The sequence below is a fragment of the Triturus cristatus genome, chromosome 6 (genome assembly GCF_964204655.1).
Source record: "Triturus cristatus chromosome 6, aTriCri1.1, whole genome shotgun sequence".
NCBI classification, from domain to species: domain Eukaryota; kingdom Metazoa; phylum Chordata; class Amphibia; order Caudata; family Salamandridae; genus Triturus; species Triturus cristatus.
This window is the reverse complement of record NC_140589.1, coordinates 1,418,226,997-1,418,299,085: the sequence shown is the minus strand read 5'-3', so window position 1 is coordinate 1,418,299,085 and position 72,089 is coordinate 1,418,226,997. Positions and strand designations below refer to the sequence as shown.

At 44.4% G+C, this 72,089-nt stretch overlaps 1 pseudogene; it reads left to right on the top strand.

Annotated features, from left to right (window-relative positions):
- The first annotated feature begins 16,514 nt into the window (after positions 1–16,514).
- On the top strand, positions 16,515–51,525 carry LOC146821483 (putative cation-transporting ATPase 13A4; annotated as a pseudogene).
- The last annotated feature ends 20,564 nt before the right edge of the window (positions 51,526–72,089 follow it).

Sequence of the window (72,089 nt, the reverse complement as noted above, 5' to 3'; positions counted from 1 at the left end):
AACCCATATAATAAAAGCTGTAAGCCCTTAGGGCTACGTGCAAGGAGTACCGAGTCATCCGCATATAGCAAAACGTAGACCGGTCTTGTGCCTATCCTCATGTGTCCGCCTTTAAGGCCGTCAGGGCTGAGTCAAGACCATTAATGTATAGTGTAAACAAAAACGGCACTAAAATACAACCCTGTCTGACCCCTCTAGAGCAGTTAAAATGACCAGTGGTTACCCCTCCTGTTTGTATCTAACTACTGCAGTGGTGTTAAAGTGTGGGGCTATTAGGATATTAGTTATTGCCAGGTCCACGACGAGCTCTCCAAGGAGTTTCCAGAGATTACAGCGGTTCACTCAATCAAAGGCCACGGTATGGTCCATAAAATCTAAATACAATGCCCCGATTTAGCTATTGTGTATTTTGCAATTATAAGATTGCCAGCACAGAACCCATATTTTACATCCAATATTATTTGGTTAGCCTCTGCCCATTCTAACAACCTATTCAATAGGACCCGACCCAGAACCCTCTCTGTCACATCAATAAAGGATATGGGGTGTAGGAATTGGGGTCACCAGTCCCCCTGGGGTAGCTTGGAGCGAGCAGGTAGGCACCCGAAAGCTTAAGTGTAAAGTGACCATACAGCACACACATCAACTGAGACAGGAAATGCACGCAATGACTGACACCACACCAGTGAGGTTGAGTAAAAATCAAATAGCTTTATCTAGATCAGAGTCTGGTTCTCATCAAAGCATTTCATTAGAGGACTAACTACGGCATTGGCATTAGCGCTAAACATAGCAGTCAATCAGAGCACTAAACATGGCATTGACATTGGAGCGCTACACATAGCAACTAATCAAAGCGCTAGACATGGCAATTAATCAAAGCGCTAGACATGGCAATTAGTCAAAGTGCTAAGCAGGGCAATTGATCAAAGCGCTAGACATGGCAAGTAATCAAAGCGCTAAATATGGCAAGTGATCAAAGCGCTAAACATGGCAGTGAATCAGGCCAGGTCCGTAAGAATGAACAGGTCAATTAAGGCAACTACTTAGGCAGGAATTAAACCTTCTGAGTAAACAGTCCCTCCAACCGGAGTGGCTCTAGCGATATCCTTATGCCCCAAAATATCCTGCTCATTAGGCAGTAGATTAGCCCTTCACAGGGCGAGAGTTAATGGGGCCAGGGGCCGGTTTATTCCCCGTTCCTGGGCAGTGATAGACTTCCCCGGGGGAGGGGCGAGTCCAGGGCCTCTCTCCGGCCTTCCGCCCTCCTCCCCAGGGCTTACCTTAATCTTCGGCCTCCTCAGGGCCCTTGCAGCGGTCTTCGGCCAGGCGGGGGGCTCGCTCTCCTTGGAGCCCCTCCCGCCAGCCGCATGTGCTTCCCGGCGATGTCCGGGCCGAGGGGGGGACTTGATGATAGGCTCTCAGGGGCTGCCCAGGGAGCGAAGTGCTGTGGGGCCTCCAGCAGGTCTCCGGGCCGGCCAGTGAGCCCCACGCTGACTGGAGGCCACCCGGGCCCTCCAAAGGCTCCTGGGGGCCCGGGGACCGGCGGTGATGGCCGCAGGGGAGGCGCGCCCGCAGCCGCCAACAGCAGCACGGCCTGCGGGGGCACGGCCACCCACACCAATCGGAAGGCGGCGGGGGCGGTGTTCAGCAGTCTGCCCCCGTCATGTGATCTGAGGCGACGGCCTCCAGGCCCAGCGAGGCCTTCTCGGAATTCCGGAGGCCCTCTCCTTGCTGAGGGCCGTCGCGGGGGCAGAAAGACTTTGGGCCCACACCGGGGCAGGCGCCCAGGACGCGCTGGCGTTGGCGGGGCCCCGAATTCTTCAGCGGGCCCCGGTGGTGAGTTTAGCTTAAGCGCCCCGGCAGGGGTGGGGGCTTCCGCGGTCCGGGCCTCAGTTTGGGGGCAAGCTCACTACAGGCAGGACAGTTCCCTCATGCTGGGGCAGGGCAGCTCAGGGGTCCCAGGTGGAGACAGGGAGCGCAGGGATGACACAGCGCTGGTACCTGGTTGATCCCCCAGCAGTTCTGTGTGAATTTACAAGGTCTTCTTCGGCGCTTGCTGGTTCCTGCACCCTTAGGAGTTAGTTTCTTGAGGGGGGGTAGTAATTTGAGTTGGTGGCTGTAGGCAGGTGAGACAGTCTCTGTAGGTCGTCCCTGGGTTCCCCTCCCGCCGGGCCAGATCAGTGGGCTAGTTCAGTGTTCCTTACGCAGCTTAGAAGGCAGCACCTAAGCCCTGTCACTCCCAGTGGTATAGGTCCCTGACTAGGCCCTACCGCCTAAGTCTCCTGCGTAGGTTCCCCCAGGTCAACGTCGCCCCAACTGACTAAAAAGTTTCCCTCCTTTCCTTAAGTATGCCCAGGTCATGTGACCACTCTCTAAGGCGGCAAAAGCAGACCCCGCCCTTATTCTAGAAGGTTCCAGGAGCTTCCCTAGTCTAGCTATGGGGGAAAAAGGCGGGCTGGTGTGGCAACAATGTTTAGGGTCCCAGCCAGCTCCTGGCAACTAGGGTGCTACTAAAAAGACCACTCCACAGTAGCAGGGGCCTGTGGCAGCCATGTTGGGAGAAGAGAGCACCTGCACCTTAGCATTGATTAGCAATGGGAAGGCGCTTGGAGATCTAAGGCCAACGAAAAAGAGGGTGGAAAAAATGAGGCACGGGCAAAAACACAGGGAAAGAGCACCCTAGGGCTGACAGGTCTAACATGGGGTGATTACAATGTGGGCTGTCCCTATCTCCCTTCTTAAAAATTGGTACAATGATGGTGGCAGACCATGTAGCTGGCATTGCTGTTGCCACTGCCGCATTGAAAACCCTCCCGAGGGGCCCATATCTCTATATTGCAGTGGAAAAGGTCTGGGGGGATCCTTTCTGGTCCCGGCGCCTTATCCCGCAAGAGTCCCTCAATTCCTCGTCTTATCACATCCAGAGTAAATGTAATGGGATCAGATCTGTTGTGAGGATTTAATTCCTGTGTTTGTTCCTCTCTGTGGGAATAATTGTAAACACCCTCAAAATTAACCTGCCATTGCTCTGGTGAGATATTATGACTTAGCCCTGGTTTGTTCAGATCTTTATAAACATGGGTTATTAATGACCCTCTAAAAGTGGGTACATTCCTTTCATTCAGACGCCTATGTTAGGTCCTCCCAGACTTATTTTTGCAGTAAGCGCATCCTCCCCTTGACGGCTTGCTTGTATATTCTACAGCAGGTCACCACCCGACACCTCTCTCTCAGTGTCTGTTTAAGGGCCATCTTAAGAACTCTAAGGGCACGAGAGCATTACCCGTCAAACCATAAACCATGGTAGAGGGCTGTGCCGGCGCTGTTAATAAACCGTTCACTACTTGTGCAATAGCAATAAATTGCATGAATTTTATTTCTTCCCCTTGTACTTGCTGGTCTAAACATTTCAAAATCTGCTGTTTGCCTATACTGAAAAGTGAATTATTACAAGCAACACTGGCGACCTTTTTCCATCGTAGACTCCTTCCTTGGTCAGTTGCAGAGACCGTTCCCCCAGTAATCCTATGGGGTACAGGCTGATTCCAAGGTGCCACAAGTGACATACTCACAGGATTGTGGTCACTATATTTACTGTGGTGAATATTAAAAAAGCATATAAACCTCCTCAATGTAAGAGACACAAATATGAAATCAATAAATGATGAGCAGCCCATACCTTTATAGGTCGGGGGCACTGGTGAGTCAGGGTGGGTAGCAATCAGGTCTAAAGTATGAGTTAGGCCATAAGTATTTAGGAGGACACTCAAATCCCGCCCTTCCCGAGTATGTTCCATATGCGGTTCCTCACTTATTGGTCAATGAGTCACCATTAGGTTGGGACACAGATGACAATTAATATCTCCCACTAGGATTAATTGAGACTGGGACAGGCCTTCCCTTGGAATTGCTCCAACATTCTAATTAATTCATCAAGGCTAGCCGATCCCTGTAATTGTGGTCTCGCGTTATAGAAATTAATTAGAACAAATCGATGTGATGTATTTGTTAATGTGAGTCCTTGTACAACATCAAAGTCCCACAACTGTGTCTTCCACACCCCCCCCCCCCCCTTGCTCTTCCTGAGCTAGACCTTACTGCAGGACAAAAAAAAGTTTTGTAGCCCTCCATAAAAAAATTAATAACTGGCTCCCAAATTTCCTGAATACATATTATGTGACAATCTCTGATGTATTGGAGCCACTGCTCATCCAAATATGTACTAACTAAACCTGCCATGTTCCAAGAGACTATTTTTAAATCACCCACAGTGAGCCCACCCTGAAAAAAGGAGGGTCAATGGTAGCCATCCCTGTACTACCTAGCCCCATATGACTTTGGCCCCTAAGCTCGGGAGAAAGGCCTGATATTTACCCGGAATTGGTCTCCTCCGTCACATGGGGTTCAACAAGGGGTTCAACCCAAATTTAAGTTATAAATGGTGGTGCATGAACAATAAATGTAATTTACAAATGGTGGTGAATAAATTAGAAATGTAAGTTATAAATATAACTTTAGAATATGCAATGTTAGTGTCATTTAAGTTGGGTTTATATAGAAAGAATAAACAAAGTTTTCCTAAATATAACTTATCTTTCTTATTTGTTTTTTATTGAATTTAGGCGATTTTTATTTTATAATAAAAATGTGTTTCAAATGGTATTCTTGCATGTCATTTAATTGAGTATTGTTAAGTTCAGTGTTCTAGAGTTTAGAGAAGGACAATGGCATGCAGTCTTGTGTTCTAGAGTATAGTCTTGTATAGTGGAATAGAGTGGAGTGGAGTAGAGTGGATTGATGCTGGGTATAGTCCAGTCTCGTGGAGTGGATTCTCACGGAGTATCCTGTCATACATTAGCATAAAGAGGAGAAGAGTGTTGTACAATTTAGTGGCATATCATGAAGTACAGTTCAGTAAAGTGCTATATGGGTCAGTGTTATGGAGTAGAGTGCTGTCCTGTAAAGTGACAGAAAGTATTGTACAGTCATACAGTGGAAAGTCCTAGAGTGGTGTGCTGTACAGTGGAAAGTGGTACAGTATTGTACAGTGTAGGAGAGTGTCGTAGAATGAAGTGGTGTGCCATATGGTGGAGTGACATGTCAAAGAGAGGAGTGGAGTGGTGTGTTAGAGTTTCATGTAGTGTAGTACAGTTGCATAAAGTGAAGGGGTATAGAGTGGAATAGAGTTTCATATAGTGGCATAGAGTGTAGTAGAGTCTTCTAGTATGGAGGTACATAGAGTACAGTAGGGTGTTGTACACTGATCCATCATAGAGTGGAGTGTTGAACAATGGCATACATTGGGCTAAAGTATCCTCCAGTGGAGTACACTGATGTGGAGTTCACTGGAGTTGCGTAGGATAAAGTGGAGTAAACTGTAATGCAGTGAAGTGTTATGCTGTGCTGTAGAGTGGTGTGGCGTGGAGCATAGTGGCTTGGCATATCATACAGTATAGTAAAGAGTCATAAACTGTTCTTTATGGTACAGTGGGGTCAAGTGGCATGTCATAGTGTTGGAAACTGTCATATACTAGAGTACAGTGAAGTGGCACAGAGTAGAGTAGAGTGGTGTAGAGTGGAGTGGCATACAGTATGGTGTCATAGAGTGTGGTAGAGTGCAGTGGTATAGAGTGGTGTAGAGTTGAGTGGCATAGAGTTGTGTAGAGTGGCATGCAGTTGAGTAGTGCAGCACGGTGGAGTAGCATGGCATAGAGTATAGTGGAGTAAAATGGGATGGAGTGGCATAGAGTAGTTTCATGATATAATTTTGAGTGGAGTAGAGTGTCACAAAGTGCCATAGAGTTGAGTAGAGTAGTGTACAGTGGCATATAGTGGAGTAGAGTATTTACAGTGGAGTGTAGGGACATACAGAGTAGTGCAATGTTGTACAGTGGCATAGAGTGTAGTTGAGTGTTACAGAGTGCAATTTTTTAGAGAAGAGTAGAGTGTTGTAGAGTGCAGTGGCATACATTGAAGTGTCCCACAGTGGTATAGAATGGGATAAACTGTTGAACAGTGGAGTGGTGTAGTGTAGTGGAGGGGTATCTTGTATAGTACAGTGCCACCAAGAGAAGTACAGTTTAATGGTGTAGTATAGAGAGGAGCAAAGTGTTATGAAATGGAGTTCGTATTTTACAGTGGGATATTCTGCCATGTCAGAGACTGTGGGAAACTGTCATAGAGTGGAGTGGCATAAAGTGAAGTGCAGTGTTGTAAAGTGGGGTGAGTCTGAGTAGAGTGCAGTTAGTTTGGTAGAGTGTGGTACAGTGGAGTGACATAGAGTGTTGTAGAGTTGAATGGCATACAGTGCTGCTAGGTGAAAGAGTAGCGTAGAGTGGAGTAGAGTAGAGTAGTGTTTTATAGAGTAAAGTAAAGTAAATTCTGTTGAGTGACATGGAGGAAATTGCATAAAGTATTGTAGAGTGGAGCACAGTCGGGTACAGTGCATAGAGAGGACTGCAGTATTGTATATTTACGCAGACTGGAGAACAGGGTTGTGCAGGTGAGTAGTATAGAGTGAGTAGAGTTTTGCATAGTGGAGAGGGAGTAATCTCAAGTGACATAGACTGGAGTGGCGTTGAGTGCAGTGCTGTATAGTGTTGTGTCATAGAGTGTCATAGAGTGTTGTATTGTCGAGTATTGTGGTTTACAGTCTCATGGCATAGAGTGTTTTGGCGTAGAGTGTCTTGGCTTTGAGTGGAGTGGTGTAAGGTGGAGTGGCATACAGTGGAATAGCATAGAGATGAGTAGCATAGAGTAGAGTTGCATACAGTGGAATAGCATGGAATTTTGTGGTGTACAGTGTAGTGGCATTGAGTGGAATAGTATATTGTTTAATAGCGTACAGTGGAGTGGTGTACATTTCAGTGGTGTATAGTGGAGTGGGGTAGAGTGGAGTAACATAAAGTGGAGTGGCGTAGATTGGAGCTACATACTGTGGAATAGCGTAGAGTGAATTGGCGTACAGTGTATTATATGTACAGTGAAGTGACATCGAGTGGAGTGGCAAACAGTGGAGTGCCATACACTGGAGAGGCATAGAGTGGAATAGTGTACAATGGAGTGGCGCAAAATGGAGTAACGTAGAGTGGAGTGACATACAGTGGAGTGGTGCACAGTGGAAAAGCATACAGTGGAGTGAAGTAAAGTGGAGTTTTGTACCATGGAGTGGTGCAGAGTGCAGTAGTATACAGTGGAGTGGCATACATTGGAATAGCATACAGGGCAGTGGGGTATAGTAGAGTGGAGTAGACTGGAATAACATACAGTGGAGTGGTGTACAGTGCAGGTGCATACAGTGGAATAGCATAGAGTACACTGGTGTAGAGTGGCGTGACATACAGTGGAGTGTCAGTAGAAAGCAAAATTCCTAGGCAGTCAAAAGGTACACTACTTTAACTACTCATCTTCAAAAAACACAAAATGATAAAGAGAACTCAGTGTGAATACTGTCAAGCTATATTAAAACATATTGAAATTTTATTTGATTCATTTTTTTAAAAAAAGGTGTTTGTTCGGACAATGTTGTGGACAATACATAATTATAATATAACATAATCTTAGTGAAATGCAAATCACATAAATATCACAGAACCCAAAGGTGATCTAAAGTAAACAAAACATTAATACACATAAATATGATAAAAAACAACACAACAGAAAAATGAGGGCAGACGATATGGGATGGCTAGAAGATGGATCTTCTCAATGCGCGTTTTGGCACTAGAAGCGTCTTCATCAGGAGTGCCACAACTCTTTCTGTATATAGATGAAACATTGACTGCAAGTCGCAATATATGGATGTGCCCGTCAAACTAGGCTGAGAGACATAATGAGGCATATGTTAATTAATTTGCATTGATCTTGTATGGAGGGCAAACGATACTTGTAGAGGACTCTTCATAAGGATGAGTGTCCGGAGTGGGTGTTGATGACTAAAGGCTTTTCACATTTAGAAAGTAATTTTAATGGTGGCCGGCATAGTTCTGTCTCGCTCGTTCTAAAGTACAACTAGAAAAGGCGGCAATCATGCAAAATGTTGCCTGGATGTTAATGTCCTAGGTCGATACAGGGGACAGAAAAAAATCTGTAGTGGAGCGGGATCACCGGGAAATAATAATACAGCTCTGGTGTGAGCTAGCGGTTAAGGATATCCGTGGAGCAGAGTCCTCAGTTGATGCAATCTTTGAAGAGATGTACCCTTTTTAATTGTTTTCTATTTACGCGGTCATTTCTTTGTGTATCTGCGGTATTATGTAAACTTTTTAAAAAAAGATTAAATATGTAAAAAATACAAAATAAACTGTAATACTCTATATTTATGGAATAAAGTGTATTGCATTTTTTAAAAAAAAAATGTTGGGTATATAATGTTTACATTTTTTTAACTACAACAGTACCTCATTGGCAGAGGTAGTCTGTGATTTTTAAAAATATATAAAGAAACTATATATATTACCCGACCTATTACAACTTTAATTAAGTGGTAATAGCTAGGGGACAATGATAAAACCTACTACTTATTTATATCTAAGACCCTAACCCAGAGCACTGGAAAAGTGTCCTTAAAACAACATGGCTGCATTTATCTTTTGTAAAGGCAGTCATTAGCCAATAACATAATGCCTTCTTACCGGTAGGTACCTTAGTACTTTCGCGAAATACCCTCAAAATTACTGCGACAACGGATATCCCTAAGTTAAAATACTGTATAAGTCAAAAAATACTACTTACCTGTACAACCCAAAAGGCTCAACTCCACACCAAAATCTAAATTCCTGTGTTATTTTTTTCAAATCAGTTAAATCGTTTTCACGCTACATATGCGTACAAAGTCTATGTAAAATGCATTGCTGTCACACACAGGAAGATACCCAAACAGGCAATGGGTAGATGTGGGAGAAATGAGAAGAAAATACTATGAGATAGACAGTGTACAGGGTACTTACGTTGATTACAGCAATACGCTTTGTTACAATACTTATGAAAATATAGGTGTACACATTGTTTATGCTATATTGAGGCTACCATGGCCACTCCAGAAAAGTCAATATTATGTTGTGCTGTAAGGCTGAATTAAAGCCTATTAATGTTGGTTCACAGATGTAAAATCAATAAAAAAGAGGTAAAATAAAAAGAAAAAAAATGCGTTGCTGTCAAAACTCGTTGTGGGACCCCCCCTTTTTTCTTGGCACCCCCTTGATGAATCGTCCCAACATATTGCTTCTTATCTCAATCTAAATAAATATGCATTCAATGACATACATGGTGAACAATGAATTTACCTGTCTAGAGATATCCGAGAATGTTCCCTCATTTCATCAATGGCGATAAATAGGATGTTAAAGAAATGGCTGAGAAATACATTTCTCTGTGTTCTCTCAGGAAATCTTCTGATGTTCTTGCATTTTCTCAATGGCATTAAATGGCTTTTCAACATATTAGGACGATTATCTCTCAACCATATGCCTTCGTGTAATCTATTGATACGTTTGCTTTTCTCCATGCTTATAAATTGGTCTTTCAGTGCCGAGGGCTTTTCTACACGTGTTTCATTAAATTCTATTGACATGCTCGCATTTTCTCAATGGTAATAAATAGGCCTTTCAGTTTCACGAAATGATTACTAGGCATATTTCACACATAAGTGTTCATCAAATGTATTGGTAGGCTTACATTTTCTTGAAGGTTAATAATAGCCTATTCACGAAATGGGTTCTTAAAAAAAAAATCCGCCTGATCGTTCATGAAATCTAACGATGTATTTACATTTTCGTTATTACAATAATTGTTCTTTTCTTGGTATGAGTGTACGTAATCGCTCTGCCTTTCTGCCATTTCCGTAATTTATTACATTTTACCAGATATGCATTTCATGGAATGGTTTCAAACAATGAGTACTCCAGTACTTTGGGTGTACCATTCTGCTTTTTATTTAACTGTTTAAACTACCAACAGACACCTGTGCAAACCGCAGTACTCTACTGGGCTTGAAACCATTTCTTTTTTTATAATGAATACACGTTGCTTTCAACATCCTTTTTTGAGGTGCCATCATATTGAACACCCTGGCAGGACTATTAAACTATGCTCAGTCTTGATCTGATTCCTTCCTGAAGTACAATAATCATGGCAACATCATGTTGCAATTGAATAATTCAATTTTCACATTGTTCACATCAATATCTCTCGGTGAATCCTGCCTTTGTTATCTTATTTTTACCCGAGGGTCTAAAGAATTACTCCAGTTCTTCAATTACACGCCTTGTAGTGATCCCTGGCATTTCACCCAAAAACTTGTCATCTCGGGGTTGTCGGATCATACGCAACTCTTGTTAATGAAAACCATTTTGAGACCCGTCTGGGCTTCCAGAAAACCCGAGGCCTCTCTTAGACGCTGTCCATGGGGGCCCCCGGTAATGTATATGTTATTTTATTTGACTGGCTCGGTAAAGTCTTCCAGTCAAGGGATTTAAAAAACGTTGTCGTGTATAGGAAAACAAGGGTTACCCTACTCACATGGAACCAGGGTATCTGTGGACAATGTGTGTAATATTTTGGTAGTAGTTAGCTCAATGCCAGCATTCATGGGCAAAGAGATGTCAGAGAGACAAAATAAACCATATACAACAAGACGCCTATGAATATAAGCTGTTTATATAAATGCGTAATCAAAATAATCAAGAAAAGTGTGTGGTGTCCCAAGTGAACATAGAACCTACATATCAAATTAGAGACAATTTGTGACATAAAAATAGGTTTCAATAATACAAAAACGACCATAATATAAATATTCAATAGTTAGTCACAGTCTTCTAGTACAATGGTAGGGGCTGGGGAATGGTTCGCTTTGAGATTCTGTCAACAGCGTTTCGACCCCACAATCAATAGGTGGTCTCTTCAGGACCTAACATGGAGGGACACCTGAAACTGTAAATCCACTGTCAGAGTGTACGAGAGACAGTTCTACAGTGCAGCTCTGTTTTATGCTGGGAGGACCGGCTGAAGTTAGATGCGATCACGTGATCGGAGTAAGGACGCGTTGAAGGCGTGTCCTTAAAGCGGTAGCACCAGCCATCCCCGGAGGCAGGAGCCTGGAAGCAAAGGAGGGAATAGGGAGAGAGGTAAGAAGAGTCCAGTTCAAGCCCTGAGGACGAAGTGTCGATCCTGCCTGGACGGTAGCACCTCCTCACACAGACCTTTGTCAATGATGAATCGTAAACCACCATAGTATCCATGAATACCATCCTGAGACAACCAGTTTAATGTACATAATATTATTACTAAACATGCAGTGCTTTAATAAAAAATTCATTGGCATTTCATTTTCTATAATATTGAAATGCTTTTCATTAAAAATGTTTAAGAACAATCTCTCACATGGCAAACTAGTGCTTTAGAATATATATACGAAAAAACTTTTCTAACATAAATGATACAAGCAATCTCTTTTATAATTTTTGGTGTCCTACACATTTTTGGGGTTGTTCTACATGCAGGTGTCTCCCTCCTGCAAGTGACTATGTCACCTACACATGAGAGGGTTCACTCCCGCATTCAGTGTCTCTAACCCACATGTGAACAGTTCTGACCCACACATGAGGCAGAAATCTCTGGGGTCGGATCCGAAATCTCCACATACTTAGACAAACAGAAAACTACATACAGAAAAAAGACATTAGAATTATTTCTTATCATTCTGAGCCACACCTTACCCACAACATCATACTCTTTCATCATGCTGGTCATTTAGAAATCCAAAACCCCAAATTGGCTGCTGGACCAGATTAGAGGGCACCCCATTCACTCAGGGAACATTTTAAATAATTTATAAAGGTGTCCTCAAGGATAACCTCTACTGTATGGGGGTCATGAGACCCAGCTGAGCAATGCATTCAGGCCCATATTTAGAGGAACATTGGTACATGCTTCAGAGCAGTTGGTGTCCACACTTGGCAGGACTGACCAGTAGACAGCAGAAGTGCTGGGAGGAAGGTTGTTGCTGGACCCAGTTCAGGGATGCAACTAGACCCGAACTTCTGGTGGGAGCTATTACATCAAGCATCGGTGATTGGAATAGCATTTTATGCAGTGGGGGCCAAGGCAACCTCAAAGCCAGTATTGAAATACACATTGGCAAGGCCGATAGATCTGTCTTTAATGTGCTAATGCTTAACACATTAAATACAGATCTATTGTCTTTGCCAATGCATTCCACGGGCACACTGTGCACTGCTGGAGCTCAGAAAGTGTCCACTAGTACTGCGAGCATAGGATGTCTGCAAGATTGTTGGTACCAAGTTAGTCCTGTGTACATCTAACACAGACAAACGAAAGTGCTCAAGGCTTACTGGAAAGGTGTCTTTTCTTGCTGAAAGTAGCACAAGCTGCATATTGAACAAAAGCTTCCAGGAAACAAAAATAAGTATGTCGGGGGAATCACCCAAAGGGCTCAAGTAAGTGCTGCCACAGACATTGAGACTGAGACTGATAGAAACCCCATTGAGGTGTGAAGAAAACACTCTGGTAAAGAAAAACATTGGGAACATCCATCTGGCAGTCACAAAATGAGGATTCACCAAGAGCTTAAAAGGAAATGGTATCCACAAAGCGCAATAAGTGGGATACCTGGTAACAGTGTAAAAACATGAATGCTTCGGATCTTTATACAGCTTGCACCTAGCAGAAGAGCAACAGAGCGTGACACATTATGAGAGGTGATGGAAAATGTTGCAAGATTAAATACATCAAGTGGGAGGTTACATCTTTTTATTACACACATTTACACTAGAAGCTTATACATTTATATTTTAGGCACAGGGAGATTAAGTCATTTTCCACGACTGCACAATTTTCAGTCTATGTCAAGCTGGATGCAAACCGAGGTCCCCAGATCAAAATCTTAGCCACTAGACCACATTTCCTTCCTTATTTAATGAAATAAAACATTCACAAAAGCTTAAACATTCAGAATGCAGTTGCAAATTCTTCAAACGTTTGATTCCATCAATCCTTGTGAACACTCCTATTTTCTTGATATTTTTCCATGGCCATGTTGTTAGGTTTAAAATTCCCTTTCGTACAGTGCACCCATTATGCTATGTTAGGTTAGCAATGTGTGGCTAAAATAGACGCTATTTGTATTCACGTTATGTAACCCACTGAATTATTATTGCCACATGTTGGCCTCAGTTAGCCCGTGTGACTCTATTTTGTATTTCGTAATCACTAGAAGACTGCTTAGGCTGTGATCACATTAGGCCTTGCTTCGCTAACAGGCTTGCGTCAGCAGAAAACTGCACTTCATTACTATTCTCTTTTGTCCAAGGCTGTAACTCGACTTGCTAATGAACTGTTATTCTGTTTGCACATTCCAAACTATTCATGTAGTTCTGCTCCCACTTTAGGAGACACTGAGACTTGGCATAGTGGCCTTGAAATACTGATAGTGCACCCCTCTGGCAGGTGCTAGCTCATCTCTGTACCTCCTTTCTTCATGCCCGGCACAAGACGGTAGTTTTCCACCAGAGGTGTGGCCGAAATCTCCAGAAAGGTTTATTATGTATTTGCGTACCCTGGGGAGTCATTCCACTCGACTGACATCTTAGGGTGAAGGTCTGACGGGGCTCCTCTGCAGAGTACATACTTGAATAAATGTAAGTTTTCATTCTCTACTGTCTGACCGACTCTTCTTTTCGGAAGGCATAGCAGGTGGTCGTAAGAACCCGCGTGAGCCCTAGAGGACCCTGTCCTTCAGTTGGCACCCGAACAGGGACCCCATGAAGTGTGGCCCCCTCGCCCGTAATCGGGTTATTGGGGCCCGGGTGGAGTCTGGTCGGTCTGGCGGCTCAGGCCCCACACCCATAAGACCGATCTTGGTTCTTGCAGCTGCCCTGCCCTTCAGATCAAATGGATCCTCGGCTAGTGGTCACCAGCTGGGTTTGTGAGAAGGTGAAACCTTGGAGCTGACCATTTGGTCTGAAGAGTCGGCAGTGGAGAATAATTTGACTCGACCTGTGTGCACCAGATGAGTGACTTGGTTCTTGGGAAAATGGCGGCATTCTTGGTCGGCACAAGCCTTTGGGCTGTGTCCTGATGCAGTCTTTGGACTGTCTTGTCTGCAGTTTCTGAACATCCTTGTTAGAATGACACGAGTCAATGGGCTGTGTCTCGGTATGGTTTAACAACGTCTTGGTTTGTATCTGGTGGGTTGGTGGACCCTTTTTGCGAGCAGTCTGACGGGCCAACCAGTAATTTGGCTTGCGTATTGAAAAAGTCTGAGGCTGTTCGCGGACAATCTGCCAGGCCAACATGTAATTGGTGTATGTCCAAAAGGTCTGGGGTTAAAGCCTGTCCCCTTGAACTTGGTATGGGTTTTTGGGTTGTTGTCTTGAAAATTGACACAGCCTTTGGGCTGACTTGTGGTGTGCTTGTGTGTCTGGGTGTTGCATGGTCTGTAGACTAACGCTGGTGGCAATGTTGGTAGAATGTGTGTTTGAGTGAGAAGCGACTGTGCTCTCCGGACGGTTGGTTTGGTTCGTGAGCGACTTTATTACCTTTCCTTTTGTATTACCATTGTGGTTGTTGTTTGTCTGTTAGGGACAGTGCATGTGCCTTATATTAAGATGCCTTGTTTAAGTAAGTTAGGATGTTTTGGATGTCGATGCTGTTCTACTGATGCTAGGTTGGAAGGAGCCAGCCCGCATCTTAGGAGGGTACCCCGAATTTTGACATATATGTCAAGTATGGTATTGGCCCTATTATGCTTAGCACATTGTGAAATAAATATACGCGGGACAATGCTGAGCTGCAATGGCCACTTACTGGCTCGTTTGATGAGCAAGAAATACATTTCCTGCAGGACAAATTGTTTGCTAAAAGGAGTAGGCAGTCCATGTTTGATTCTTTGAGAGTATGGCAGAAAGAAGCTAAGCAGCGACGCATGCGAGCGGAGAAAGAGTAGCCTACGAAAGGGAAAAGACCGAGAAAGGCATAGAGTGCACAGATAGTAAGTTTCGCTTGCAGACTGACAAAGGTTATGTTGCTAGGGAGGGGAAAGATGAGCTTGTCGAAGAGCTCTTGGATTCATGTTCTTCGCCACCTTATGCCCCACAGCGGATAAATCCTACAGTCTACATCCCCATCCTCAACCTCAGGGACTATTCCCTCTGATGCCTCTGGTATTGTTGCCTAGGCCCGGACCCCCTTGCTTCTCCCACCTTGGCCCCACTTGCCTCCCTTGCATTCCCACTGGCCACAGGGGTGGATACTACTGTTTCCCCTGTTCTATCTCTTCCTGCTCATGCCCCATCCCTTGATTCTGCCTCGACCACTACGTTTCCTTTTATACTTACAACTCTGTCCCCCCTACATGATGGTGCCTGTTCCTGCGTCTGCCCTTTCCCATGTGAGTGTGACACCACAGACACTGTTGAATGCTGAAATGCCTGCGCGCCGACTTCCCGGAGCCAAGTGGGCAGCAGCTCGAGACCGCATGGAGTAAGTGTTGGTGCGCTCTGCTGTGGGTACTGAGGAGAAACAGATGGTGGTGAATCAGGCAGCTCAGTGGGCCCAGCACCCGATCTATAGCATGGAGGATGTGTGGGGTATGATGAAAGATTATGAGCCTGTTATACAACAGCATGCCCTTAAGCACATGTCAGCCACTCTGACAGAACTGTGGGAACAGTGTTTCCAGGGTACAGCACCATAGATAATCTATAATATACAAGACAGAGCATATGTTACAGACATGGCCCCGAATTTGGTTTTCAGTAATGTGTCTACCTTGGTGGGTTATCGAGGCAGAATACTTCAGACGGTTCTGTCGCTAGGGATGCAACACCCCATGAGGGAACTCCATCCTATTTATCATCCTGTAATACCAGAATTGCGCGACTCCATGAATTCTGTAATAAGACCATGAGTCAAAGCCCGGTTTCAAGAGCAATGGATCTACACTCCTTGGAAGAGGAGTGAAGTCCTTTCCCTAAAGAGCCAGCTGCCAGACCCACGGAAAAACCCAACTGCATATTGAACTGACAGAGGCGGCCTCCTCCAAAGTGATGACGTTTGCTGACATAGAGTTATTTTTTGGTTTGTTAGTACCGGTAGAGATATGGAGTCAGGTCCACATGCAGGACCATGCTCTGGAGTTGGGCAGCACATGGGAAGAGATTAGAGCATAGGATAAGGAGCGCAAGCCCGGAGAGAAGTCAAAGGCAAAGTTTTTGGCTTTACCGGAGCGTATTATTGCCTATATGCACTCCCTTATCCCACCGAAGAAAGTGGATTGGGATAAGTTGACTGCATGTCATCAGAAGGAGTGTGTTGGATTTCTTCATCAGATTAAAGGGGTGTTTCACGACTTTAGTGGTCAGGATTTGTCACTGGAGGGGGGTGTTCACTTGTTCGTGAACAGGTTTGTCACTAACCTGCTCCCTGAGTTTGCATCTAGGTTGCAGGCCTTGTAAAGTACCTGGACGACCTTCTCGCCATCGGTCATATTGAGTATGGCACAGTACTATGAGCATAGAGAGAACGAGGACAAAGTAAGGATGGAAAAGAAGGCAAAAGATTTGAAGATGAGGGAGTTAATGCAGCAAGTTGCAAGAGGAAGAGGTAGAGGATGCGGTTCAGGTTCGGGTCCACGGCCACACCGAACAAATAGGGGTGGTGCTTCAGGTGCTCCCTTGGGACCCAACCAATGTGTGTACTGTAAAACGGAAGGACACTGGTGGAACGAATGTCTGGAATTGTTGCAGAAAGTTAGAGCTCGGAGAGATCAGTGGTTTTGAGGCAGAGGATGAGGGGGGGCACAGTCAGGGGACGCATCTTACAACAGGCAGAGCGGGATTTATTTTGATGACTCTCGGGGAAGACATTACTACCACAACGACTATGACATGGATGAAGTGACAGGGTTGTCTCAAAGCTAGGACAGCCAAGGGCATGGTGAGAGACCAGTTCCGGTGCCTGTGAATCAGCATGGACCATACATTACTGCAGATTTACAAGGTACCTCTGAGAAATTCCTAGTCAATACAGAGCTATGAATAGCTCTGTTTCACGTTCACTGGTCCCGGGGGCAGCTCTGTCTGGCCAAAACAATGTTTCAGTGGGTTTCTCAGGCATAGCGGTTGTTAGCCCCAGTTCCAAGCCTCTTGCTTTGACTATCGGCCGCTTTACAATTGACTCACCATTTCTACTAACGTCCAATTGTGGGGAGAACTTACTAGGCCTGGATCTGTTAAAAAGATTGCATACGACAATATATTGTTCCCCAGATGGTGTTTAAATGACTGTTGGCCCGCGAGTTGCCTATGTCAAACAATGCTTCGCAAAGGATGATCCCCTCCCTCCCGAATTCTGGGATGTGCCACACACGTTATGGGCTACAGGAGATACAGATGTGGGGTTGTTTCAGATCCCACAAGTCTCTATACAGATGAAGGAAAATGCTAGACTGCTTCAAATTCCCCAATAGAAGATATACCAGGCAGGAGAAAAGGCCTTTTTGAAAATAATACAGGAATTGAGTCTTGCGTGATTGAAGAGACAGCAGCAAATGTGTGCAATAGCCCTATCCTCTCTATTCTTAAAAAGGCACCTCTGGACTGTTCTGACACCCACCCTGATATTTACCGTTTCGATATTGATCTTAGAGAGCTCAATAAAGTTGTGGATCCCCAATATCCTGTGGTCCCTGACATTACAACAATATTGACAATGATTCCCCCGGCAGCTAAATTATTCTCAGTGATTGATTTAAAAAACGCTTTCTTTAGCATCCCAAAACACCGCAGCAGCCGTCATCTGTTTGGATTTGCAATTGTCGGTCGGAGTTTTAGATTCTGTCGTGCTCCACAAGGCTATACAGAAAGCCCCAGTATTTATAGTCAGGAATTGAAAGCGCAATAAGATGCTTTTGAACTCCCCTCTGGTAATGTGCTGCTGCAATATGTTAAATTTCTCCTAGTGGGCTCAGACACTGAAAAAGGCTGTAAAGAGGCCACGGTTAAATTGTTTTTACATTTGGCACTTCATGGACACAAGTTATCACTTTCAAAATTTCAGTATTCTCGACAGTAGGTCACCTACCTAGGTCACCTACTGACGAAGGAGGATGCAAGCTAATACCTGAATGCATAGCTGCTATCACTAACTTGCCTGTTCCTAAAACCCAATGCCAGGAACACGCGTTCCTGAGGATAACTTTGTATTGGTGGCACTGGATCCCAAACTTTTCCTCACTAACAAACCCCTTCTTTACCTCACCACCAAAGACGTGCATTAGACTTTGCCTTGGACACCTGCATGCCAGCAAGCTTTTGAACACTTAAAGACTGCGCTTTGCTCTGCTTCTGTGCTTGGTACTCCAGACTACCAGAAGCCTTTTGTGTTTTATGTACATGAGGCAGATGGTTGCACGCTTTCTGTTCTAACACAGGGTTTTGGTGGTAAGCAGAGGCCCTGCACTTACTTCTCTGCTATTTTGGATAATGTTGCCAGAGTGCTCCCGAGCTTCCTGAGAGCTGCCGCGGCACGACAGTATCTATCAGGCAATCGGCAGGGATCATTATTGATACTGACCCCACAGTTATGGTACCTCATGCTGTGGACATGCTTTTGAACAAGACAAAGATGCAGCGCCTCACCAGTGCGCGTCTCACTGGATATATACTAACATTATTTGCTCCGCACATTACAATCAAAAGATGCGCTACCTTGAACCCAACCATGTTACTACCCCTCCCTTCGGAAGAAAAGGACAGTGATGTGCATGATTGTCTTTTCCGGACTGAAGAGGAAACGAAGGGACAGGTAGACCTGACAGATGTTTCCTTATCTGACCCCGAAGGGGAACTATATGTTGATGGCTCTTGTTTCAAATTGCCGGATGGCACTACTACTGCAGCCTATGCAATTACCACATTACATACCATAGTTGAGACATCCCGTATTCCATACCAGTCGGCCCAAGCTATAGAGTTAGTCGCCCTTCTGAGAGCCTGTGAACTGAGTGAAGGACTGTCTGTTAATGTCTTCACTGACAGCCAGTATGCTTTTGGGGTGGCACATCATTTTGGGCGTCTCTGGGCAGAGAGAGGGTTCCTGACATCCCATGGGCAAAGGATACAGCACGGTCCCCTAATACCTAGGTTGTTGTCAGCATTGACGCTGAGGGCATGCTTGGAGGGTGAGGCTGTGCCTCCAAGTCAGTGTATCTTCAGAAGTCTGTATGTGCGGCCACCTGCTCCTCTGAACAGCTCCCATAACCCCATCAGGCAGGGGGCACAGCCCAAGGGGGCTCTAGCAGAGATAGGCCAGAAGAGCAACAACCGATCGATAACCAATGAAGATGAGGAGAATGATATGGAGATCTTTGAGATCAGAACCAGTATTGGCTGGATTCTGCTGTGTGTTATGGGGTACATCCTGTCCAGGGGAGTCCTTCTCCTGCTCTTCTACTGAAAGTCAGAGTGGAGCGTATGGACAAACAGTACCCCCTGCTCTCTGAAGAAAGCCAATGTGGTCTTACTAAGAACAACAGACTAACTAAACAAGTACACTTGTAGTGGATGCACTTAAAAAAGTTCAGAGATTTGCTGAGCACTGATCACTCAATCATTGAAGATGAAAAGTTCATGTTAAATCAAGCAATCAGGAAGTCAAACCTGAAAGTTAGATACACCCAGCTACAGAAAATCTGATACATTTGAGACAGCAGCTGGGAACAATTTGAGAAAATGTATGTGCAGACATACATTCCAAGTTTGGGTCCGGGCTGTCCAAGGAAGAGCAGGATGTCCAGAGTTTAGTGTGTGGTCACAATCTCATCGAAGTGGAGGTGGCTCCTCTCTGTGAGATCTTTTGTCTGAAGGTCATCAATCTGTTCTACGTGTACCAAATCTTCATTACCATCCAGTGGCTGTGTCTGGGGTACCTAGGCTATGGAATGGCGCTTCTCTTTCTGTTTGCAATCACCATCACCCTTTCACTCAAGGAGCTCTGACAGCAAGCTCGCAAATTTGGCTGACTGGTAGAGGCACACAATAATTTCAAATTGTCTGTGCTCATGAGAGATGGAGAATGTACTCAAGTAGAATCACGGATCCTGGTCAATAGAGATGTCATTGTACTAACAGGAAAGAATTCCTTCCTATCATGTGACACTAGCTTCATCAGCGGCACCCGCATTTTAAATGATGGCATGGTCACAGGTGAATGCATCCCTGTGACAAAGACCCAGTTGCCTCACTTGGACAACTCAATATCCTGGAAGGAGTTCAGTGGAGAAGATTATAAGCAACATATGCTCTTCTGTGGGACAAAGGTCATCCGAGCAGAGTCAACGAGCCAGGATCCAGCGAAGGCTGTGGTGCTGAGAACAGAGTTCAACACAACAAAAGGTGACATGGTGAGATCCATCCAGTACCGCAAACCAGTGAACTTCAAGCTGTACCAGGACATTGCATGTTTCTTTATGTTATTTATCACCATTGCAATTATCGGTGTCATTTATGTGATCAGCATTTTAGTGCCTAGAGAAGTTCCTGTAGGATCAATCATCCTTCAATCAATTGACCTTATGACCATCACAATTTGTCCCAGAATGCCGGCCGCTGTGACTGTGGGGATCCTCTACGCCAAGAGAAGACTGAAGCAGAAGTCTATCTTCAGTATGAGCCACCATTGGATCAACGTGTGCGGGCAGCTGAACCTCATCTGCTTGGACAAGACTGGGACTCTGACAGACGACAGGCTGGATCTTCTGGGGATTGTTCCGTCAGGTGGAGACAGTTTTCAGAACATGTTCTGATTCCCCCTTGGGTCCTCTCTCTCTTGGGGACCATTCTTCTGGTCCATGGGGAGCTGTCACTACCTGATCTTCCTGGATGGCCAACTGCAGGGGGAGCCTGTCGTAAATAAATTATTACGCGTTCTGAATTTCTATAAATCAATATGATCATGCATGAAGCAAGAGGCTGAGTCCGTGGTATCAGGTTCACAAGGGCTTTATTCAAAAAACTCGAGTTATAGGGAGAATAGTTCCATCACCACAAGGGATCAGGACCAGGATTCTCAAAAAGGTATTCTCCAACTTTATTCACAGAGTACAGTATATATATATTTGTAATAATATACGTAAGCAAGAGTGCTTCAGGCAGAGCAAGAGAAAATTAGATAAGAGCATGTGGGTGTGTAAGTAGGCGTGAAGGTGGGCGTCCACTTGATGATAATAGGTAAGTGTCATAGGTGGGTGGATGCCTGGAGGGGGTTGCGTGATCAGCTGGAACTTTACTGGAACTTTGCCTTACTTGTGCTCAACTCGAGCATGACGTATAACTGACGCGTGAAAGGGTTGCTATGCAACTGGGGAGTCTGGAGTCTGAAAATGAGGCCTTCAGTGTCAGGGCGACCAGCACATCTTGTATTATCTGATATCTACAGTCTGGAGCAGGGACTGATACGTGACATAGGTTGCCCATCACCAAGGGCCAATGTGGCATTTATTTCTTCGTTTACTGCTGAAGTCTCACACGGGGGCTATGGGCTTTTCACTGACGTGAGCTTTGTAATCACACAAAAAGAGACAGAAAGGCTAGGCTTTCTCCTTTGCAGATGGGTCATGTTTATCCCTACTTCTCCAGGCAGGAATGTGGTTTCGGTAGGAGTAAGCAGATAACCGTGCTCAATACTGTCTCGGCACCTCGGTCGGGGCCCCTTTGGCTGAGGCCCAAGTGTGCAAGGCCAAGGAGACGCAGCTGCAGCTTTCAGAGCGTTCTGAGGCCTGAAACCTCTTTTCGGCTCTGGCTGGGCCATAATAATGGAAATGCGGGAAAACATGATGCAAAACGTGTAGGCCTCAGAGCAGATTTGTCGTTTCTCTCATGGGAGACTGGATTATGGCAGGCCACGTTATAGCATAAGCATCATGATAGACAGGCCATGGAGGGGAAATACATAGGTGACATGAGTGGTGGGGAACACACGGGGACACATGGGCCTTATAATATTTTATTTTCCTCATTCCCTCCTTGTCCCCTAGTGGACCCTCATGTCATATCTATTCTCATGAGACAGTCAATCTGTTCTTGCAGCATTATTTTTCCATTTTCAATGCTTTGTAAATGGGGATGTGGAACACATACAGTAGCACACAGGCCGCAAATGGCCGGGCCACACTGCAGACATAGGCAACAACTGAATATCATCAATAGTATTAGTCCACAGACGGTCAACACTTTCCATCCCCATGCTGATATTATTTCCCAGAGCCAACTGGACCAGGTCCACGTGCCTGGGTCTTGGTGTATGCTTTGGGCAATCTTGTGGAGCCTTGTTATTGCTTTGTATACAGACGGTGCGTTATTAGGAATGAAAACGCAACAGCTGGAACCGATGACCCTACAGGCCCCGCCCCCTATCCGCTAGGATGACGTCAAGAACAAGACGATTCTGAAGAACGACCATTCTCATAGCAGACTGTTCCTGGGTCAAGTTCCCCAGGGCTGATGCAGTCTCATTAGCAACTGTTTCTAGAATCCTTGTTAGTCTGCGGATAAGTTTACTATTCTGGACGGGACCTATGAAGAAAAAGAATCCTTTGTTGAAATCTGTATATTGCTCCCAAGCTGTTTCAGTCTGGTCAATGCCAGAGGCATCGAGCCCTCGTTTGTGTCTGATAAGTGCTAGTTGAAGATTTTGATGATAGTTCGATGGGGCCAAGAAAACGGGTGGTAGAAGAAATGATATATAGCATGTCCCACCCCAGTCTAAGGGCAGTTGTACATAGGCTGTCTGGCCACAAATAAAGTAGGTGTGTCGTGATGCTCTGAAGTAAGACTTTCCTTTGTCTTTAAACACTAGTATAGTGTTACACTCGCTGTGCCCCAAATGTACAGAGCCTTCTTTTCTGACACACAAGTTCCCTTTTACTGGCAGGACTGTGATTGAGGATGGACCTAAATTGTGTATGGGCTTGACATTCAACACTATAAAGTCAAGGGTCGCATTTCCTTGCAGATACTCTTCATTTTCTAGATCGGTACCTTTCCTTTGGGGAAGACCTTCTTCATCTGGGAAACATGCTTTATTCATGACTTTGTTCAAGTTACCCCATACCCAGTCGCCCCTACACTCCTTATCTTGACATTCTTTGGCATCACCGTTGATGGATGTCATTAAGGCAAACCATGCTCCGCAAGAACCATTATGGGAGAATGGAAAAGGGAAAAGAGGCAACACTCCCTTCACCTTCTGATACGGGGGAAGTCGGCCACAGACCCAGCAGTCTGTAGCATTGCTAGTCTGATGTGAATGGTGCAGCATCTGAATAAAAGTATTGTTGCGTAAGGCAAGTCGATATGATAGCTCATGGGATGGCAGATCACTAAATGTGTGCTTTATGGTATCATTGGTAGAGTGTAAGAGTGAGGCAATAGGAGGAAAAATAGCATGTAGTATTAAGCTGATACATATCATCGTGATGCACAGAAGAAATAAAAATATCAAAGTCACTATACATCTACCACGTAATATTTTACAGTATTTGCTTTTCATCTTGCTCTTTTTCTCATCCGCGGTATCCAAGATCTTATGCAAGCCAGAATACATGTTCAACCGCTTCACCACCTAGTGGACTTAATTGATCAAACGGGTTCTGACTTTTTAGATCTAAGTTTCGTTTTGTACTCTTGCTGGGGAGTCTCCTCTAGTAAAGGGGGCTCAAAGTCTGAAGTCTTTATGTCTTTTTTAAACGAATCGTTATTTCCAAAGTAGCGTTTACAATGATGAAGATGAACCCATCCTTTCCGTCCTTCGACTTTAACAGCGGTCCTCGTGGTCATCAATACCAATTTGGGCGTTTTCCACCTAGGCTCAAGAGGGCTCGTCCTATCAAAGTTCCTTATGAGAACATAGTCCCCAGGAGCGAGGGAATGTTCCTTGACCTGGGTGTTGTCAGGGAAGGCGGCAGCAACCTGCGAACGACAAGAGAGTAGTGCAGACATCAAGGAAGCCAGGTAATCTGTCAGCATGTTACTATCAACATCAGTGATCTTTTTAGGCATTGGAGTGCCCCACATATTCGGTGGTCTACCAAAGACCACTTCATAGGGAGATAAGCCTGTTCTAGAATGGGCCACCATTCGCATGTAAAAGAGGGCAACCGGCAGGGCTACCATCCAATCCACACCTTTGTCTGCACAGATCTTTGCTAGTTTTATCTTTAAGGTCTGATTATGTCTTTCTACAAGGCCTGCTGCCTCAGGATGTCGTACACAATGGAACTTCCAGGTATACCCTAACAGAAGGGACACCTGTTTCATGAGTTCAGAGGAGAAAGGCTGACCGTTGTCGGAATATTTCCACGCGGTAATCCATAACGTGGGAAAAACTCTCGTACCAATTGTCTGGCGGTAGTTACAGCAGTATAATCAGGGACTGGATAGGCCTCTGTCCATCTTGATAGAGAACATACTACTACTAGGACATATTTGTAACCTCTGCATCTGTCCATTTGGATATAATCCATTTGGAGGACTTCAAAAGGATGGTCAGGTGGATGGAATCCACCTTGTTCCATTGGAATGCCTTTACCTGGGTTGAATTGGCAACAGATCATGCATGTTCTGACCTTTTGTTTCGCTGCTGCACGCAGGTGCTTGTTGAACCATATATTCTGTAAGCTGTCTAGCATTGCTTTCTCTCCTAAGTGTGCAGGACTATGTGCAGTATTTATGATCACTTGCACCATCGAATCAGGAAGAAACCACGTTTCTTTGCCCTTAGTCATCCAACCCTGATCAGTCAGTACCCCTCCTTGTTCCGACCATTTCTTTAATTCGTCTAGAGTAGCATGTGTCTGAATGTCTTGTACGTCCTTGTAAGGATCCCTAACTGTCATGGCTTTGGACATTAATGGTACCTGTGATTTCGTCATGTCTAGTGGGGTCTGAGCTGTCTGTTTAGCTGTTCGGTCTGCCAGATCAGTGCCTTGAGAAATGGTATCTGTGGCTTTAGTATGTGCTTTGCATTTCAGGATAGCTATGGCTGTTGGTAAATGTATCGCTTCCAGAAGGGCTTGAATAAGGGGGCCATGCTGTATCTTGGCCCCGTGAGAAGTCATGAACCCTCTTTCCCTCCATAGGACGCCGAAGTCATGAACTACCCCATATGCGTATTGTGAGTCAGTGTAAATGTTTACTCTCAGGTGCTTAGCTCTTATGCACGCTTGTGTCAGAGTGATGAGCTCTGCTGCTTGTGCTGACAGTATGTCTATTCTTTTAGTCTCTATGATTTCAGTAGCAGTGGTCACTGCATATGCTGCCACTAATTCTCCCGCCCCCGTCCTCATACATGAGCCATCAACATATAGTGTTAGGTCAGGGTCTGGGAGTGCAACATCTGTCAAGTCTTGTCTTGGTTTTGTCACGGTATGTATCACTTCAACACAGTCATGTGGGGAAACGTTTTCTGTACTGGAGGGCAAAAGAGTAGCAGGATTCAGTATGTTGCATCGTCTGATCTCTATGTGTGGTTGAAATAACGTCAGCTCATAACCTGTCAGTCTCGCTACAGTCAGGTGTTGTGTTTGTGTACGGTTCAAGAGAACCTCTACTGCGTGTGGTACTTGTACTGTCAGGGGGTGGCCCAGCACTATCGAGTCACTTTGTCTTATGGCTAAGGCTGTTGCTGCAACAGATTTTAGGCACGCAGGCAAAGCCTGTGCTACTGGGTCCAATGTACTAGAGAAATAAGCACAGGGCTTGTGTTTTCCTGCATGATCTTGTGTGAGGACAGATAGTGCTGTTCCATCCCGCTCTGTCACAAAAAGCATAAAAGATTTGTTGTAATCAGGGATCGCTAAAACTGGTGCTTGACATAAAGCTCTTTTTAATTCTTCAAATGCCACAGTGTGTTCTCGTGTCCAAGGGAGGACTTTAGTAGAAGCTACCTCCTGTGTCGTCAACTGTATTAGGGGCTTGGCTATGTGAGCATACTGGGGAATCCACTGCCTGCAATATGAAGTGAGGCCAATGAATGCACGTACCTCCTTTTGTGTCTTGGGCTGTGAAAGGCCAGAAATCAATTGAATACGTTCTGGTGTCAGTCGCCTACCCTCCTTGGATAGCAAGTGCCCAAGGTACGCCACTTGCTGTTCACAGAATTGTAACTTCGAAGGGGACACCTTGTGCCCCTTGTCAGCCAGGAACTTTAAAACAGTGAGTGATGCATTTTCACAGTCAGCTTCCGATCGTGCAGTAATGAGAATGTCATCTACATACTGTATCAGTGCTGTAGTGGTAGGCATATGAATACTGTCTAGTTGTCTTTTGAGCGCCTGACTGTAGACGCTAGGACTTTCCGTGAAGCCCTGTGGTGCTCTCGTGAATCTGAAGCTGCGGCCTTTTAAACTGAAACCGAAAAGATATTGGCTGTCCGGATGTATTGGGATACTGAAAAAGGCGTTCTTCAGATCGATAACTGTAAAGAATGTAGCCTTCGCATCAATGGCAGTCAATAATGAAGAAATGTCCGGGACCACAGGGTACTGTGGCACCACACATTTGTTTAATTCTCGCAGGTCCACAACTAATCTATAGACAGGTGATGCATTGGGATCAGTTCTTTTAAGAATAGGAAGAACAGGCGAATTGCATATGTTTGAATCTGTCTCTATCACCACCCCTTGTGCCATTAGTTCATCGATAATTTTCAGCAACCCTACTTCAGCTTCAGGTGGAATTTTATATTGTCGAATCCGTGGCAGCACCACTCCTTCCTTGAGGGTGACCTGGTATGGTGTAATGTTCATGAAACCTACGTCAGTCGGGCCTTGTGCCCATAGGTGCTGTGGTACATTTTGAAGCCTGATGTCAATATCTTTCATAACAAAATGTCCCTTGAAATCACGTAAATACAGTCGCACTCCTTCTGGCGAGCAACAGATAACTGCTCCCAGTTCCTTTAATGTTTTTATGCCAAGTAGGTTTTCTGGACATGATTTAGTAAGCAGTAAGTCTGTTGTATGTATTAGTGGACCAACTCCTAAAGAGACTGGTTCTGAAACCTCATTGATAATAGGCCTTCCTGAAAAGCCCAGGGATATACTCTTTGAGCCCGAGAGGGGTGCCCCTGGAACCTCGGAATGACTGATGGTAGTTCTACTTGCCCCGGTGTCAATCAAAAACTTTTTATTCTTTCCTAGTAAACGTGCATGCACATAGGGACCCGCTTGGTCCACAGGAACTGGAATAAGGGGCAAGTCGAATTCCCTCTCTGGGCTTCTTCACGAATATGCTTGGTATTCTGGGTAGTTAGTCTGAGCGTGCTCATACATTTGTGCTGTGGCGTGGGCTGGTGCAGGTGCATGGACAGGCGGTGGCGGCGGTGGAAATGTATCTGATGTCTGATGTGTGTTATTTTCTTTGGGAGGATAAGATCGTGGCTTTGTTTTACCTATCGCTATATTGTGTTTCAGGACCGCACATTCATTTACGAAGTGGCCTGGCTTCTTGCAATAATTACAGGTCCCAGTATTTTGATTCGTGCTATTCTTGTTCGTGTTTGTGTTTGCCGGTGTCGATTGGGCCACCAGCATCTTCATCTTTGTGTCTCTCATGCATCTCTTGTCCTGTTCGTGTTCCTCTCTAATTCTGTTCTGGTGGTATTGTAACATCTGTAACATTTGTGAAGGGCTGTTTGCTTGCCAGGTACTCTCAACCTTCAGTACCCTATACTTTACTTCTGGTAGGGAATTTTCTACTAGTTTGCTCACGAAAAGATGGGGATATGAATCACTACCGGGCTTAAGACCACTATTGATAGTGAAACATTTCTCGAACCTAGAGTAAAAATCGCTAGTGTCTTCGTCTGGTTTCTGTTTACAGGCCGAAATAGCATCCCAGTCTTCCTTCTTGGTAATTAGTAATCTGGGCAAAACTTGTACAAGGAGTTCAGGTAGGTCTTTAGCTCGGGGACCCAGACCAACCCCCGGGCCTCTTCCCACTTCCTCTCTTTCCAACAGATCCCAACTGAGCCTTTTCTCTCCCACCTCCCAGTCCTGTCCTTTCAGTTTCTCGTAAATACCAGCAGGCAATAGTACTTTTAATAACTTTAGAATGTCAGCATATGTATATTCTCCTAAGCGAAGAATGTCCTTTAGTTCTCGGTGAAAACCCCCCGGGTCTTTATCATGGGATGGTAACATTTTTTTCATTTCCAGTATCTCTAATTTCGACAAGGGGGTGTAGACATACACCCGTTGCAAGTCATTGTTTGCATCCTTTACAGGATGAACCTCTCGTAGGGGGTTCAGCTTGTCGTACCACTGTTCCTTAACCTGGGGTGGAGCGGGAAGCAGGGATCTAGTCACGTATACTATATACTTGTGTCGCTGATCCAGAATGACATTAATCAGTTCAGTACCCATGTTCATCCACCTGTCTAGTATTATGTCGTCCAGCAACTTATACAATAGACCAGGACCAGAATATTGACTCTCATATAACGTGATCAAATGTTGGACAATGTAAACACCAGCTATGCGCTGTTCGTTTGGTGGGAGGCTCAAGAACGTTTGGGCTACGATATCATTATTGTATATATCATATTGGGATATCCACAGGGTGGCTGATCGTGCTAATTCATTTTCGGTCGGGGTGAGGGGCTGATCATTACCCAGCCATTTATTCACCGCTTTTTCGGTGATCTGGAACAAACTTTCCAGGGAATATCTTTCCTTTATGGCAGTTCCCTGTTTACGGTGATTGAGGCCCTTGGGCCTTTCGAATCGCCGGGCACGGCCCACATAATGTATTCTGTCTTTGTCCCCTGCTTCGTCATCAGATGATAACTCAGCTGTTTCGTTCGGGCCTCCTTCGTGTGATGCTATTATTGCCTTCCGAATTTTGGTCAACATGTTGTCTGTTTGGCCTGATTTATCATGCTGACCGGCATCTATGCGATCACTCCAACCAATATAACAACGGTCTACGTCACCATCACCTTCGTCTTTTTCCCTGATCAGACAATTAATTAGGAAGCGAAGGATATAGTTCTTAATAATTACCTTTCTATTTTGTACGGCTTCTGCTATACACTCAGGACCTTCCCCTGTTCTTATGAATGTGTACATTTTCTTTAGATGTTTATCCATATCTGGTAATTTTTCCAAATCTGCGACTGCTCGTCTAAGCCGTAATGAAAACACGAGCATTCTGCCCTTTCCTGGATCTGGGTCATATATACATTCGGAGATGTCTACTTTTACTGTCGGCCCCCCTCCTGATGTTGCCCCGGATCCTCCCTCCCCGCCGTCCTCGAGCTCCTGGAGCTGTTCTTGCGTTGGGGGTGCAGGGAAAATTCCGTCCACGTATGATGGTGGGGGTTCCTCTAGGTAGGTGTTAATGAACGTGTCGGATACTGTTTGTTTTATTTTTCGGGGTACTTGCGGTGGCACTCTAACTGGTCTTTCTACTGGGGCCACTTTTGCTAGTTCCTCTGAAAGGACGGGATAAATACCAGCAACGGCAGTATTTCTTTCTCTGTCAGCCTGCTCTCTTTTTACCCGCTCCCCTTCCTCCTGTAATTTTTCTTCTTTGGCTTTTTCGGACTCCTGTCTACTTCTCTCTGCTTTGTGGAACTCCTTCTCTGTTCTTCTATGTGATTCCTTGCGCCATAACTCAATGGCATCCTTCTGAGCAGGTCTAGATTTTCTCTTCCATATCTCTTCCTCTACCTTCATGATGCATTCCGCATCCCACGTTCCCGTAATGGGCCATTTATACTTTGTCTCTAAATCCTTCGTGTAATCCACCCATAGTTCTAAAAACAACACGGCATCTAAACCATGCTTACAGTACATGAAATGTCCAGGTGTGTCTCTAGGCGGAATGTTAACTGGTTCCTCTAGTACACCTTTCCTGGTACCTATCTTACGCAGTTTTGAAAATAACGGCATGTTGGAAATGTAACCGAAAACAAAAATCACAATGAACAAAAAAAAAACAAAAATCACAATGAAACAAACTTACACACACTCCTGACACATTCAAACCTAACTGAACCTTACTAAGACAATAACATACATACAGTTATATCGGTGCACCTGAAAACTTGGACTCCAAATCTTGAAACATTAATTCTTGAATGCATGCTCTTGAACATACCGGTCTCACAAGTGAGACACGTCTTTACCGTGTTCATTAAATGAACCCGTCATTATTGCAACCCCCATGAGAAACTCACCGGGAAGCAGAACTTGAACTTGAACTTGAAGGCCTCGGATACTTGACGCTGCGCAGGGAATGGCGTATCTTAGGTGGATCTCTAGAAACCTCGGACACAGCTCTCTCGCAGGTGGGCTCTGGGTCGGGACGATCCGCAATCCTCACCGCCTCGTATGGATGCCTGGTCGCAGTCCGTCTCCTTCGTTGGCCTGGGTGGTTAGCCAAAATATCGAGTTTTAAATTTCGACCTACAATAATATCGTGTTTTTAATATCGTAGGTACAGAATATCGAAGTCAAGAATATCGATGGACAGAATATCGATCCCAAGGTAAGTAATATCGAAGTAAATAATATCGAAGTAATTAATATCGATGTAAGTAATATCGTAAGTAAAAATTTCGATGTCAATAATATCGATATTTATTTAGTGTAATGTCATTTAATATGTATTTTATTTGTATGTTAAAGATTATTGTAATGTATTTTAATACATTTAAAAATAAATGTTTAGAGATTTATAATTATTTTACATTTAATTTAGCGTTTTAGTATCAGAGCGGGTTGTGGGTTAATAGGGGAATAGGGTGGGAAGTAATTTAATTATAATTAATGAATTAATATGTATTGTTTAATTGGTATTTATGATTAATTAATTGGTAATTAATTAATAATTGGTAATTAATTGATTAATTAATTGTTAATTAATTATTAATTGTACAATTATTTTATTAATTGGTTAATTATATACATTATAATTAGTTTATTATTAATATTTATTTATTGTTAATTAATTAATTGTTAATTAGTAATTAATTGGTGATTTAATTTTATTAAGTGATTAATTGATAATTAAATTAATTATGTGAATTTTAATGTGTAGTGGGTTGTGGGTTTATAGGGGAATAGGGTGGGAAGTAATGTAATTATAATTAATGAATTAATATGTATTGTTTCATTGGTATTTATGATTAATTAATTTGTAATCAATTAATAATTGGTAATTAATGTGATTAATAGATTAATTAATTTTTAATTAATTATTAATTGTAAAATTACTTTATTATTTTGTTAATTATATAAATTATAATTAGTTTATTAATAATATTTCTTTATTGTTATAGTTAATTAATTAATTGTTAATTAGTAATTAATTGGTGATTTAATTTTATTAAGTGATTAATTCATAATTAAATTAATTATGTGAATTTTTATGTGTAGTGTGTTGTGTGTTAAAGGGGGAATAGTGTGGGATGTAATTAAAATTTATTTATTTAAATATTTATTTTACATAATTGGTATTTAATAATATTTTTTTTTTTAAAACATTGTTAACATGCAATTTTTTTATAAGAAATTATTAAATTGGTTATAATGTTAATAGAATCACTATGCTATCTAGTGCTTTCCCAACTGTTTTACTATCTGGAGTGGGAATAGTAATTTTTACCCCTACGCTATCCAGCGCTTTCCCTACTGTTGCACTCTCTGGAGTTGGAATAGTAATTTTTACCCCTACGCTATCCAGCGCTTTCCCTACTGTTGCACTCTTTGGAGTTGGAATAGTAATTCTTACCCCTACGCTATCCAACCTTTTCTCTACTGTTGCACTGTCTGGAGTGGGAATAGTAATTTTTACCCTTACGCTATCCAACACTTTCCCTACTATTGCACTCTCTGGAGTGGGAATAGTAATTTTTACCCCTACGCTATCCAACGTTTTCCCTACTGTTGCACTCTCTGGAGTTGGAATAGTAATTTTTACCCTTACGCTATCCAACACTTTCCCTACTATTGCATTCTCTGGAGTGGGAATAGTAAATTTGACCCTTACGCTATCCAACACTTTCCCTACTATTGCACTCTCTGGAGTTGGAATAGTAATTTTTACCCCTACGCTATCCAATGTTTTCCCTACTGTTGCACTCTTTGGAGTTGGAATAGTTATTTTTACCCCTACGCTATCCAACGTTTTCTATACTGTTGCACTCTCTGGAGTGGGAATAGTAAATGTTACCCTTACGCTATCCAACACTTTCCCTACTATTGCACTCTCTGGAGTGGGAATAGTAAATTTTACGCTTACGCTATCCAACACTTTCCCTACTATTGCACTCTCTGGAGTTGGAATAGTAATTTTTACCCCTATGCTATCCAACGTTTTCCCTACTGTTGCACTCTTTGGAGTTGGAATAGTTATTTGTACCCCTACGCTATCCAATGTTTTCCCTACTGTTGCACTGTCTGGAGTGGGAATAGTAATTTTTACCCTTACGCTATCCAACACTTTCCCTACTATTGCACTCTCTGGAGTGGGAATAGTAATTTTTACCATTACGCTATCCAACATTTTCCCTACTATTGCACTCTCTGGAGTTGGAATAGTAATTTTTACCCCTACGCTATCCAACACTTTCCCTACTGTTGCACTCTTTGGAGTTGGAATAGTAATTTTTACTCCTACGCTATCCAATGTTTTCCCTACTGTTGCACTCTCGGGAGTTGGAATAGATATTTTTACCCCTACGCTATCCAACATTTTCCTTACTGTTGTTTTTGTTGAAGTTGGACTAGTAGTTTTATTGTGTCTGATATTAAATATGTTTTGTAATATTTTAGCTATTGTAATATATAATTAATAATAAAAATTATTCAAATTAAAATTATTGATTATTATTTGCTATATGTAATTATTTAATATTTATTAATGTTATTGTTTTATGTGTATAGATGTATTGGTAATTTAAATAAATATTTAATAATTTATATGTTATAGAAATTATTATTAAAAGTAATTATTAAGTAAGTGTATATATTATATATTATATATATGTTTAATTAAAGTTTCATTTAATTATATATATTTATTATAAATTTTACATATTATACAATATATTTAATTATGTTTCTTTGATTTATAAGTATTATTTGGTTTATTTTACATATATTTTTAAACTAAAAAAAACCCGATATTTTTGAATTACGATATTTTTGACATCGATATTAAATTATCGATATTTTTGTACTTACCATGTTGTAGATAGGATGTCGATATTCTTGACCACGATATTTTTGTTGCGATATTTTTGTAGGTCGAATTTTTGTCTTTCGAAATTATGTCATACAATCGTTGGCCTGAGGGAGTTGGCGGGAAAACCCGCGTCGTGTACACTCGAAGTCCGTCACGGCTGTGGAAGGGGGCAAAACTGGACCTTCATCTCCGGCGCATGGGGAAGGAGATTTGTCCCTGTTCGGGCGCCATTAATGTCGTAAATAAATTATTACGCGTTCTGAATTTCTATATATCAATATGATCATGCATGAAGCAAGAGGCTGAGTCCGTGGTATCAGGTTCACAAGGGCTTTATTCAAATAACTCGAGTTATAGGGAGAATAGTTCCATCACCACAAGGGATCAGGACCAGGATTCTCAAAAAGGTATTCTCCAACTTTATTCACAGAGTACAGTATATATATATTTGTAATAATATACGTAAGCAAGAGTGCTTCAGGCGGAGCAAGAGAGAATGAGATAAGAGCATGTGGGTGTGTAAGTAGGCGTGAAGGTGGGCGTCCACTTGATGATAATAGGTAAGTGTCATAGGTGGGTGAATGCCTGGAGGGGGTTGCGTGATCAGCTGGAACTTTACTGGAACTTTGCCTTACTTGTGCTCAACTCGAGCATGACGTATAACTGACGCATGAAAGGGTTGCTATGCAACTGGGGAGTCTGGAGTCTGAAAATGAGGCCTTCAGTGTCAGGGCGACCAGCACATCTTGTATTATCTGATATCTACAGTCTGGAGCAGGGACTGATACGTGACATAGGTTGCCCATCACCAAGGGCCAATGTGGCATTTATTTCTTCGTTTACTGCTGAAGTCTCACACGGGGGCTATGGGCTTTTCACTGACGTGAGCTTTGTAATCACACAAAAAGAGACAGAAAGGCTACGCTTTCTCCTTTGCAGATGGGTCATGTTTATCCCTCCTTCTCCAGGCAGGAATGTGGTTTCGGTAGGAGTAAGCAGATAACCGTGCTCAATACTGTCTCGGCACCTCGGTCGGGGCCCCTTTGGCTGAGGCCCAAGTGTGCAAGACCAAGGAGACGCAGCTGCAGCTTTCAGAGCGTTCTGAGGCCTGAAACCTCTTTTCGGCTCTGGCTGGGCCATAATAATGGAAATGCGGGAAAACATGATGCAAAACGTGTAGGCCTCAGAGCAGATTTGTCGTTTCTCTCATGGGAGACTGGATTATGGCAGGCCACGTTATAGCATAAGCATCATGATAGACAGGCCATGGAGGGGAAATACATAGGTGACATGTATGTGCACATGAGTGGTGGGGAACACACGGGGACACATGGGCCTTATAATATTTTATTTTCCTCATTTCCTCATTTTCCTCATTTATGTGATCAGCATTTTAGTGCCTAGAGAAGTTCCTGTAGGATCAATCATCCTTCAATCAATTGACCTTATGACCATCACCATTTGTCCCAGAATGCCGGCCGCTGTGACTGTGGGGATCCTCTACGCCAAGATAAGACTGAAGCAGAAGTCTATCTTCAGTATGAGCCACCATTGGATCAACGTGTACGGGCAGCTGAACCTCATCTGCTTGGACAAGACTGGGACTCTGACAGACGACAGGCTGGATCTTCTGGGGATTGTTCCGTCAGGTGGAGACAGTTTTCAGAACATGTTCTGATTCCCCCTTGGGTCCTCTCTCTCTTGGGGACCATTCTTCTGGTCCATGGGGAGCTGTCACTACCAGATCTTCCTGGATGGCCAACTGCAGGGGGAGCCTCTGGACCTGAAGATGTTTAGACCCACCGGCGGGGTGATAGAGGATGGTGGGGCAGAGAGTGGTGGGGATGATGCTTTTTTCACAGTGCATGGTCATCAGGCTGGGACCCTCTGCCCAAGTAAAAGCACCAGAGAGCATCACTGTTGTGTTTTAGTACCCATTCTCCTCCCCACTTCAGAGGATGACAGTAGTAGCACAGGTTACTGGTGAGGGCGAGTGTTCCATTTAAATGAAGGGAGCTCCAGAGATGGACAGTTTTTGTAGACCTGAAACAGTCCCATCTACCTTTACAGGCTTGAGTTATGCACATTTCAAGGTTTCAGAGTAATCGGCCTGGCGTATATGGCAATGGAAGTTGGCAGTTATGATGACTTTGACAGCATGCCAAGGGAAAATGTGGAATCAAACTTATTACTCCTTGGTTTATTGATCTTGGAAAACCATCTAAAACCAGAGACCCAGCCTGTCCTGAAGGAGCTGAGGGCTGCCAACCTGCAGTTTGCAATGATCATGGGAGACAACATTCAGACAGCTACCAAGAAATGTGGCATAAGTCCTAAGTGCTGCCGGGTGATTCTTGTTGAAGCCCGTGCCCCAGAAGGATCCACCTGGGCGTTAGTTTCCTGGTAACCCATCAAATATCCTGAGCAGTCTGAAGATGAGAACACAGATGCTCTGAAAATGGCTCATGCTGGGATTTCCTTATCGGAGCAGGAAGCATCAGTAGCGGCTCCTTCAATTTAGACGTCACCAGCAAAAATGTTGTCTCAGATGTCATAAAGGAAGGAAGAGCAGCGCTTGTGACATCCTTTTGCATGTTTAAATACATGTCCCTCTTCCCAATCTTTGAATACATTGATGGACTCCTCTTGTTCTGGCATCGTAACCTCTTTGGCAACAACCAGTGTCCTCTGCATGATTGCGTAAACATGTTTGTCATCTTTCTAACAATGAGCTCCACTCCTCCGTGGCCAGAGTTGGCCCCATACAGACCCCGGCCACAGCTCCTCTCTCCACTCTTGTTCTTCTCCGTGCTTTTCAACATTCTTTGGGGTATTGCTTCCAGCACCTATGCCTTCCTCATGGTGCAGGAACTGACCTGGTACAGCCCAGATGATGTCTATAGTGCATGGTATCCAGGAAACATGACAGCTAATATCAACCAGACAGGGTGGGACCGTGAGTGCAGCAGGAAGAGAAACACAGAAACCTATGACAGCGCAAAGTTGTATCTACTAAAATCCAGCCACCTGTTGATCAACGCCTTTGTGTTCACCAAAGGGGAGCCCTTCCGCTTGCCCTTGTACCACAACTACTTCTTTGCAATAATGATGGCGCTTGAGGTCGCCATGACCGTCTTCATTTTCACAGAAATTCCTGGCCTCTAAAGAGCACTGGAGCTCGTCTGTCTACCAGTGCTGTGGTGGGTGCACATCTTGTCCTGCTGGTTGTCTGCTTTGTCGTGCTGTCTTTTGTGGAGAATATGATCCTCAACAACCGGAAGCTCTGTCAGTGGATGAAAAGGGTTTTCAGGGTGAAGCTGGGCAGTAACTACAAAAATATGTGCATTTCCTTGCAAGCCGATCCTGAGTCGCCCCCGGTGAAGAGAGTAGAGTATGCAGACCCCAGCAACAAGGACATCAACTGCAACATGGAGATCCACAGCAACCCTGCCTTTGACAACAATGAAGCAACCAAAGCCCAAGGCTGGAACCACCACCCATCAACCAAAGCCCAAGGCTGGAACCACCACCCAACTAAAGATCCACAGTGTAAGAGTGTGTGTGCTGCCTGCATTTTAACACACTCTACATGGTGGACATTTTTCTTTGCTTCGGTGACTGTTTAAGGAGTAAACAACAAATGTGATGCAGCAATGCAGACCTTTGCACAAACAGAATATAGTTTGCCCTGCTAATGCATTTTAGATAAGATTTACTATTTTCTTCTTGTACATTTCAGTGGGCTCGTAAAACCTTGAGTTTTTAAAGTAGAATTGAAAGAAAAACTGTAATATTCAATTTGAATCATAATATTCCATACTGCTTTATTATTTTTCATCTTTAATCTGAGTTAGGCAAAACCCCTCTGTCTATAGAAGTTAACATGATTTGTACTAACTCAAGGATATTTTCAACTATGTGTCATGGGTGGATCTTGGGCACAAATAATCATCTGGTATATTGAGTACTGTTTGTGTGATTTGTGCATCAACTAAGAAGGGATAATCTGGCTTCACTGAACCAGCTTCTTGTTTGTATTTCACTAGTGATTGATGACCTGAAATCTTCAAGCTGATGCTACTATTTTATGACTTTCTCATTCTGTCAGATCTGCCACTATAATCTGAAGGAAATAAAAAAAAATTCTAAACACCATGTAGTTCTGTTGTATTCTGGTATGATTTTCTAATCATCTTATCATGACATAATGGAAACGCTTTTCAACACAACAGTTAAAACACAAATTCAACATTTGCAATGTGAAACATTTCTATTTTTTCAAGGGTTGTTTATGTGACGCTAAAATTGTGCACATTTAGCTTACTTTCAACCAATCACATGTTTTAAAGAAATATATACTTATTTACATCACAAGTAAAATAGTTTGCAAAAATACATAATCCTTTGGAAACATTTTTTACCTTCTAAAAATACGGTCATACCTAAAATAGGAGATGTGGTGAAGATGCTGCAAAACATCTTAAAATATTAGTCTCAGGATTGAGCAAAAAGACCCAACCCTTTTTTTCACAAACCATTTTCCTCCTTTGAAATCCTGATTCAATTTTGTGTTTAATTAACATTTATTGCAATGTGAAAGTTTGTAAAAATTAGTTAATATATATTGACTTACTAAATGTTTAGTAAAGACTGCACAGTGTAATTTGTTATATTTAGAGATTTAACATTGTTTAAAATTTGTATATATTTTAGATTTTAGCATTTGTAAAGCACTAAAACCACCGGCAGGTACTTTGGCACTGTAAGTTATGAAATAGAAAACCGACTAAAGAATGCTAGAATTCTATACTTTTAGATTAAAGTAGTGGAAATGGCCAGGTCTACAGCAATTTCTAAAGTTATGGAGGTACAGTTTTTACCGTATTGCAAAGGCATCCTATTGTTTCTTATTTCAGAGCATCACTGCAGAGCTGCTTCTGAGGGTGATCCAACTAAACTTCAGAGTATTGAGTAAATATGCCTCTTTGATCTTAATGTCCTTCTCGGTTTGTAGAAAGAAAATTTAGCAGACAAAAGTCTAGGAGTCATGAGGATACTTGAAACATTATTCTTTGTTTCAAAGGAAGCCAGTGCAGCTTAGTAAAGGCCAGTTTTATTGTTGCAAATTTACCTATATTCAAAATATTTATGGCAGCAGCATCCTGTACTAGTTGAAAAAGAATGAATGGACATACTATATATTCAGCACATGAATTGAAAATGTATTTTTTTGCCTTCCATTTCAGCTGACCAGGCTTGCCAACCATAATCAGACCAGGACTCAGGGCAAGAAGAAGATCCTCCAGTGAAAGTTGGGCATGGCAGCACTCCACCACCATGGAGAACGATGAAACACACACAAAAAGGGAAACTTCTCCTACATGGAAACAAACTAGATCAGACACAGAAGACTTTGGGCTGACTCTATAGAACCTGTCAAGTTGTACAAGTACTCTCTTACCTTCTGGAGCACTTGATTGCTTCGCAGAGACGCTATGAGCCAACTTCCTAGAACTCTACTGTATAACCTATGAATTTTAACTTACTCTAGGCTACTAAATAGAGCCCCGGGAGGAGGGCCGGATACTGGACGCACGTTGAAGTCCTGTTGTCGACCTGCGAGGCAACAGAACATATGTATAAACAATGCGGTCCTAATTTTCCTATTTTGCTCTAAGTTAAGTCTAACCTTCTTTATTGCCTTTTAGTAACTGAACATATTCCTACCTGCGATCTGGGGAATCTTGATATTGCGTCCAGCAGTCTTGTGAAGGTGTAGGAATGTAGATTGATGAGGTGTAGTTGCGCAGAGGGTTGATGATGATTTGCTTGTATCTAAATAAACAAACACAACCTTTACATTCTAGTCCGACAGTAGAATATTTTAGATATACATTGCTTTACATTTTTTCCTTTTCTTTACTTATTGCGTGACTTACTTTTGTACGTGTACGCCAACAATTCCTTATGCCTTCATCAGACCTATATTTAACAAAGGTAAAACATACTACACAAAAACCTATGACAGTTGCTTTCTTTAACTGGGTTTTTTTTTTTAAACTAAAGTCCAAAGTATAGCCTTTGCTTATCATAAGCAGAAAGTTCCAAAAATTATTGTTCTTCTTTACGTTCGTAAAGTGACTTCAAGCTTTCTTGCGTTGGGCGCCAGAAACTAAAAGATTGTACTTAGCTCTTCATTTTCTGCATTGTCTCTGTCCTTAGATCCCTTGACTGAAGCGATGGTGCCCTCCAGTGGATGAAACCAGAAGACGCGGCTGCTTCGGAATTCAGGTGAGTTCCTCCGTAGAAATCAGGAGGCTAAGCGAAGTAAATGGCTGGGTGTGGCATTAAATACCCATGCCACACCCAGAACTCCTCAGAACATTCTCTACGTTGCTTACGTACGTAGCGCGAGACGCGTCCTTCCGATCCTGGTTAAAGACCGGGTCGGAATTAATTGCAGAGCGCTTCGCTTGCTGCGCGCTGACTCTGCATTCCAGGCTCCAGATTGAAAGCAATACTGAACATATCCTGCCTTTACAAAAACGGACTCCAAAAGCATTCAACAAATAAATACAAATATCAAATATAAATACAAATATCACTAAACATTAACAAATATTTAGTTTACATATATTGTGACTCATATACCAATAAAGCATTAAATCATACCTTACGGAGTGCTGGTTGCACGGGACAGGGGTGGGTTTCAAATGGGAATCAATCAAGGTGCTTTAAGAAAGCGTGTCCTTGATGTTTTGTATGTACTTAGGCTAAGTAGGCTACTAGGCTTCATGACAGAACCAACTGTGAGGCAGTGGATGTGGACACCACCAACCTGTAGGAGACAGATATTAGGGTTTCTCCTGGCTTTAGGAGAACCAACCAGTGGAGTACGAAAAGCCTGCACTCACCCCCTCCTTAACTCTGGAGGCCCCCATACCAGCAGGTCCTCTAGCTGCACATGATGCTGAGCCTTCATTCCATGCTCCAAGTACCTGCCCAGAACAATACCAGCAGTCAAGGAACACATTAGCTTCAGAGCCCTCTTGTGTAGGGTACTCCCCTCTCCCAGAGTAGCTTTAAATGGCTGCTCTCCAAGAGGTCCTGAGGATGATCATAGAGGTTCAATGATCACTCTCTTGGGATATCCAGAACTTAGTTAGAGAGGCTTAGCTGTTCTGAGAGTTTGTCACTGAACAGCTGTTAATGATACAAGATCTCATATAATCCTTGATAATAGGTTTAATGTCTCGTCAACCTCCTTAACCCACCCCACCTTCTGCTTTTCCATTTCCTGCTTAATTTTTCATACCTGTTTTTCCTACTTCCTATGAGTTTCCTTCATTCTGCAGGGTGCCTTGTTCTGCCATGGTGAGATATCATGGTCCTGATTATGAGTTTGGCGGTGCACCACCAAACCCGTGATGGGGCCACCTGACAGATTAGTAGTTTCCTCATTGTCTGCAGGCTTTTTTTGGCCATTCCCACGGAGGTGCAAAAACAACAGTTGATGGACAGAATGCAGAACAATGTCTTACATTCAACCCAGTACAGAGATCTGGGCCTAAATCCATCGTTTTTTTGATCACCATGCCGTTCCAGTTTGAACCCAGCCATATGCAAATCAGTCTTGACCCTGTGCCTCATGGGAACAGTCCAGCCCGAACTGCCAAGCCAGGTCCTCCCTGGACTGGAAACAAGCATCCTAGGACCGGTTTCGGGGTTTCACCCCTCTTCAGCCAGGACAGCTTAATTCCAGTGGCATGGAGAGCACGGGACCGTCTGGGCATACCCTTCCCACTAGGGGTAACAAATGCAAAAACAACAGTTGATGGACAGAATGCAGAACAATGTCATACATTCACCCCAGTACAGAGATCTGGGCCTAAATCCATCGTTTTTTTTCTCACCATGCCGTTCCAGTTTGAACCCAGCCATATGGTAACGTGGTATAATTATTTTCCTTTGCGCCGTATGCTTTTTCCTTAAATTTAAATTAGCACTTTGGTTTTAAATGAAGTGATTCTTACGCTCACTTCACCCTTAGCGAACTACGAGCCTTGGAGTGCCTTCTCGTACTTACTTGGCAAACACAGGAGCAGGCAGACATATTGGGCATGCAACGCGGGCAGCGCGCTAGTCGTTGCTCCTCGGTGCCTTCAAAAGCAGATGATAACGCGTGCGCGCAGCACTGGTAGACGGGTTCCTGAGGCGGAAGCCGGGAGCATTTTTAACCTGGTATAGTTATTTTCCTTTGCGCCTTATGCTTTTTCCTTAAATTTAAATAAGCACTTTGGTTTTAAATAAAGTGATTCTTATGCTCACTTCACCCTTAGCGAACTAGGCGCCTGGGAGTGCCTTCTCGTACTTACTTAACAAACACAGGAGCGGGCAGACATATTGGGCAGGTAACGTGGGCAGCGCGCTAGTCGTTGCTCCTCGGTGCCTTCAAAAGAGTATGATAACGCGTGCGCATGCGCCAAATGCAAGCCCATCTGCGCCCGTCCGTGCCCAGCCGAGCCCAGGGGCCGGAGATGCTGCCCTCTCCCAGGTAAATAATAACGGCCAAACCCCCATATATTACTCAGCTGAATCCTTGTGGGCTATTAGAACTTTTGAATTTACTAAGGAGCAAAATCACACTAACTGTAGTCAGAAGTTCCCCATTACGCTAGAAGGACCAGTTATGTGTAAGCACTGCCAATTCCCTATGATCACACTTGTAGAGGACCTTTTTTCAGGAAGAAAGGCCCCAGACCTAGCTACTAGAGGGTTAAAAAATATTTTGTATAATGTTAGGTCTCTTGAAAGACACCCATTTGAAATCTGGGACATGATTATCTCTCATTCCCCCGCACTATGTTTCCTTACGGAAACTTGGTTAAACCCCTCAAATCACTCCATGATAAACCTGGCGATCCCAGATACCTATAAATTCATTCATTTGGATAGGGAGGGTAAAACAGGCTGTGGCATAGCCATTGCCTTCCAGAATCACCTTATGGTGAACTGGGTGTTTACGGTAAAAAATGAATGGTTATAATTGGGAATATTTAAGGTTACTATATCTCCTACAGATTGCTGATATGGTGCCTTACTTTATCGGCCCCCAGGATCTAAAGCCAATTTTACTGACCTTCTGGTCGAATATATAGCTCTGCATGTGCTTGCGGCAAACAAGTTTCTTCTACAAGGGGATTTTAATTTTCATGGAGAAAACATCTCTAATCCGGAGGTTGACAAACTTTTTTCCTCTCTGAAATCAATAGGACTCACACAAAGAGTGGATGGCTCAACACATTGAGCTGGTCACTTATCAGATCTAGTGTTTACTAACTATGACCAACTGAGCTGCGACCTCCCTGATCCCCTGACTTGGAATGATCATTCAATGATCACTTTCATTATCCATCAGACGCGGCAAAAAAAGGGGGAACTATATAAAAGAAAATCATCAGGACAACATAGGCCATGTCGTAATCTCACCCTAGAAACTTTCAATAAGGCTTATTCCCTGGATTCAGTAAATAATCTAACCGAGGCTTTCGAAAAGCTGGAGGCTTTTAATGCGGCTTTAGAATTTGCCTTTGAAGAAACCATACCCAAAAAACAGGGTTTCGCTATTCGGTGGATCTCAACTCCTTGGTATACAGAGGAGCTTAAGATGGAAAAAGCCAAATGTAGGTGCCTCGAAAGAACTTGGCGGGCAAGTAAGGCCCATCAAAATAGACTACTGTATAGACAGTCTTTGGCTACATATCATTTAAATCTAAAAGCAGCGAGACATACCTTCATCATTAAGCAGATAGAACAAGCCAGTAATTCTTCGAAAGCCTTGTTTACCACAGTCAAAGATTTTTCATCTCATAAAGCTTGCATTCAGCCACTTATAGAGTCCCAGAACTTATGCTTCTCCTTGGCATCCTACTTTCAGGACAAGATATCTAGAATCTATGATAACTTTCCTCTGGTAGCCTCCTCAACCATGGATTCTATGTCTAAATGGGAAGATGGGGACAAGGTAACTATTAGTTCCCTGGAGCACTTTGAATTGACCACTATTGAAGAGGTCTCTAAAAGCCTCTCCAAAGCAAAATCTGGGTCACCAAATGATTTGTGCCCTTCAAAATTTATGGCCCTTTTAGCCACAAGCTGTGCTCCTGTAATCAGCGATATCTTTAATTGCTCTATAACAACGGGCACCATTCCCCTTGCATGGAAAGAGGCATCTGTCCGCCCTATACTGAAGAAGCCTACAGCTGATCCATCAATCCTTTCCAATTATCGGCCTTTTTCCCTACTACCACTCTTGGGAAAATTGTTGGAAAGTATTATAAATAGACAACTTTGTTCTTATTTGGAACAAAATGGAATCTTGGATCCAACACAATCGGGCCTTCGGCCAGGTTTCAGTACGGAAACCGCCGCACTAGCAGTGAAATATTCGCTTAGACAAACAGTAGATTCAGGGGGATCAGCGATACTGATCCTATTAGATCTCTCCGCAGCTTTTGATACCATCTCTCATGCAAAGCTGGCGGAGAGACTAGTCACCTGTGGTATCAAAGGGACTGCCTTGAAGTGGCTACAACATTTTCTGGCTGATAGAACTCAAACAGTCATATTGGGTCCCTATTCCTCGGCCAAAATGCCTTTGAAGTGGGGTGTTCCGCAGGGCTCTTGTTTGAGCCCTACCCTTTTTAATATTTATATGGCCCCTTTGGCGAGGATAGTTGAATAGTTGGGTTTCGATATCATCTCTTATGCAGATGATACACAGCTTATGTTCACTATTGGAGAAAACCCAGAGAAAGAGAAAACTCGTTTTGCATATGGCATGAAGATGATATATGACTGGATGACGGGAAATTGCCTACAACTGAATCCAGAAAAAACAGACATCATGTTGTTGGGAAAAGCAACTGACTTTTGGTCAGAGGACTGGTGGCCCGTCCAACTGGGCTCTGCTCCCATTCCCAAACTCTCAGTAAAAAACCTGGGTATAAAAATAGATTGATTGCTGTCCATGAAGGACTATATTGAGGCCACGACAACCCCATGCTAATATAGCCTCTGGCTTCTGCGGAAAATACTTCCATATATGCCTACCTGTCATCGTAGGACATTAGTGCAGGCTATGGTAACTAGCCGTTTGGATTACGGCAATGCACTGCTGGCAGAAGTAGGGGAGATCCACCTAGACAAGCTGCAGGTGGTTCAGAATGCAGCAGCGAGAATGATTTTCAATCTACCGGCAGGCTCCCCCTCGCTCCCACTGCTCAGAGAACTACACTGGCTATCTGTGAAAAAGAGATCCCTTTTCAAGATATGTTGCCTCACTTATAACGCTCTGAACAACAGAGGCCCACTCTATCTACAAAGAAAACTTTTCAAATAATGCCCATCCAGGAGTCTTAGATCTAGCCTGCGGGGCCTTCTTCAGGTTCCTCGATTTCGTCTTACTCGGACGGGTGGCAGAGCTTTTTCATATCTTGCCCCAAAAATATTGGAACCAGCTTCCCCAGACCTTGCGATCAATGCCCAAGTATGAAATTTTCAGGAAACAGCTGAAAGCTTTTCTGTTCTGAACTCCTACTCCAGTCTGCTCCATTGCTTCCCGTACAGGATTCAAGTACGCTAGTCAGCGCCGAGATGCCCTAGGGTGAGTTGAGCGCTATACAAACTGATTAACATAACATAACAACATATGCAAATCAGTCTTGACCCTGTGCCTCATGGGAACAGTCCAGCCCGAACTGCCAAGCCAGGTCCTCCCTGGACTGGAAACAAGCATCCTAGGACCGGTTTCAGGGTTTCGCCCCTCTTCAGCCAGGACAGCTTGATTCCAGTGGCATGGAGAGCACGGGACCCATGTCTGGGCATACCCTTCCCACTCGGGGTGACAAATGCAAAAACAACAGTTGATGGACAGAATGAAGAACAATGTCATACATTCACCCCAGTACAGAGACCTGGGCCTAAATCCATTTTTTTTTGCTCACCATGCCGTTCCAGTTTGAACCCAGCGATATGCAAATCAGTCTTGACCCTGTGCCTCATGGGAACAGTCCAGCCCGAACTGTCAAGCCAGGTCCTCCCTGGACTGGAAACAAGCATCCTAGGACCGGTTTCAGGGTTTCACCCCTCTTCAGCCAGGATAGCTTGATTCCAGTGGCATGGAGAGCATGGGACCCACGTCTAAGCATACCCTTCCCACTCGGGGTGACAAATGCAAAAACAACAGTTGATGGACAGAATGCAGAACAATGTCATACATTCACCCCAGTACAGAGATCTGGGCCTAAGTCCATCGTTTTTTTGCTCACCATGCCGTTCCAGTTTGAACCCAGCCATATGCAAGTCATTCTTGACCCTGTGCCTCATGGGTGCAGTCCAGCCAGAACTGCCAAGCCAGGTCTTCCCTGGACTGGAAACAAGCATCCCAGGACCGGTTTCGGGGTTTCACCCCTCTTCAGCCAGGATAGCTTGATTCCAGTGGCATGGAGAGCACGGGACCCACATCTGGGCATACCCTTCCCACTCGGGGTGACAAATGCAAAAACAACAGTTGATGGACAGAATGCAGAACAATGTCATACATTCACCCCAATACAGAGATCTGGGCCTAAATCCATCGTTTTTTGCTCACCATGCTGTTCCAGTTTGAACCCAGCCATATGCAAATCAGTCTTGACCCTGTGCCTCATGGGAACAGTCCAGCACAAAACTGCCAAGCCAGGTCCTCCCTGGACTGGAAACAAGCATCCTAGGACCGGTTTCGGGATTTCACCCCTCTTCAGCCGGGATAGCTTGATTCCAGTGGCACGGAGAGCACGGGACCCACCTCTGGGCATACCCTTCCCACTCGGGGTGACAAATGCAAAAACAGCAGTTGTTTGACAGAATGCAGAACAATGTCATACATTCACCCCAGTACAGAGATCTGGGCCTAAATCCATCGTTTTTTTGCTCACCATGCCGTTCCAGTTTGAACCCAGCCATATGCAAATCAGCCTTGACCCTGTGTCTCATGGGAACATTCCAGCCCGAACTGCCAAAACAGGTCCTCCCTGGACTGGAAACAAGAATCCTAGGACCGGTTTCAGGGTATCACCCCTCTTCAGCCAGGACAGCTTGATTCCAGTGGCATGGAGAGCACGGGACCCATGTCTGGGCATACCCTTCCCACTCGGGGTGACAAATGCAAAAACAACAGTTGATGGACAGAATGAAGAACAATGTCATACATTCACCCCAGTACAGAGACCTGGGCCTAAATCCATTGTTTTTTTGCTCACCATGCCGTTCCAGTTTGAACCCAGCCATATGCAAATCAGTCTTGACCCTGTGCCTCATGGGAACAGTCCAGCCAGAACTGCCAAGCCAGGTCTTCCCTGGACTGGAAACAAGCATCCCAGGACCGGTTTCGGGGTTTCACCCCTCTTCAGCCAGGATAGCTTGATTCCAGTGGCATGGAGAGCACGGGACCCACATCTGGGCATACCCTTCCCACTCGGGGTGACAAATGCAAAAACAACAGTTGATGGACAGAATGCAGAACAATGTCATACATTCACCCCAATACAGAGATCTGGGCCTAAATCCAACGTTTTTTGCTCACCATGCCGTTCCAGTTTGAACCCAGCCATATGCAAATCAGTCTTGACCCTGTGCCTCATGGGAACAGTCCAGCACAAAACTGCCAAGCCAGGTCCTCCCTGGACTGGAAACAAGCATCCTAGGACCGGTTTCGGGATTTCACCCCTCTTCAGCCGGGATAGCTTGATTCCAGTGGCACGGAGAGCACGGGACCCACCTCTGGGCATACCCTTCCCACTCGGGGTGACAAATGCAAAAACAGCAGTTGTTTGACAGAATGCAGAACAATGTCATACATTCACCCCAGTACAGAGATCTGGGCCTAAATCCATCGTTTTTTTGCTCACCATGCCGTTCCAGTTTGAACCCAGCCATATGCAAATCAGCCTTGACCCTGTGTCTCATAGGAACAGTCCAGCCCGAACTGCCAAACCAGGTCCTCCCTGGACTGGAAACAAGAATCCTAGGACTGGTTTCAGGGTATCACCCCTCTTCAGCCAGGATAGCTTGATTCTAGTGGCATGGAGGAGCCTCTAAAAATGGGCACTGTAATGGGAATGCGAAAAACAGTTCCTGCACGGCATAGACTGAAACGTCCAATGACGTGCAGGAACTGGGGTGCATGTACACAAGGGCGCAGATGCAAACGAGGGCCCTGTAGGGTCCCCTTTGTTTCCTCTCCACCAGGGTTTTCATGGAGGAGGAACTACCCTGATTACCATAGAGGAGAGGATCTTGGCGGGACTGCAGCAGTCCCACCAAGCATATTGATGCCTCCTGACCGACACTATGCCGGCAGAGAACGTAAGTTCCCTGGCGGCTTTGGTTGGGCAATGGCGGTCCAACCACCCTATTCGTAATAGGGTTGTCAGGAGATCCCTGCGCCCCCACATGTCCGGCGGTCCTTGGACCGCCAGACTCATAATTGAGCCATTTATGTCTGCAAATGTAGGTGGTGAAGATTGCAACAGAGGATGGCCAATAATGTCTACCTACAAACCATGAACTTGGCTCTAACACCACATCTTGCTTGGGGGGATGACTTTATAATTGTTTTGGAAGGTAAAGTTAGTTTTTGAACTTTAACTTTAGTTTTTTTATTTAGAATTATTACATGGACTGATTTTTTGGTTATCTTTATGGAAATTTTGGTTTAAACCAGCCCCTTGTATTGAGTCTTGCTCCCTTGACATTTCCTGGTGTGCTTTTATTATCTGCCCACCCTCCCTCCAAGATTGTATTCCCCTTCTTAAACAAGAAATCATTGGGCCCGATTCACAGAACTAACTTAAGACAAAATCCTAAACTTACTACCATTTTGGTATTCACAGAAGGCACTTACTCATTTTGGTATTCACAGAAGGCACTTACTCATTTCGGTATTCACAGAAGTTAGGAGTCCTAACTTTAGGACTCCTAAATGCCTTCTGTGAATACCGAAAGTCTTAAAATTAGGATTTTTCTCAGTTTAGTAGTAGAATAGTTAGGACTCCTAACTTTAGGACTATTAAATGCCTTCTGTGAATACCGAAAGTCTTAAAATTAGGATTTTTCTCAATTTAGTAGTCCTAAGTCTAAACTTAGACTTAGATATACTTAAATCTTGAGAGACCCGTACCTACACTCTTTTATAGATCTTCCCATGAAATAAGTGTATCCTTGCTGATCAGGCCTCCCCATACTTTTAACCCAGCTTCTATTAATGGTGTCGCCAACCTATCCTGGAGGCATTCCGACGAGCCCGGTGAATCCCAAAGTGGCGCTAAGTTTGAGAAGTAATTAAGACCCACCAGAGTTTTTAATCTGGTCCATGTTTTAACTATTGTCTGGAGGACCTTAAGTTTAACCTTTTTTAAAAAAATGTGGTCTCCAAATTTAAACATAAAGCCTTCTTCCGATAAACCAGCTCCTCTTAACATGGCCCGAAACATATCTCCCCCCCCTGTACTAACAGGCATTTTTAATAGCATTTGGGAGTGTGAAAGCTGAAAAGCCCAGGCATAGTACTGTAGGTCAGGTAGTGCAAGGCTCCTTTCTCTCCCCGTCTCCTTAGTTTTTTCCAGGCTATCCTGGTCGATCTATATTTCCAGATGAAGGAGTTCACTTCCTGCTGAAATTTGTCTATCAAACATTTGTCAAAATGCAGGGGGATTGTATTGAAAAGAAATGTGATCTTAGGTAGAATTGTCATTTTGACCAGATATACCCTCCCCAAGATCGATAGGGGGAGATGGGCCCATGACTTCATCTGTTTCTGACATTCCCTAAGGACTCGCGCTAGATTTGTTTCTGCAATTTTATCTACATCTCACACAATTCTAACCCCCAAGAGCCGCATGCTGGGATTAACGTGGATTTGGGTTTCTCTAATATTCCAGGTCATGATCTCCATCTTCCCAGCATTTACTTCGTACCCAGAACCCTGGCCGAATTCCTCCATCAGTTTTATAACTGCCGGAAAGGCTGTGTCCAAGTCTGTCAAAAGTATCAGAATGTCATCCGCATACAAGGCCACCCACCTCTCCCAGTCCCCATATTTAAAGGAGATGATGTTGGAATTATCTCTGAGTCTCTGTGCAAAGGGCTCTATAAATATATCAAAGAGCAGGGGAGAGAGGGGGCAGCCCTGCCGAGTTCCCATAGTTATCTTAAATGCCTCAGTCAGAGTGTCATTAACCAGCAGCCTGGCTGGCGGTGTTTGGTATAACAACTGAATAGTGCGGCAAAACTTGTCTCCCAAGTTAAATCTTGCCATGACTTCCGACAGGTAGCCCCAGTTCACCCTGTGGAAAGCCTTGGGGGCATCCAGAGTTAAAGCTGCCAAAGGGAGTGAATAAGTGCAAGCAATATCAATTGCACCGACCAGATCGTATGTAACGTTCGCTAGTTGTCACCCTTTCACAAACCCTTTTTGATCTGGGTGAAGGATTTTATAATCTGTGTTTAAGAGCGATATTGGTCGATATGATCCGCAGCTAGCTGGATTTTTGCCAGGTTTCAAAATCAGGACTACAGTAGCGTCATCCCAAGAACGAGGGGGACTAATTCCCTCCAATAATATCTTGTTATACAGTTGAGTTAATACTGGGATTATGGCCTCCCCCAGAGATCGATCTAATTCAGCTGGTAGCCCAACAGGCCCGGCAGCTTGCCATCTTTCACACCCCACCATGACGTTCCTCACCTCCTCTTCTGTAATGGCACACTGCAAATCTGTCTGTTGCTTGGAACTAATAGATGGTAATACAGTCCCATCCAACCAAAGTTTTACTTTTGCTCTGTCTTCTATGCATGTCTCTTTATATATGTCTTGGAAGTTTTCCAAGAACGCCACACCAATATCTTTATCTGAGAATAAGGAGGGAGCGTCATCATCCACTCTTATTTCTTTTATATGGTTTCGGAGCTGGTCTGCTTTAATTTACCAGGCTAGTAACTTCCCTGCCCCTTCACCGTACTCAAAATGGGCGATCTTGCTTACTTCCCATCTACGCATAAGCCTCCTTTGAAGAATGCTCTCCAGCTCTTCCTTTAATTGATTAAACTTATCCAGATCTTCCTTCAGGCCAATACAGGTCTGGCTATTCATTTTTAATTCGACTGCCTTCATTTCAGCCTCCAGAGCTGAAGTCACTTCCCTGTACTTTTTTCCCCTGTAGCTTGATCTGTTGGTAATAATACCCCTCAGGAAAGCTTTAAGAGTATCCTAGACTATAGTTATGTTGTCTTTACCTAAGTTGTTCTCTAAGAATTGTTTTGTTTCATTGAAAAGGAAAGCTGTCTCTTCTTCTTCTAGCAGTAATGATCGATCAAGTGACCATGTTCTGATATGCTTTGACTGTATACAATCAATGGCTAATAAAATAACTGAGTGGTCCGAAAGATGTGATGGTAGGTATTTTATATCTTTGACTCTATCTCTTAGATTATAGCTGAGCAGGATATAGTCAATTCTCAACTTATGTTTGTATTTAAAATTCCTGAACGATACTCCAAGTTGCTCGCCTGACCTTTCCCTCCATATGTCACAGAGTCCGAATTGAGCCATCATTGTCAAGAGAGACGTCCTGGATCTTGAGGGGACTACTGCTCTGCTATTTGGGGACTTATCCACTTTAGGGTCAAGGACGATGTTAAAATCTCCTGCCCATATCACAGGCTCTGGTAAATCCAAGGGATGTGAACGGATAGAGTTAAGACAAGAGGGATCATCCTGGTTAGGGCCATAATATCCAACTAAAGTGAAAAGGATGCCCATTAAGGTGATCTTCAATATCAGCCATCTATGGCTTAAATCTTCCCTATGTTTTAAGATCTGAGCTTTAGCTTGCTTTTTTAAAAGAATCAGCACTCCTCTAATATTAGCCGTCTGGTTAGTGCATATGAAACTGTCCACCCATTTCTGAGTTTTTAGCATTCCTTTTGTCTCTGCCTTGAGAAGATGAGTCTCCTGAATGACAATGACCTGCGCCGGGGAATCTCTCAGATATTGCAGGATTCAAGCTCTTCATGCCCTCACGTGCAGGCCATTGACATTCCAGGACAATATCTGGAGTATTGTCATGTTATTTTAGAATTAGCATATCCAGCCCTAACTGAACAGGAACAGAGGCAGCTTCCAGCTTCCAGCTCCCAGCTCTTTATGTTCTGTTAAGAATTCTAAATCTGACAGAATTAAGACAAATTAGGTTATTTTATTTTTTATCCTCCTGTGCACCCCTTCCCCCCGCCCATCTCTTACCTTCCTTGGAGAACCCTTCCCCCATTACTCTGGACCGGTGTTGTCCAGATGTTGCATCCGTGAACTACCCCCCCCTATTTCCGTTGTGACTATGTGTTACCCAACCCATAGAGAGGAGTTCTTTTCCCTTTTTTTCTTCTTTTTCTCTTTCCCTTTTTTTCCCCTTTTTCCCATTTAAACTGTACCTGGTCTATACCTTTACTAAACACCAAAATGAGGAAAACTCGAGAAATACTATAAACAACATTCTTTTCATCTTTTCTTCTTCCCTGACCCAATCTTGCCCAACCATTAACACATCAGGGAATAGGAAGTAGGGATAGACATAAAAGAGAAAGAAACTGTATTCACACCAGTGCTCAACTCCTCTAACCTGACCCTCTATCAGAGCAAAGAAATGGGGCTGCCTCTGGAGGCTTATGGGACCTCCTTGCTGATAGTGTCAAGCAGTTCGTCTGCCTCTTGGGTTGATCTAATGTTATGCATCTTATTGTTATACATAACCTTCAAGAAGGCCGGGAATTTAAGTTGTACTACTGCACCGATCTTTTTAAAGTTGTCGTTTCTTCTACCAAGTTCCCACTGCCTTTCTAGTGTGACTTTAGAAAGGACCGAACGAACCTCAAAGGAGAAGTCAATGCTCCTTAGCGTCTTTGCTTTTAGAGACAACTTCAGGATTTTTTCTTTCACAGAATAAGTGAGAAAGTTAATAAGGATCTTCCTAGGCTTTGCCCTATTTGGGTTGTGGCGAAATGGATCCCTATGAATTCTCTGAATGTCTCTTTCTAGGAGCTCTGTTGACTCTTCAAGCGGTAGGACCTCCTTGAGCAATGAAATCATAAAGGTCTTAAGGTCTGCCCCTTCTTTCCCTTCTGGAACATTCATAACCCGCAGGTTATTTCTGCAAGAATTGTTTTCAATAGGGGTGGGCGGAATTTGCGAAATCCACTTTCACAAATTATCGCGAAAATGTTAAAAATTATCGCAATCACGCGGAAATATCGCGAAGATGCAGAAGTTTTTTTCCCGCATGTTCGCGAGATTTTCTGCATGGTTGCGGCTCGCCAACTTACCCATGTGGTTGCTCGCGGGCGCGGCCATCTTGTTTTCAGTTGTCTCGCGGTGCATGATCGCGAGAAGAAAGACATGATCGCGCGATGCATGACGTCACTGCGGGCGCGAACTGTCGCGAGACAGCGCAAATGGCTAAAAACAATACAACATCTCATGGAGAACGCGACTGGACCAAGAAAACTTGTCGGCGAACGCAGGGATTCAGGTAAGGCGATCGCGCGCGCGCGAGAATGTATTATTTTACAGCGCGAGCAAGAACCAAATTATCGCTAAGCTGCGGAATGCGGAAATTTTGACATTTTCGCGCTTTCCGCGGAACGCAGAAATGTAAAATTATCGCATTTTCCGTGAACGGAACGAAATTTTCGCCCAGGCCTAGTTTTCAAACATCTCCATTCTAACGTGCAGAGCAGCTTCACCTCTTTATAGATCTAGTATTTTTATTTCTGCTGTCCCCAGATTAGTCTTGAGTTCCTTGACAGAGCTCTCTACGGACTCAGTCCTGGAATTTAGGAGGTCGACCTTCCTCTGAAGGGTCTCACATGAGTTCCTTATTTCACTTTGATTATCAGCAGAGACTGCAAAGCCCATTTTTATATCCTCTTTTAATGAAGCGAACAGGGCTTCGAGGCCCCTGAGAGGGTGTTAACAGCGTCCACATGATTCTGAGCAACTGACTCTGCCCCCTCCCCTATCAGTGGTTCAGGCAGCACTTCAGGAACTACAATAGGTGTAGCACCCTGGCTGGAAGGGGCCCCCTTAGGATCCATATTGTCTCGTGAGACCCCGACTACAGAGCTAGTGGTGTAAATAGTGGAGTAAATATCAGAGTCACCTCTGGAGTCCTCCCCCTGCTTTGTAAAAATCAGGACCTCGGTTGCACCCTAAAAAAGGACCGTAGTGAGGGGGTAACTCTTTCTTTATTATACAGGGAGACACTTTTGTTCCTCCCTCCTTTTATGCTCCTTCCCTTGACCTGATAATTTTGAAAGGCTGTACCTTCACTAGGGGTGAAAATGCTCTTGTCCCTCGCGTTTTACAGGACCTGACCCTCTTGTGACTGTGGCTCTGATATGCCACTATACTTCTCCTTAGTATTCGCTTTTTTATGTCCAAATGCGCTCTGCCCGCCTTTCCCTCCTTTTCTCCCTCTTCGCATGATCATGACTGACGCTCGTCTATCTAAATTGTGAGACACTGTTTACCTCCTGGATGTTCATATTTCTCACTGAGTTTGTCGGAGGAAACCACATCTTGCGCAGAGGATGCCACACGCTTACCGCCAGAAGTCTTCTTCAAGACAGCAGGAGAAGGAAATATGCCCGGAACAGATAACACTGAAACTTCCTCTGGAGCAGACCTAACTGTCTCTGCAGCGCAACCAGCAGCCGCCATCTCAAAGAACCGGCTGATGCTGGCACTGCCAACCCGGAGGAGTCCGCGGGCTGCTGCTCTGCGACCGCGCCTCAACTCCAGTGCGGCTCCGTACCAGCGTGGAAGGCAGAGCGGGTAAGAAACGCTGGGATACTCAATGAAGGACTCGATGCACATTCAGCCGGCGTACAATTGCCCCGTATTAAAAAGTAATTGCAGTATGGGCTTCCAAAAAGCTCTCTGAGCTGCTCTAAGTCCTTAACAGGTAACATTATTTGCTATCTCTTGCAAGGGGTAGAGTGAATCTCCGGACGCGCGCACCGCTCAGCTACCAGGTGCCGGCCATGTTCCCTCAATGTCTGTTTCAATTCAAATTTACTTTCATCCTCTTATATTTGGCCAAGGGTGCCTAGGTGTGGGCAATTAAATTAAATATTAATAGCAGTTACAGGTTGTCCAACATTAGCCTCCAGACACTGTCCCCTCAATCGTCTTCAGAGACCCTATTCATCTCTAGAGCATAGACCTCAAACCCGGAAACAGGTCAGGGAAAGGAAGGGTATTGTGCACTACAAAGGCTGTCCTTTGAAGTTTTCCTACTTCAAAGGCAGAAACTGGTATATGTATAGGAGCTGTGACACCAACATTTCAGAACACATCTGGACTAAGACGAGATTCTCCATAAGAAGAGCTAGAAAAGCTGCAGGAGGTTGAAGTGCCACTCTGCTTGTTGCTGTGTTGTGCTGGCCTACTACTTGCTGCTTCTGTCTTGGGAATTGAATGGACTGAACTTTGCTTTCTGTATCTTGTTTGTCAAGGTTCTCCAAGGGCCTATGAGTGCTTGGCTCCTGTTAAGAAGTCTCAGGGCCATCAAAGACTTTACCTGCAGCCCCTGAACTGCTCTGTTGGGAGTTCTGACCTCCAAAGTGTTGCCAATTCCAGTTCTGGGCCGTTGGAGGGGTTTTGCTGCAAATCAGCCCAAAAATCCATGCATTAACCTTAGCACCAGTTGTTCCTGCTGCAGTTTTGCAGTGCAGTTGAAAAACCAATGCATAGCTGTGGTGCAGTTGAAGAATCTATGCAATGCCTGCCATGCGGCTGAAAAGAGCACCGCAGCCCGAATCCTGAGCACTGTGTCACTGAGGTCCATGGCACCTCCTCCGACTCTGATGCAGGCCCTGCTGTGTGGCTGAAGAAATTGATGCATCATGTGCTCGCGGCTGGAAACTCAATGCAGCACCTGTTTCAGCGTCCCTGCATTGACCCAGCTTATCTGTATTTTCGCACATGTGCCCCAGGTTCTTCATGGATGTTGCCCAGCAGTAAGGTACTGAGGCAGAGTGTCCGGAAACTGTTGCATCATCTCCACTCCTAGTAAGGAATCGCCACATCACCTACCCTGTCAGTAAGGAATTGACACATCACCTCCCTTGCGTGAAGGTAAGGGATTGACAGATCACCTCCCCTGACAATATGTAATTGACGCATCACCTCATCTGACAGTAAGGAATCAACTCAGTGCTTTGCTTTCTAGTGCTTCATCTCACCTGTGCTTGTTTTTGGCTCTGATTTAGACTCATCTCATATACTTTGTCATAAAAGTGACACATTCATAATTTTCTATGGATTGAACTGCTTTGCACCTTTTAGAAGTGATATCTCCGCGTGTTTACTTTGGATTTTTGTTGTTTTGGTCTAGTTTTTTTCAGATAAAGATTGGTTATTTTCTAAACATGTGTGGTGTCCATTTATTTGTAGTGTTTTCACTGTGTTACTGTGTCTTCTTTATGTGCAAATGTGTTTCACATTGTCTCTGTTATAAGACTTGCTGCTCGTGCCAAGCTACCAATGGGGTGAGCAGGGGTTATTTTAGCTGTGTAATCCCCTGACTAGAATAAGGGTCCCTACTTGGACTGGGTACAAACAACTTCCAACTAGAGTCCCACATTTCAAACACAATTGAATACCTCCTCTGTTTAGTTTAAGGGGTAGTTAATCATAATTGTTATGCTTAATGCATAACTATCCCGAGCATCAGTTATGTCATCCTCATGCAGTGCCTATTGTTAGCAGCACTTGAAAAAATCTGCTTTTTCAATCTTACCGCCCCAAACTAAGCATTTATTTTATTAACTGTTATGGTTTTGTGATGTGTGGCCTCCCCTACGGAAGAGTCTATTTGTTCTAAAGAGCATATAACAGGTTCTGCACCCTCAAGGATCAGGCGTTATAGGTTTAGAGGGAATCTCCAGTTCTTTAGTGCTTGCATACGCTTTAATAGTAGGGCTTTGGCTCGAATCTCAAGAGGATTTGACTCGAATTCCAAAAGGTTTCATCCAGTATCCTAAGTGCTCTGCTGACCCATTTCTTTGGATTGGAGCAAGGAACTTCAAAAGCAGCTTTGTTAGAGGTAACCCTGGGCGTAGTTCGCAAAGTAGCGCTACGCGTAGCTACGCAAAGTGCACTTCGCACTACGCGAGCTACACGTAGCACTTCGCGAACTGCGTAGTACCCTGTTCGCACTGTGCAAGATGCCTTTTTCAATGATTGCACAGTGCGGACAAGCATCCGGCACTGTGCAATCATTGAGAACGGCATCTTGCACAGTGCGAGCTGTAGTTTTCTGCCGCTCGAGTAGATTTTTACTAGAGCGGCAGCTTTCTCAACGCGAACTGGTAGTTTCTCATCACGAGCGGTCGCGAGCATACGCGACCACTCGCTATGAGAAACCTGACCTTCCCGCATTGAGAATCTCGCCGGAAGGTTTATTTTCCATGCTCGCGATCGCCAACTTGATGTTGGTGATCGCGAACGAGGAAAAAGTCTCGCCGGGATGTCATTTTGTTTGCTCGCGGTCGCCAACTTGACGTTGAGGACCGCGAGCAAGCGAAAAATGACCGCTGCACTACGCAACACTACGCTACGCTTGTTTGCACTGTGCTACGTGCAATTCGCGTAGTGCGAAGTAGCGCAAACTTCGCAAACTACGCGAGCGTAGCGTAGTGCTTTGCCCAGGCTTAGTTAGAGGATCAGAGGTTCTAGAGAGGAGCATTGTTTTTAACTGTATTTTGGAGGAATTTGGAGGCTATGCCAGAGCAGATTTTGTACATTATACAGGATTTTAAAAACAATTATATATCTCACTGGTAAACATTCAAGCTTATGCCCAAATGAACTCGCACATAACATATGCTGCCAGGACACTTATGGCAACCCTATGGCCGTCATTTTTCAAAACAATATCATGTTGAATTTCGAGAAATCTTCTATTACATGAAATAACCAAAATAGCTAAAACCATAAATAACAAAAGAAAAAGGCAACACGTCTCTGAAGACTGTTGCTCCTCGATGCAAGACATAAAACTCAACAGAGGTCAACCCACAACTAATGATTTAGTGCACGAGGAAGGACTGGCGACTGGCACGTTTCTCCCCCACCCTCGAGCACAGGCAAATGCGATACATATCCTTGTTTCCGACAATACGGCTATTGTCAAGATGTACTTCTTCATCATCAATGAGATTTTGACTGCTCTCTACTTGCCAGTGTTCTTATGCGATCAATTTCTGTCAAGATATTGCAGCCGGTCCAATTCATGGCATGGTAACAATGTGCACTTTATCTCCATGAAATATTTTAAGTTTTGCAGGAAAATATATCATGTACATTATTTTCCTCTCGTGACCTTTCTATTTTACAGCATCAACAGATTCTCCCGGCTTCTGTTTATGTTGTGTATAGAAGAGAAACAGCATAACAGTTGCTCTTTTTATAACAAATCGTGTCTTTTCTCCAGGCTGATTGCAACATGACATCTCTATAATTCGGTAGCTGGAAATCACTGTCCTGGGGGCACAGCGATTAGTTTCCTATGTACTCTTTCCTCTGAAAAGTTATTCAACTTTCCTTTTGGGTTCAATTACATTGTTTTTCCATTTTCAAGTATAATTCCATGTTATTTTCCTCCGATGTTTCCAGGAAATACCATCAGGTGAATATCATTTCTGTGAGATACTACTTCAGTTTCTTCAGCGGTCAAAAATGTTGTTCCTGTGTAGGCGATTCACGTTTGTTTCTAGTTGTGTCATGTAAGGTGCATATTGCTTGGCTGTGTTTTCAACCAGTGTAACTGTATTAGAGAATCGGTGTTGCCAAATCACCATCCTATCGATATTTGTACTTAAATAACTTTTTATTCAATGTTTTGTTTTGATTGCACCTGCGATGGAAGGGTCAGACATTGTACTGGTTTGAGGTTCGGCAGTAGCTCCCGTGTCAGCCAGTACTGTAGTGCGCTTTTCCGTTGCACATTTGTGGAGTTTCCCACACCATCAACAAGCTTGCTAGATCAGAGCTAGGCCTTGCTTCGCGACCCACCATCTTGTTATCCGGTGTGTATAGCTCGTTCTAACGACATCTGCATAGGTCCGCCTCTGCCCGGTTCTAAGGAGACTCACACTCAATTCCATCTCATCCTACTACACGTGTCCGCAGGCCCTCTTTCATGTGTGTGTGCTGCAGATCAGCCTTTCTCATGTGTACACTTCCTCAATGAAGTGGGGTGTGGGGGCATACATCTTGAATTTCTATTTGGTGCATGCAATTGCATCTTATTTCAAGTGAACATTTACATACAGGGGGATCACTGCTTGTTCCGTTGTAGTTGATATGAATGGATGGATCAACTTGATAAATGCAGGATTCTTCTCACCACTAGAGAAGTGTATTCAAATGTGTCTCTGTGGCATCCTCAGTGGCCACACCCCCGTTTTATTTTTTATGAAACTGTTCTCCTTCAAACTATGCAGGATAATAAACATAAACTGGTGTGTCCTGTTTCGAATTATTTTCAATTTATTGTGAAATGTATTTTGTCTTATTTTCATGATCCTTCACTGACTCTATTACAAAAATACTCTAAAAAAGCTGAAATGAAGGAACACAGAGGTATTAATAAAAAGCCATCATTCATTCTCTCAGAACCGATCATGCTTGTTTCCTCGCCCCTCTCTTGTTCACGTCAGAAGCTGAAGCCAATTTATATTTAGCATTGTGTGATTTTTACAGCTAATGAGTATTTCCAAAGTGGCAATCATGCAAGCACTTCTCTTGTACTTGAGACAATTTCTCACAATTTATGCAGGCAGAGAAGACATTTTTGTCTTTCAAATCATTATTGTTAATAGTTATGTTGTAATGTAATATTGTCAGTTCACAATATGAGCCTAATTTAAAGATTCGCAGAAGGCAGATGGGCAGCCAACTGTAAAACATCTATAGTCTAATCAGGATAATGCTCAGTGATGACTATTTTCAATGAAAAACTGAAGAATTAAAACCAAGAACCTACAGTTTCTGAGACATACCATTATTTTTCTCTGACTTGTAAATTCAATATTTTTTTTGTTTAAAATAATCTTTGATCTGAAAATCCTGTTTATGTAGTCTGCAGGCCAAAACGAAATTGATCATTAATTTACTTTATTACATAGAGTGCCATATTCATGGCCTCACCATTGCAAACTGCTGATCACTAAAATAATAGCATGTGTACAAATAGTTACAGGTGCAGACAATAGTGTTATTAATGTGCAATTCATTGCCTAATTGTTAGACTTGTCAGTCTTGGGGTGGTCTTCCCCCAAATGTTTTGCAAACTTACCTCCAATCTTTTGCTGGATTTTGCCTTTGATGGCCTTCTGACTCAATGCACTTTACCACTGCTAACTAGTGCAGAAATGTTTGTGCTCACTCCCCTAAACATGGTTTGACTGGCACATACTTAATTGGCATAAGTTTACTTTTAAGTCCCTTGTAGAGTGGTATACCATATACCCAGAGCCTGTAAATTAAATTATATCAGTGGGTAAGTAAGTAAGTAATTAATTTAATGTTTATGATTAATTAAAACCATTACAAAAATACACTCTGATAAAACATTTTTGGTTAGTTAGCCCTTTCAGTCAGTTCTCTTTTAAATTTCTTATATATTATAAAAATGCAGGAATGTTTGAGTAGAGCAGAGTTCCCAGTGCAACAATTTTTCTCTAAGCCTCCGGAGTCTGTGCACAGATTACCGTTCGGAAAGGTTTATGTTTTTTGTTGTTTTTGTACTCACACAGGATGCCACCGGGCCTTGCTTGGATGCTACTAGTTTCAGGAACTTGACTAGCTTCCCATTTAAAAATACTTAGATTAAAGCAGGCAAGCACTGCTTGTCTCCGGGTCCGTATGCCTCATTAAAGTGGCTTTTTAGGAGATCTGCCCTTTCCTCCTTTAGCTTAGTGCAAGAGCATATTAAATGTTCGTTATCTTCGTTTCCAACTCCGCATAGCCTACATAATTTCCCGCAATTCTCTCTCAGCCACGGTGGAAGATGTGGAATAGCTGGAAGGATTTTAACCTGTATCGTAAAAAGGATTCTTTTGACTTCCTGGAATACCACAAATCGAAGTATGCCTGTGGCCCAAATAGTTTGTAGCTGCTCAGAGTCATCCATGCATGGCTCCTATGTGATAAGGTGGCCTTGTCTTCTATGAAGGAAAGTCTCTTGATAACATTACTTACAATATCCTTAAAATGCGAGTGCATTTTGGGAATTTCCCATAAGTCAGCTAATCCTGTGATGGCCAGTGATTCCTCCAGGTAGGCTTTGGCTGGTGAGATGGATGTATTAGACAATTCCTGCTGGAGCCGGTGGTTCAGTGTGTTCCATTGGCAAATTCTTGATTTTATGCCAGCACTTGATGTACGAGCCTTGTCTTGCGAGGAGTTGCTTCGTTAGTCCAAACTCGAGTCGAATCTGTGCTGGAGAGGTATATGATGGGAGGTTCAGCATAACTCTGTATGCCTTTGCCAAGGTGGTATCTATCAGTGCATCTGCAGCACTTATTGTGCCACCTACTTAAGGATCCCTTCGAAACATGCTCCATGCCTACCATTGCAGTCTGAATGCAGTGACACACTGCCCTTTCAACTTGGCATTTAAACCCCCTTGCCAAGCCTTAAACACACCTTTTTTTGCATCTAAATTACCCCTAAGATAGGCCCTAGGTAGTCTCTTAGGGCAGGGTGCTGTGTAAGTAAACGGTTTGACATGAACATTAAAGGTTTACATGTCCTGGCAGTGAATAACTCCCAAATTAGTTTTTCTCTACTGTGATGCCTACTCCTCCAATACGATAACATTGGTGATTCCTTTTACATTTAATAGCTGAGATGTCTGTCGGAAAGCAAACCAACCGACTCCTTGTCAGAATCGGTTCTGACTGACTCATGCTCAGCAAGTCCGAACGACCAATTACAATGCTTCCAAACACTGTTTGGAAGGTATCCCACTGTCTTCAATCGGATCCTGTGTTCCGACCATCAATACCGGCTCCCATTGAAAAAAGGGGTTGTTGCAGAAAGCCTTGCACCCTGTGGCGAGCACCCCATGGTGTCTGCCACACTGTGCTTGGTTTTAAAGGGGGGCCATGGGTCCCCTCACAGTCCCCCAACCGTAGGCCTCAGGATGAAGGGGGGCCTGCCTGCGGCCCCCAAAGTCCATTTCGAACAGCCTTTTCATGTTGGCCAGACCTATTCAGAAAGGCTGTCTGAATCCAACATAGTAATCCATCGGTCGGAAACGCGGTTTGTAGAGCTATGCGATTCAATTTTGACTGACTTGGAGTTTCTGAATGCTAGTCGGAACCGATTCGGACTAACCAAATGGTTTGCTTTCCGATCGAGAACATCGCAACTGGTTGGTCGGAAATGTTTAGGGGAATGGGACTGCCGTTCGGAGCCTTTCTGACTGATCTCATAATCAGCTCCTTAATAAGCTGTATATCTCATGTTTGGTACCTACAAAGTTGCAACAATAAACCCTCTTTGATAATAAAGTTCAATTTTTCATTGCAATTTTGAAACTGACACGTTTAGAAAGTTGTTATATATAAACAAGGGAACCCAAATTAGAGTAGATTGGGGACGTTTGGGTACAAGTATTTTTATATTGACAATGGACCCTCACAAAACAGATGAAACTCAAAGTTAATATAGAAATCCAATGAGATCTATATAGGTTTGCCCTTCTGGGCATGCGCAGTTTTCACAAGGATTGCTGCTAGGGCGAGGAAGAGGAGGAGGGCAGTCCGGGGACACTGCAGTACAGAGGTAAGTGGTTTTAAATATATTTTTAATTCATGTTTACTTACTTGTTTATAGTGGGGGTGGAGGCAGGGGCTAGCCAACTCCTCTCCACTCAGGAGTGTGTGGAGATTTGTCTTCTCTGCGTTCCCTGCGTAATGCAGAAAAGGCAAATCTCCGCACACTCCGCGGGGGGAGCGGAGGTCTCCACCCAGGGTTAGTTTCGATCCCATAGAACAAGGTACCGGGATCATCACTAGGACATAAGATTGTATGCCTGAGACTAATGCCTGTTGATCTCTGAAGAAAAATAAAGAAAAGAAAACAAGTAGAGAAGAGTTAATTCCAATGAAAGCGAAGTGGTTTAAATGGGGGTGAGTGGTGTATGATAAAAGAGTCAGCCATGTGAGGGAGAGAGAAGGAGGGAGACCATGCTGCAGAACGAGAGATTGGAGTCAGTGCAAAATGATGGTCTTTATCTCAATGTGATTGTGGTGCTATTTGTGCCAGGTGCACATACTTGACCAGAGGTGGAAGGAATGTTGCGGCCTAGTCACAGTGCGGGCAACAGTATTTTTGTGGTAGTGTGACAAGTGAGGACAAACACTGTGCATGATGCTTACCAATAAAGTCACATAACCCATATCCTAAATGAGCTCGGAATGAACTGACTCGCCAGGCGCCAGCGGGCCCTCCAAGAAGAGAACCTTAAGAGATAAATGGAATTGTCATAGGAGTGGAAACTGTCTCTTATAAATTACAAGTGCCATGTGAACATAGGGTGAGGTTCCTTACTCCGAGGGAGGTCCAGTGGGCCCAGGACCGGGTGGATTTGGTAATGATACGCGAGCACAGTGATCGGGAGGATCTGGTGGGACTAAGCAGCATTCTTACCGTCTATGTGCCGTGGTCATTCAGACGGACGGGTCAATGAACGAATTGTGTATCGGCTCAGGGCTCCATTGCCGAGTGGTGTGGCGGTTCTCAGTATATGGAGAGTGCAGCGCAAAAAAATGTATGCGGGGAGACGACATTGGGGCATGCGTGCGGTGAAAAAATATAATGGTGGATAAGTGTAGCGGCCATGTGGACGGGGGAAACAGAGGGACATGAGAGGGAGAATCAGTATCCTGGACTGTTTGTGCATAATAACAAGTTATCCTTTTAGCATGGATCATTAATGCCTAATAGCAAGTTACACTTTCTGTATGGATATTCATACCTTGTAACAGGATTAAACAGAATAACCATGTTTGTTTAGTAACTAAACGAATACGTAAAAATAAGGAATGAAGGAAACCTTCTACAAAATGTGATCTTAGCATTTGAGAAAATATATCAAATTTGCATTTTTAACAATTTGACAGTGTCCATATGTAAAAAGGGGGGGAATTAACACAAGCACTTGATAAAATAAAAAATGTTCACTTATAGTAATGGTGTTGGGTGAAGAGCCGGGGAAAATTGCCTAATCCGAGACATATGTAATCCATTAATTATGAGAGTAACATTACTCCTATAAGTAAAAAGAGATCAATGGCATTCCCAACAATGTCTTTTGAATGAAGAGGATGGATACTGTAGTGCTCATATATTTCTTAGGACTTCTCCTTATCCACCTTTTCCATTTTTCCACTAAACTCTAGTGCTTCATCTTCAATACAACTTACATCTCCAATAATAGCACTATTTTCATTTAAGTATAATGTGGCTTTATTTTACTTTATTCACATCCACTAACTCTTGTCAGATTGTTTTTACATTTTGGTGGGCACTCCATTTACTAGTATAATTAGTGGTTCATCTACATCTGTATCAACACACACAGTGTCATTTTTATTTTAAAATCTAAAGGTAAATAGTTAACTTTTTCTTTAAGTCCTTTCTGAAGTTCTGTTGCTGGTAGTTTCCCTGTTTTAGGTTCCATTAGAACTTTTGCTTAAAATGGATGGACAGTTTGTATTAGAATTGATTCATACACATTTAATTGTTCAAGTTTGTTTGGGATTGGTACCAACATTAATCTATTATGAATTGCTCTTGCTGGCAATTTATTATCCTCAAATTTATCATAGCAATATTTATATATTGTTTGCTTTATGCCTAAATCAAACTACACTTCTACAAATAGATATGCACCAGATTTCTGCCACTCATCTCTGTTATTTTGCTCAGTTTTAGAAAATACAACTACATTATGAGCTTCGTTTTTGTTGTGAGTGTGGTGACAACGGGTAGAATCATACTCAAGTTTCTCATTGAAATTACCTATCTCTTTTCTAAATTTTTCAATACTAATCTCTGTGTCCTGTTTCTCTAGAACTCCTCATTTTCCCTATACTATTCTTCAGGACCAAAGAAACGGAACTGGATTTCTACACACACTTTCTTAACCTATGCCACAGTCTCAGTGATAAAGTTCTATTCACATCACTTGAACATAAAGCTGGAGTTTTTGCATAATAAAGTCTCCTAACTAAATTTAGCATGTTTGAATGATGCACAGCTAACATTCTAAATTGATGAAATGTAATTTTACACACTTTCTTTGAAAGGCATGCCAGTGAATGACATTGGAAATTTAGTGCATTTTCTATCTTCGCATAGATCTAATCCTTGCAGCATTTTAATTTTCTGTTTCAGACTTCTCCAGGAAAATTATTTTCTGAAAGTTTTCAATTTATCAATTGATTCCTGATGGACAGTAGTACTGCTACACTTCCACTTGTCCACAAGAGCCTATTTACACCTTCCTTGTACTTCTTCAGCTATCACTTGTTCTACATTCCTAGTAACTTAGGGGTCGATAAGGATGTCGGGCGGTGGCACCACTGAGGTGCTGGCGGTGCGGAAAAATGCTTTTTTCTGCCCGTGAGCAGCAGTCCTCACACCCGCCATATTAGTATGGCCAAACATAGGCAAATTCCTGACCGCAGTGGTGAGACGCGCACCGCCATCAAAGTGTGCCCGCCACCCCTGAGGTGGGAGCCAATAGAGACACTCCACCGTGCGGAATGACGTCCACCCCGCTCCACAAATTAAGATGACCTAAACAAGCAGACGCACCACAGCGGAGATACCGCCCAACCAGAGATGGCGGAAGCACGACAGAGGAGCGTGAAACCAGAGTCCCGGTCCACACCACCCGGTCACGATCGCCATGGACCCAGCTCTACACGTCTTTCTGGTGCTGTACCTGCTACATCACCAGGAACTCATAGACCGCCGCGGACGCCGCTGCAGGTACGCAATAACACAAACACAAACACAACACCCAACACATGGGCTGACACAGAGTCCAAATCCACATCAGAAACCCTGGTGGGGACAGGGACACATCCACAAGGGCACCCAGACATCACCCACCTGCCACCAAGTCACCCCTCTGCATCCTGGACACACATCTTCCGCGACCATGCAGCAATGTCCTGGTCACATCACCGCAGCGGTGAACACAAGGAAATACATGCGCACAATGCAGAAGGCAGGACCAGTGCCAGGCATGCACAGGGCACAAAGACCACATGTGCCCCTCCTGTGCACCCCATGCACAACAACAAGCCAGGTCAATACACACCCTGCACCACACAACAAACAACCAGGGAGAAAGACACTGCAGGAGTGGCTGCTCAGGATCACACAACACACAGCACAGTAGCACAGGGCCAGGGGAACACACACACCACCACACCACCACACCACCACACTCACGGAAACTAAAATGAGGACAAGCACCAAATGAACACATCCAAGGAACTAACATCCAAATGGACACACAGACTGCATAGTTTCACATACATACCACAGACTGACACACAGCCACATACACACCCCACATGCTAACAGCAATGGAGCACAACAAATATGAAAACCAAAGTGGGCTGCACACAAATAGAAGGCCATGGAGACACACAACAAGCATATGTACATCACATGCAAGACAAGGAACAGAGAACAACACCCTCAGACCATCAAAGCACACATGGCTGGTACAGTCAGTGAGGACAAACCACAGACATCTCAGTGCAACAACACAGAGAGACAGCAAGGCAAACCATGTAGAGGCACAAGGATGAAAGGAAGGCCATGAAGTCAAACTGTGAACAGCCATACATATGTATACAACTACTTCACAGGGGTACGCCAGCAGCACCACACACAGGGCCCATTGACACACCCCATGACTGACAAACACCAGTAGGAATCTACACACATACCCCCCTCACACCAGCAGCACACAACACCAGTGTCAAACACACTGAAGGCTGGCAATACTTGCCGGGCAACACACAGACAAACAATCACATACTCTGGGGGTAGCCACAAACATCACAGGGATGTCACAACAAATGTCTGCACAAAAACAGCACACAAACACATAACCCAACAGAAACACAGACAGAACCACAACCAGAACAGACATGCCCTGTGCAGCTAAACTGGGGAAAGGCAATGAGAGCACAGACACAACAGGAGGACACAACATAATCACTCAGGAACAATGCACAGACAACATACCACAACACACACACGAAGTGCACCATAACAGAACAACACAGCTACATCAAACAAACAACAGATGCACAGGCACAATAATCACACAGCATACACAGCAGGACATCAGGAGATGCACACCAGGCAATGACAAGGCAACAGACAAACACAGCACTGCATGCACACCAAGCAGTGTATGCACACCAAGCATACCAGCCACACACAGACATCAGTGACAGAACAGCAACCCACTCAACACCATACAGCACAGCACAAAGACAACAGCACACCCAGGAAGTGAAGCAATAACACAGACAACACACATACATCTAACACAACACCAACAGATGCTCAAGTCGGGACACAAAGGTGGAAACAACTTGACCAGAGGACTGGGCAGCACACACAGTTGGACTGCATAGGAGCAACCATGACTGCCAAACAGCACCAGCACATCACATACAACCCATTGGGGAAATGCCCTGAGTGACACATTGACCCTGGACAATGGACTGCACCACAAAGCAAAGTGTCACAAATGAAGTGATGGGGAGGCACACACACACGGAAACTAGGCCTGGGCTAAAATTTCATTCCGTTTGCGGAAATTGCGATAATTTGACATTTTCGCGTTCCGCGGAAAGCGCGAAAATGTCAAAATTTCCGCATTCCGCAGCTTGGCGATAATTTGTTTCTTGCTCACGCTGTAAAATAATACATTCTCGCGCGATCGCCTTACCTGAATCCCTGCGTTCGCCGACAAGTTTTCTTGATCTGGTCGCGTTCTCCATGAGATGTTGTATTGTTTTTAGCCATTTGCGTTGTCTCACAACAGTTCGCGCCCGCAGTGACGTCATGCGTCGCGCGATCACGTCTTTCTTCTCGCGATCATGCACCGCGAGACAACTGAAAACAAGATGGCCACGCCCGCGAGCAACCACATGGGTAAGTTGGCGAGCCGCAACCATGCAGAAAATCTTGCGAACATGCGGGAAAAAAACTTCCGCATCTTCGCGATATTTCCGCGAGTTTGCGATAATTTTTAAAATTTTCGCGATAATTTGCGAAAGTGGATTTCGCAAATTCCGCCCACCCCTAATGGAAACCAAGGGGACAGCTGACAACAAAGTCAAGTGTACTGCATGTCAGTAGGGGACATGGCAGGAGTGTACCATACACAAAGAGAGGGGGTGCAGACCCACAACGGGAAGGCATCTGAAGCACAGATAGGGACTGGTATGACAACACACACAACATGCCACACTGGAGGCAAGAAGGCACCATGTGACAGCAAGGCATGAGAAAACACAACCACAATGGCAGTGTGGAACAGCAGGTCTGCACAGTCCCCACAAACAGCCACCAGACACATGGATGTGCAACAAAACACAACACTGACACGACAGTCACACACGCACTCTGCATACTCACAAGTGACAAAAACAACAAGTAGGAGTCAGACAGAACTGCAAGGACACACCAATACACTGCACAGTGCACTATATCCAACTCATACATGTGAATATAACCACATCCACAGAGCTAAACAATCAAAACAACAGGCATACAACTCCTGGGTGACATGTGTGTAGTTCACAATGCAGGGGCATGCACACATCAACACTTCCCACAAACTCACCCCCTTCACACTGCACACCACCTGACCATCCAAGAGCAAACATTGAAAGTAAGCCATGGGACTAGGATGACTGGCCAACACAAGATGACCACACACATACACCACTGGGCACACATAAAGGAAGAACACACATACATGATGACCCTGGACAGCCAGCCTGCAAAAGAGTTTGCAGAAACCCACTCTGTGCCGACAGTGCCCCCTAACCTGACATGTGTACATTATAGCCAACATGAACTAATTAAGTAAATGACAACTGCTGCACATTGTAAAATTACACCATTGCCCCCACAAGTATCTGGTTCAGGAAGAACTGAAGACCCTGTCACCTCAGAAAACTGATTCATAAGTGAGCCCAAACATTGACCATGTTGAAGTGGCACGCAGAGCATGTGGCACAGTAAACCATATACACACAGCAAAAGAACTTTATTCAGTAAGGACACTGACAAAATAGACAACAGGAGCAACTGTCATTGTTCACATATTGCACAGATAGGCATCATGACAAGAGAAGAGCAAGGCACACAATGCAGAGCATGTCCATGAGAAGCTGCACAGGCTGGGGGCAAAACACAAGGCCAGTGGCCAGTCCAAGGTGCAGAGTGAGTCCATGAGAAGCTGCACAGGCAGGGGGCACACAGCAGTGAACGACAAGGCCAGTGGGCAGGACAAAGTGCAGAGTGAATCCATGAGAAGCTGCAGAGGCAGGGGGCACACAGCAAGGCCAGTGGCCAATCCAAGGTGCAGAGTGAGTTCATGAGAAGCTGCACAGGCAGGGGGCACACAGCAGTGAACGGCAAGGCAAGTGGGCAGGACAAAGTGCAGAGTGAGTCCATGAGAAGCTGCACAGGCAGGGGGCACACAGCAAGGCCAGTGGTTAGTCCAAGGTGCAGAGTGAGTCCATAAGAAGCTGCACAGGCAGGGGGCACACAGCAAGGCCAGTGGCCAATCCAAGGTGCAGAGTGAGTTCATGAGAAGCTGCACAGGCAGGGGGCACACAGCAGTGAACGGCAAGGCAAGTGGGCAGGACAAAGTGCAGAGTGAGTCCATGAGAAGCTGCACAGGCAGGGGGCACACAGCAAGGCCAGTGGTTAGTCCAAGGTGCAGAGTGAGTCCATAAGAAGCTGCACAGGCAGGGGGCACACAGCAGTGAACGACAAGGACAGTGGGCAGGACAAAGTGCCGAGTGGGTCCATGAGAAGCTGCACAGGCAGGGACGAAACAGCAAGGCCAGTGGCCAGTTCAGGGTGCAGAGTCTGTCCATGAGAAGCTGCACAGGCAGGGGTACACAGCAGTGAACGACAAGGCCAGTGGGCAGGACAAAGTGCAGGGTGAGTCCATGAGAAGCTGCACAGGCAGGGGGCACACAGCAGTTAACAACAAGGCCAGTGGGCAGGACAAAGTGCAGAGTGAGTCCATGAGAAGCTGCACAGGCAGGGGCAAAACAGCAAGGCCAGTGGCCAGTTCAGGGTGCAGAGTATGTCCATGAGTGAATCTGCCTTGGAGCCCTTTCTAGGTGTACCCTTGGCATGCACCACATCCTTTGTGGGCACAGACACTGTATGCTCCTCTTTGCGTGATGCTTTAGGGGCAGGAGAGTCCTTGGATGGGGATGCCTCTGAAGCATGTGTGCCTGAGGTCTGCTGCTTTGCTTTTTGTCCACTGGTGTCGCCTGACATGCTTTTCTCCCTGCGCTCTGGGGTGGCTTTGGTCTTCTGTGGGGATGGTGTCTGCGGCCGGGACCTCCTGGGTTGCTGCTGCTGTGTGCTTCGTGTGCTGTATCATAACTTTGATGTATGTGGACCGTGATCACTATCGTCAGACGTGGCCATTGCCAGGGGGGTGGACAAAGGGACCGGAGCTGGACTGTGAGTATGTGTCTGTTGAAGGGAAGACATCACTGTTGATGACAAAGCCTGGACTGTCCGGAGCAGCCCACCCATGTCTGGATGTATGCCCTCCGTGAAAGCAACCACCTGGGCCAATTTCTTGTCTTGATCAATGAAGGCATTGACGAGAGCTGTCTGGCCTACACACAGCTGGCGCAAAAGGTCAACAGACTCAGCACTGATGGCAGCAGGGGGTACAGGGGCAGTGGTGCCAAGGGGTGAAGGACACTCTTCCCCTCTTTCTGAGGTGGACATGGGCAGCACCAGGGGAAGAGGCTGGGAGGGTGGGCACTGGCCACTGTGTGGTGGAAGACAATGCAGAGTCCCCGTTCCCTGTGCCCTCCAACATGGATGCATCCCCGCTGGCATCAGATGATGTGGTGCTTTGCGCCTCAGGCTGGGATTCCTCCAGCAGACTCCTGTCCCCCTCTGAGGCGCTGGTGGAATCTGTGTCATGGGCTCCTGTGCAGCTGTTGTGCTAGTTTCACCCCCACTGGAGTCCGTCTCCTGTCCCTCTGTGACCACAAGAGATGCTGCATGAGAGAGAGAGAGAGATGTAGGGTCAGGTCAGTGACAGCAACGAAAAAAACTTATGCAAGCAATGCATTACAAAAGATGACCAAATCTACATGGTGCACACATCCCTGTGCAATCACATCGTGCCAACTCACTATATAGACTCAAGCAGTGCGTGGAAACTGGAAACTAAGGCATGAGTGAGCCACGTGATGATCACACAGCACAACACCCTGCTTGTGGCTCTGTTCAAACAGACACACAACTAGCTCTGAGCGCACCTAGGGACATGATGGGGGCACACTACCTGTTGCCAATGACAGATCTGGATGGAACAGGAGCGGACAACACAGACCCAGACTACAACATGACAGTCCACAATGGACATTAGGCCATGCCACCCACCATGTTGTACTTTGTGGACAATAGAATGGTGCATATTGTTGTCATATGTGTAGGCCTCCCCAATCTGGGTGCATGCAATGGATGCATTGATGAAGGCACAGTCAGATCAGGCACACTGCCGTTCCCTCCCATGTGATTCCCAGGACTACCCCAATGCAGAAGAAACCTGAAGAGCACAACTCAGAATGTGATGTGAATGCACAGCATCAAAATCACCGTTGTAAGTACAGGTAGGACAAATGCATGCCACCGGCACCCAGCCCAGCAGCCACTTACATGCCATAGCAACACACTCACAACATCGCATAGGCCAGCGCTGGCACAGGCTCTGTACACATGCAGCCCCTCCCAGCCAAAGTCACCCTCCCCAAATGTTCACCCCTGGCTTGCTGCTGATGCTCCTTCAAACGTGCATCCAGCTCAGGCTGTGTCACCGCCAAGATGCGGCCCATTAGTGGTGTCATGCTGCACCGTGCCAAACGCCCAGTGTGAGGAAGCAGCCCCAAGTTCATCTCCACCACATTTTTTGCCAGCCGGCTTATGTCGCCCCACCTCTTGTGGCAGTGGGTGCGCCATCGGTTTGAGACCCCAGAGCTTGAACCTTCACTGCAATGGCCCTCCACACAGCCTTTATGCTGGTGTACCTTGAGCTGCAGGCATGGAGACAAGAAGGGGAAATGATCAGTGACACACAGACATCTATCAGAATAGCAGCAAGATACAGACTCATCACAAATCCTACAAAATGTCGATCAGAGACTATAATACATCTCACATGGTACATCTGCATGGGAAAAGCAGGTGTGAATGCATGCAAGTGTGAGGGGGAACACAGTCCCTGCACATCTCACACACATGTATGTTGGGTTATCCTGATGGTAGGGGTCGTGTGATGTCTGTGATGCCATACCCAGACCAGTGAAAGTAGTTCTGTTGTGTTTCCCTAGGTG